Raw genomic sequence first — 60,948 nt, forward strand, 5'->3', positions numbered from 1 at the left:
ACATAATAACATAATAACATAAACACTGTCTATACATAAAAATATATCACTTATAAAACAGTCACTGTAGACACAATTGTCTATAAAGTTATTAAACTGGGACTCCTTGGTGCCTCAGTGATCGAGCGTCTGCCTTTCGCTCAGGTAGTGATCCCAGGGTCCTGGGATCGAGTCTCGCATAAGGCTACCTGCAGGGAACCTGTTTTCCTTCTGCTTATGTCTCTGTCTCTCTCTCTGTATCTCTCATGAATAAATAAATAAAATATTTTTAAAAATTAAGTCACTAAACTGCTGAGTCACATAAATCACACTTCCATAAAGCACATCAGAGAAACTAGGGACACGTAGGGTTGCAAAACATCTAAATGTATTAACAACAATACTCTTTGCTGAATTAACAATTTAGAAATATGCATCTGTGTGTCCAGGTTAGATAATAATTTATAAAGAGAAAACATGAAATGGAAAAAAAAAAAGTAGTTCACAGGGAAAGACTGAGATGTTTAAAGGAAAAAAAACCCTGAAATACATTGCTTTTTTGGGGGCTGAGGGCTTGGAATAAAACTCCTGTTTTACTTTTGGGTGTGTTTGTATGTAGGGCAAGCAGAGGGGACTGTTTTGAGTAACGGGAGGAAAGGCTTTACTATTATCGCCAGCTCAGCCTCTGTAGGCCCTTGTGGATTTGCTGTGCCATCAGCAGCCAGGGAGCCCTTTCAAGAACCAAAGTATCACAGCTATCAGCCAACTGCTCAGTTCAGATGCAGTTCTAGATTTTAACAGTGATGAGTGCAGTACATATTAGTGATGGATCGTTACAAGAGTTGTGTGTCCCTTCACATATATTGGGTTTGATAAATGAGAGCAAGTGGCAGAAATATAAGGAACAATTCCACATACAATCAGCCTAAGTACCAGAATCAGTGTGAGCAAAGAGAAGGAGGATGGGAGCATGGAGTCTGTGCTGCATGCCTGGTCTTATGCTTGTTGCTTTTCATGTGACCTCATACGATCTTACTGGCCTCCTGCAAAGTATGTACAAACTCCAAAGGATGGACTGTTTCCCCATTTCCTAGATAAGGAGACTGGGATCCAGAGTGGTGAAGTCACTTGCACAAAGTAAATGTTGGGGCCTGGGGGAAAGTGTGAATTTCAATTAAAAAATACAAATTGTAATAATTGACAAGATGTCGAGAAAATGTAAATGTTTTAACTAATACATTTATTATGAACAAAGACTAAGCACCTAGGTTATGTCAATAAATTTTCAGAACGTAATTCATTGCAGTCTTCCTGGTTTCAAGACTGATTATATAGCTACAACAATCAAGAGTATGTTGTACTGGTGGAGGGATAAATACTTGTCCCCGTGGACCAGAATAGAGAACCCAGAAATAGAACCACACAAATACATTCAACTAGTTTTTGATAAAGACCCAAAGGCAATTCAGTGGAGGAAGAGTAACTTTCTTTCTTTCTTTCTTTCTTTCTTTCTTTCTTTCTTTCTTTCTTTCTTTCTTCTTTCTTTCTTTCTTTCTTTCTTTCTTTCTTTCTTTCTTTCTTTCTTTCTTCTTTTCTTTCTGATTTTATTTATTTATTCATGAGAGACACAGAGACAAAGGCAGAGACATAGGCAGAGGGAGAAGCAGGCTCCCTACGGGGAGCCGATGTAGGACTCCATCCTAGGACCCTGGGATCGCGACCCTAACCAAAGGCAGATGTTCAATCACTGAGCCACCCAGGCATCCCAAGAGTAGCCTTTTCAAACAATGGTGCTGGAGCAACTGGGCATATTCATCTAAAAATTAACTTCAAGTGAAAAATGAACTTAAATGCCAAAAGTAAAACTATGAAACTTTTAGAGAAAACATGAGAGAAAATCTTTAGGATCCAGGGTGAGGTAGAGTTCTTAGACTTGACACCAAGAGCATGTTCCATAAAAAGAAAAACTGATAAATTTGACTTCAAAATTTATCATTTTGCCCTTGAAGCACCCCTGCTATTAAGAAGATGAAAAAGTCAGCTACAAAATGGAAGAAAATATTTACAAATAATATATCTAATAAAAGACTACTATCTAGAATATTTGAAGAACCCCTAAAACTCAACAGTAAAAAAATCAATCTCATTAAAATGGGGGCAAAAGATATTGCACTGAAGAAGAGATACAGATGGCAAATAAGCACACAAAAAGAAGCTCAACATCATAAGCCATTAGGAAAATGCAAATTAAAATCACAGTGAGATCCCACTCTATGTTTACCAGAATGGTAAAAATAAAAAGCAGTGCCAACACCAAATGCTGGTGAAATTCCAGAGAAACGGAAGCACTCATACATTGCTAGTGGGAACACAGAATAGTACCTCCACTCTGCAAACAGTTTGGCAGTTTCATAAAAAAATAAGCATGAAGCTAACATATGACCTGACAATTGCACTCCTGGAAATTTATCCCCGTGCTATAAAGACTTACGTTCACACAAAACTTGTACGCAAATGTTCATTTGTAATAGCCTCCTATTGCAGCCAACTTGGATGTCCTTCAATAAGTGAAGAGCCAAGGAAGCCATGGTACATCTACACCACGGAATTCTACTCAACAATAACAAGGAACAAGCTACTGATACACACAACAACTTACATGGATCTCCAGAGATTCCTCTTTTTGGCTAAGTGACATCTTGCTTCTTTGTCATTTTCTTGGGCTCATGGAATTTCTACAATTCTTGGTTCTTGGTACATCATGTGTCTCTGATCAAAGGCTAATTTAAGATTCTAGCCTGAGCCTTAGGAGCAGTTTGAGGAAAAGTCCTACCTTTTAGTCTGCAGTTTTAAAAATGGAGATTTAGAGCAATGAGCGATGTTTACAATGAAAATGTTCTCATGTCTTTCTAGTGCAGTGGTTCTGAAACTTTTTGGTCTTGGGACTTCTTTAGATTCCTGCAAGTCACTGAGGACCCCAAAGAACTTTTGTTTATGTGGATTCTATCTACCCATATTTACACATTAAAACAAAAATCAAGAATTGACTTAAGAATAACAGTAATAAATCCTTTATATGTTAACCTAAATATTTTTTTATCGAAAAGAGTTCTATTTTCTGAAGCAACATAACATGTAGTGAAAAGAGTAGTATTGCCCTCCATTTTTACAAATCTTCTTAAGCATCTTGCTTTCTAGGTGGCAAATCTTTTCAACAACTGGTTCTCACGTCTGCTTCGATCTGTTCTAATCTGTTGGTTGTGTTGAAACATGTAAGGAAGCCAAACCTCCCACAGCTATGCCATTAGAAAAAGGAGAAGCAGGAGGACCCCCTGAAAATGAGGGCTCCCCCAGGGATCCATGGACCACACTTTGAGGACCACTGATCTAGGAGCTTTCCCCAGACTTCCTTTAAGTTCTTGTTTCCTCAAAGTCGCAGAACACATGAGAAGCTTGACTTTCGGCTCAAGCCTTTAGTGGACTTCATTCTTCTAGACAACTTAGGGAACAGTAAACTGAAAATACCATAATGAAGGAAAACAGCACTTCCAGAAGGCTTTTGGTGGGGAGAGGGTGTGATGTCTGTTTTTTCTTAAAAAGAATACTCTGAAGGCAAGGTCCGAGGGAGCCCACAAGGCCCCAGCATTTGGCCCAACTGAACAATGCAAGGAAACCAGCCCGAGCCCCCGAGGATGCACAGGTGACCCAGTCCTGGGAAAACGGGACGTTTTAAGCAGCTATGTAAAAGCAGCGTCTATCTTAGCTTTCCTTTTAACGAGATTAGTCGTGCTTTTCCCCTCCTCTTTATTTCACTGTCTGCAGGCCACCTCTTGGCTCTCATGGTAATGTGATTAGCTGGCCTGTGGCCCACACCGAGGCCACTGTCACAAAGATCTCTGCTTACTTGACTGCACCCCTTTCCTGAATGCAACATCTTGTGTTTATAGTCGCAGGGGTATTGTTAACTCTGGGATTCCAATAGAATGGGATATTTATGACCTCCTCTTACCTCCCCCACCCCCATAAAAGTTGATTCAGGGAGACATTTAGGGAAGAAATAGACAGAAGACAGATGTGTTTCCTTCCCCAGATGCTGAGGAGCTTCAATTGTTCTGCATATGTAATGACTTTTTATGGCTCCTTGCAAATGCCTCTTTTGACTTTTAAAAAGGTGCCAAAGTCAAATATAGGTAGTTACTGAGAACATTTTAGTAATCTCACCGGACGCTCCAGCTGTCTAGAAAAGCTCTATCACAGGATATATAATAAGCATACATGCCTTTCCCGTTTGAAGAATACAACCGTGGTTTCTTTGCCTTATATTTGAAACTGGAAACATACATACAAAAAGCCACAGTGTCTTATTTGGGCACCAAATATCTTTCATAAACAGTTATGGTTCAATAACTTTTTAAAAGCACTTTCTGTAGTTACAACAAAAAGGAAATTAAATTAATGGAGAATGTAGACCTTCACTTTTTCTTTTCTTTCTTTCTTTTTTTTTTTTTTTTTTACAAATATGTTATTTTCATGTTTCTGATTTTGTTTACAAAACTTTTTGATGTACAATCAGCCCATGTGATATTTACAACGACACTGTTTTGAAGAAACTTCTTTTCTTTTCATGTAAATCATTAAATCTGATCACCCCTGAAGGGGAAGTGTGGTTTTAGTGATACTGATAATTTAGGTTAAACTGAGCAGAAAATGTTCAGGATTGGGAGAATTTCTGTCCTCAGCGCGGCATTTTTATCAGCTCTTTGCTTTGCTCCTCTCACTTTAAAGATGGTCTGTTCATAGTTTAAGGCACTTGGTTTGATACCAATGAGAGTCATCAATGTACACTTCTGACCTGATTTTGGAGGGATGTGTGTCAGAGCATTGGGTGCTCCACCCTTCAGAGCCTGGAGCTGAGAAACAAATCCATTTAAAAAAAAAATGGCTAGAGAGAACAGAGTCCAAATATCTTCTCATCAGTGAAAGTCCTCAATATTCCCCAGTCCAAAAATTCTCTTTTCTGGGTTCTTATTTCAGTTATGTGTGCTCAGTGGTAGGCTGGCAAATGTGTGACAACAAGCTCTTTGGGGGAAAAATGAGCCCTGAATTGTAGTGTTTGTGATTACTGTGGTATAAACACTCCCACTCTGGCTGACTTTGAACCACCACTGAGATGTTACTGAATTCAGAGTTGAGATGTACCAGTTGGGCTCTTGCCCATTGGTACCCTGGCTCCAGCACACCTCTTCATGGTCTTCTGCTTTCCTGATTAAATTATAAGCTAGATGCCTGTATGTTTGTCTCTTCAGGGCAATTTATAACCATGGTAAAGGCAAAGAGAGCATCCTACAGGTTTTTTTATTTTATTTTATTTTTATATATTTATGATAGTCACACAGAGAGAGAGAGAGAGAGAGAGAGAGAGGCAGAGACACAGGCAGAGGGAGAAGCAGCCTCCATGTAGGAAGCCCGACGTGAGATTCGATTCCGAGTCTCCAGGATTGCGCCCTGGGCCAAAGGTAGGCACTAAACCGCTGCGCCACCCAGGGATCCCATCCTACAGGTTTTTTTAAAAAAAAAATTTATTTATTTGAGAGCGAGAGAGAGAGAAAGAGAAAGAGAGAGAGGGCACAACGAGGGGTGCAAGTGGAGGAACAGAGAGAGAAGGAGAAGCAGGCTCCCCACTGAGCAGGGAGCCCAACGTGGGGCTCAATCCCAGGACCCCAGGACCATTACCCGAACTGAAGGCAGACACTCCACCAACTGAGCCACCCAGGAGCCCCTCCTACAAGTCTTTTACATCATCCATAGTGCCTGGCACAGTGTCCCACAATAAAAACTCCCTATAAATTGTTTCTCAATTGCATCTTTACTGTTTTTATTGTTGCTGTTATTATTGTTGGTTAATATTTATTGAATATTACTCTTCTAGGAGCTTCATTTGTATTATCTCATTTGCTGATGACAAATGCAAGAATATATTAGAGACTATGGAAAACAGTATGGTGGTTCCTCAAAAAAATCAGAAATAGATTAACACTATTTAACTGTACACTTAGAAATTGTTAAGTGAGGGACGCCTGGATGGCTCAGTGGTTGAGCTTCTGCCTTCCGCTCAGGGTATGATCCTGGGGTCTGGGGATCGAGTCCTACATCAGGCTCCCCACAGGGAGCCTGCTTCTCTCTTTTTGTATGTCTCTGCCTCTCTGTGTGTGTCACTCATGAATAAATAAAGAAAATCTTTAAAAAATTGTTAAGTGATAAATTTTATGTTATGTGGGGCTTTATTTTTTTACCACAATTAAAAATTAAAAAAAATAAAAATTTTAAAAACAGAATTACTGTATGATCCACAACGAATATTTGTATACCCATGTTCATACCAGCACTATTCATACTAGCTAAAAACTGGAAATAACCCAATTGTCTATTGACAGATGGACAAATAAAAAAAAATGTGGTGTAAATACAGTGGAATATTTATTATTCAGCCTTAAAAAGAGAATTCTGACATATGGTACCTCATGAATGAACCTTGAGGACATTATGCTAAGTGAAATAAGCCAGTCACAAAAGAACAAATTCTGTATGACCTCACCTATATAGGTATCTAACACAGTCAGAAAGTAGAATGGTGGTTGCCAGGTGCTGGAGGGAGGAGAGAATGGGGACTTAGTGTTCAATAGATATGGGGTTTCATTTTGCAAGATGAGAAGAGTGCTGGAGTTGGATGGTGGTGATGGTTGCACAACAATATGAACGTACATAATGCCACTGAACTGTATAGCTTAAAATGATTAGAATTTAGGAGGGTAAATTTTATGTTATTTGTATTTTACCACAATTTTTTAAAGATTTTATTTATTTATTCATGAGAGACACAGAGAAAGAGGCAGAGACATAGGCAGAGAGAGAAGCAGGCTCTATGCAGGGAGCCTGAAGTGGGACTTGATCCCAGGACTCCAGGATCACTCCCTGAGCCTAAGGGAGGTGTTCAACCGCTGAGCCACCCAGGTGTCCCTTTTACCACAAATTTATTTATTTATTTATTTATTTATTTATTTATTTATTTATTTATTCATGAGACACAGAGAGAGAGAGAGAGAGAGAGAGAGAGAGAGAGAGAGAATGGCAGAAGCACAGGCAGAGGGAGAAGCAGGCTCCATGCAGGGAGCCTGATGTGGGATTCGATCCTGGGGCTCCAGGATCACACCCTGGGCCAAAAGTAGGCGTGCTAAAACTCTGAGCCACCCAGGGATCCCCTTACCACAAATTTTAAACAACAACAAAAAATTTATAGAATGTACTAGAGAGAATAAATATATTTGTTGAAAGAGCTATCATCAGAAACATACTTGTTCAAAGTCTGGAGCCCAGTGCATGATGTTTATCTCCTCGTTCCTCCTCTTGCTCTTCCCCGCTCCAGGGAGCATTTCTTCCTCCCTGCTCCTTTCCTCCTCCATAGTCACTCCTCCCCTCCAGTCCTTATTTCATGTGTGTATGCACCATCATTTGCACATACTTTTCAGTCATTAGAGTGATAAAATTCTTCTTCATCTCAATTGCAATGATTAATGTCATCCCCCTGCAGAAACACATCTTTTACAGTTTCCCTTTCCAAGGAGTTAGGCGAAGCCACATAGCTGTGTCAAATAAAATCTCATAACCCTCCTGGCTTGGACTCCCGGGACAGTAGACAAAGGTAGAGTCAGTAGGGGAGTGGGGAGGGCCACCCCTCTTTCAAGCCCCCACCTACCTGTGAAGGATCTCAAAGGAGTGCCTCTGAAGCACCTCTAAGGTTCTGAAGGTGGCAAAGTGGGCAGTTTAGTGAACTGCAAGCCTGGAGACTTGGGTTATCATTTTGGCTCAACCATAGAATTGTGTAGCTTTAGACGAATCATTTCCCCTATATTCATTCAACATTTAAGAAAACCTTCCAGGGTGCCTGGGTGGTTCAATCAGTTAAGCGTCTGCCTTTGTTCGGCTCACTCAGGTCATGATCTCAGGGGCCTGGGATCCAGCTCTGTGTGGGGTTTCCTGCTGAGTGAGGAGTCTGCTTCTCCCTCTTCCTCTGTCCCTCTCACCTCTTGTGCTCTCTCTTGCTCATTCTCTCTCTTTCAAAAAAATAAATATGATCTTTAAAAAAAAAGAAAACTTTCAATATCTGAATTTATTTCTCTATAAACTGGGAATCATACATTTTCTTATAGTTTTTTTTTAAATTCAAATGTATGAGATTGTGTTTTAAAAGTACAAGCATGATATATACCCATGTGTGTAGAGAGTGTTAGTGCCCAATAGTATATATTTTAGACACATTGATATGAATTATTCTATTTCTTTGGACTATTAGACTGGTGATCTCATGGCTGATATAGACCTATAGGCATTTTACCATACTGATCCAAATATAAAAACATTTATTATTATTAGCACGAAAAATGTTTATTAGGGATGCCTGGGTGGCTCAGCTGTTAAGCATCTGCCTTTGGCTCAGGGTGTAATCCTGGAGTTCTGGGATTGAATCTCATATCGGGTCCCTGCATGGAACCTGCTTCTCTCTCTGCCTATGTCTCTGCCTCTCTCTCTCTCTCTCTCTGTGTGTCTCTCGTGAATAAATAAAGAAAATCTTAAAAAAAAAATAAAAAGAAAAATGTTTATTAAATATTTATTAAATTTACTTTTTTATTGTGTGTTGGCCCTTGTAGCCTGGGTGATTATCTGTCTTTGAAAATAGCAAAGAGCTATGTGACCAGCTATGTGACCTAATCCTACTTAGCTACACCTATTGCTAATATCTTAGGAAATGCTCTCAATTCCAGGTTCTGTAAGGTGATGGTTCACCTCACATCTCCCAGATTTCTGAATTCTGAAAAGTCACAGAAATTTCCAGTTTCCATTGAAGTTTTCTCCTGTGCTTTTATTAATCCAGGCTGTTGTTGGTATAGTGTGTAATTTTATCCTCAGAGGTGAAATCTGGCCAAAATATAGATGGGAATTTCAGTAGGAATTTTATTCCAACCACTTTAGCCATTTGTCTGTAATTATTTGGGCCATATGTTCAGAGGATTGTTTTCTACTTTAAGTTTTATTGCATTAGTAACTTCTTGTCAAATGAACGATGTTTTAGGGTTTAGCTCTGAAGTTAGTCTTGCTAGTAGGCACTGCTAGTAGACTGTTTCTTGTAGCTCCACAGCCTGGAAAGGAGTTCCAGCTTCATCCCCTCCCCCTCCTTACCCACCAGCCTCAGAATGGAACTTGGACTTCTGGTGTTTAAAGACAAACATACTCACTGTGCTCCAATATTAGACACCTGCAGAAACTCATAAAAGAGTCCTTGGTTCAAATTGCTAGTTTTACGTTCTTGGCCAGTTGTAGAACCCCACCCCCACTCCCCTCCGGGCACACCCCCCCCTCCCGGGGCTGGAGCTGGAACTGGGGCTGGGGCTGGGGCTGGGTGAAATCCAAGAAAGAATTGAAGCGGTAGCACGTTCCAGATGAAGCATGCTCTCACACTGTCTTACTGGCTTTACAACCTCTCCAGGAACAGAAGGGAAGTGACCACTATGTTAAGATACCCATAAAACAGATGTGGAGATGGAGGTACAGAAGGGACAGAACTCAGATGGGTGGATACAGTGAGCCCCTGGGAGACCCCGGGTACCCTGCACTTCTGGCCCCCTGCCCCCCCCCCCATCCTGGTCGTTAACAATAGGACACGAGTGGAGAGCTAGATTTACTAGAAAAAAGGGGACATTGAAACCTCATCAATTAAGCCCAACAAGGAATGCTTCCTCCTTCAGAAACTTAAATGCTTTTGTTGTCAAAAGACCTTTTCATTAAAGCAGTTATGTCAATACGCCATCTGGGCACAAAGAAAAGAGTTCATTTGAATGTACGTAAATGCTATTAGTGTTACAGTTATTCAAACTGTAGGTGACAGTTGTTTTTGCCAGTGCTGCCTGCATTCCTACTTCTCCAGGTGCCTCTTGGAAACCAGGTCATGTATCTCAACATAGCCATTTCCCTAATGAAAAAGGAAGTTATGAGGCCGCCTGCTCTTGTAAGGCTTCTTAGTGGAGAAGAGTTGATCTTATTTTTGCCCTGTTCAACCTATTACTATATCGGTTCTGAATAGAAGGTGCTTATAGAACAGAATTAGTTAGTATGAGTATTTAAATTTATTTTTCCTGTAATGCCTTTCAAAGAGCAGATTTTAGCATTCAAAACTCAAAGATGGCTTCCAAATTAGTGATTGTTTATTTGAGCTTTTTCTCCCCAGAAGTTCACAGATGAGTATTCTTCTGAGAAAAGAATAGTTTCGAAGTCTAGGATACTTCCTTCCTGGGATGAGGGTAGCAAGGGAAACTGGCAGCAGATCTAGAAGAGTCCCAAATGGGAGCAGGCAAGGACACAGCCTCTGCTGGGATCTGCAGGATCCTGGTTCATTTAAAAAAAAAAAGCAGGAGTGGGAGATGGAGAAATGCGTTTGTCTTGTTATCTTTTTAAACAAAAGGACCCTTTGCGAGAAACCTCTCACCATTGATGATTAGATATTGTGAAAAATAAAAGTCAAAGAATTCCACAATTGACCAATAAAGGCACAAATGACGTTTTTTCACACAAGGTAAAATGGAGCATTTTAAAGTCATTTGATAACGCATTACAAAACATAGAAGTTATACATACACATCCTTGGACATGTCCCCTGACATTGGAATTTGAGTTTTATGATCTGCCTGTAATTGAAGTTTTTGGTTAAAGTTTTTAAGGGAGAGAAAATTAAACACTTTAAAAGCCAACACCTTATTTCTCAAGACATACCCTGGGGCAGATTTTTATGGCTGCACTAGGCTTTTAGTCCCTGGCTGGCACTCTCTTCCTAATTCTCAAACTGCTCCTAGCACTTCCTCTTTATGGCGGGGGCTGGGCTTCCGGGAGGGCCGCAAGTGCAGACCTGCCTGGGCCTGGCTCCCTGCAGAAGGCCGCAGCCTGGGCCAGCCCCAGAGTGGGCACAGGACCCCCGGTGGGGGGCTGGCGGAAGGGGCAAGCCCAGGCCTCGCTGCTGGCCGAAGTATAAATTGAGGGAAGTGAGGATGGGAAATACCATCACCGTGTCTGCAAAAATAACTATTCTTTCTTAAATCACAGCCATCCTGGTGTCTGACACTCAATGGTGTGCCAGGACGGCAGGTACTGGCTATCAAGGATCTCCCGTACCAGTGATTAAACATGGCCATTATTGGTCATTACATTATGTAAAAACAAAGGTGAAAGTGTTCAAAGATGATCACAAATTTTATCTAAGGCTGTACGGAATTTTCAAATCAAGAATGCTGTATATTTTCTTATTTGTATGTTGTGTGTCACACATCTTCTACATTGATAACATTTATAATAAAGCTGAATATTAAACATATTACACACACACACACACACACACACACTACCCCTGGAGCTGGTTGCTAAGTATCTACCAGCACACCAATGCATACACTGGTGCAATGTTACCCCAGACTTCTAGAACAGTGAATAGCTCGAGAAACTTTTTTGATGGCCCACAGCTAAAAACCCTGGCCTACCTACTTCAAAGTTTCCATATGGCATAAAAACAGAGCTCCTCAAGTCCATTCAACAGAATTACGCACATTTTTGATTTAGCAATTAGGGACATGGATGGATTGCATTTGAATGTCAGAGCATTTACGTGTTTATACGTAATTACTGGGGAAGTCTAGGCAGATGCTGATATACCCCCCTGCACACAGCAGGGCTAATCAAACAACCCAAAACAAACTAAATTGACAAGAAAGAAGCAAAAGCAACAGTGAGTTATAATTTAAAAGCAAGAGAAGCACAGCGATCAGGGATTGTAAAGCATGACCAACTCAAGAGGCGCTGATAACAGTGTTCCTCCCCCAAACTGCAGGAATCCCAACTATGCTGCGTATGCCACAGGGCTAAGCCCACTGGGCAGCCTGAGCTCTGGGAAGGAACCCAAGTGGAACAGTCCGTTTATTCCAGTCTTGTACGAATTTTGGTTCTAGAATAATATAAATAAGCTGTACTGACTGCTAATGTGACTTCACTGCTTCAGTCACAAATAATTAGGCTTTAGTCAACTATTGAAATGTGTGTCTGGAAGTACCTGTCATTGACACATGAGAAAGGCAGAAAGGAAGGAAGGAAGAAGGAAGGAAGGAAGGAAGGAAGGAAGGAAGGAAGGAAGGAAGGAAGGAAGAAAGAAGGGAAGAACCTGGGATGCCTGGGTGGCTCAGTGGTTTAGCGCCTGCCTTCGACCCAGGGCGCGATCCTGGAGTCCCAGGATCGAATCCCGCGTTGGGCTTCCTGTGTGGAGCCTGCTTCTCCCTCTGCCTGTGTCTCTGCCTGTCTCTCTGTGTCTCTCATGAATAAATAAATAATAAAAATCTTTAAAAAAAAAAAAAAAAAGAAGGAAAGAACCAACTGGTCTCCTCAGTTCCCTGCTCAGCACGTGCATCCAGGTAAACCCAGGCATCCCACATCCTGGGGAGCTCCTTGTATTCCAGATGGTTCACACATAAATGCTCTGTCCACCAAATGTGGCTCAGACTTTGGAGTCCTTGTGCTAAATAGGATCCTTGCTGGTCATGATTGACAGTGAGTGAGGCATCTTTGTGGAAGCATCAAATCCTCCAGGTCATTAGAGTCAGCCGGTGCTGGGGCCAAGCCACAGAGTGTCTGCAGTCAGCACAAGACTGCCCTCTCCTCCAGGTGGATGCAGGGGCTTCCCACGCTCTGCTCACTACAAAGGCCCAGGTCTGTACCAGGCACTTAGGCAACCAGGCCCCTATCATCCAAATGAGGGCCCAGCGGCCGGTTATCTCCGCTTGGGAAATTCTGGGTCTGCTCCATGGTGTGCTTTAAAGAGCTTATCTTTCTGTTTATTTGTTCTCCTGATGGAAACAGCATTGGCCTAGTGACAGACGGCCCCCGGAACTGACCCAGCAGGCCGACCTCCTCTGCCTCAGTCCAGGGTTGATTTGGGGGTTAAAGGTTATACTTTTTGAGAAAGGTAGTAAAACATTAATGGTGAGTAAAGTTCTCTCTCTTTTGCCTCATAAGTTTACTGGGTGATCCTGTTTGCTCTATAAAGTGAACTGTATTTGCCAAGGGTAATTTGAGCTGAGCAGCACAAATTACCTTGATTTTCTCCTGCTATTGGGCTGTTGTGTGGAGGTGAGCACTGCAAGGTGTTATCAGGCAGCTGGAAACAGCCCTGTCGTGCCTAAGACCACTCTTAATCGAGGCCCCTGGCAGGACGAATGCTATATGTTTTGGGAGAACCACACTACCCAATTTGAGATCAGAGCACCCAAAATGTTAGCAAGGCACAGACTTCCCAGAGCCTACCCATCCCTGGCAAACGCACTGACGATGCGCATTGCATACAGTGGCACACAGTGGCACACAGTGACATTGCAAGCTGAGGAGTCTGACTCATTTTCATCATCGAAGGCTCTGATTTTATTCCCATCTCTGGCCCCCAGACTCTTGGGGGACCTTGGACCATGCTTTGGATTCTACATCTAGAATGTGATGTATTTCTTTGTTCGTTGTCTTCTCACTAGAATGGAAACTCGTAAGAGCAGGACCTTGGCCTGTTTTGTTCATTGCTATCTTCCCAGAGCAGTACCTGGCACAGAGCAGGTACTCAGTACGTATTTGTCAAATGATCAGATGAATCCTATCACCTGTTCTACACCTGTTGCCTGTTGCCTTTGTGGCACTTACCATCTCCCTGAGCAGACATGGGTGTTACGTGGCACTCGTGAAACAATGAGACAACAGGCTAAGACCAGCAGAGCCAGAAGCTAACACATGGGCAAGGCTGGCACGCCTTGGCAGGAAGTCATCAGGCTCAGAGGCTCTCATGGGCGAAGGGCTGAGGTCAGGCAGGCGCCTCTATGTCTGCTGGGCAAAGATCAGGTTGGTGGGGGTAGGGACTGAGTGAGCATGGACGAGCAGAAAACACATTCTAGGTTGCCCTAAGGACATGGAGAAAACTGCTAGTTTTAAAAATAGAACTGAATTCTGTCTTAGTTGACTTTAAGAGCACGGTCAAAGTCATTTCTAGCTGATCATACCTAGTCTGGCTTAGGGTTGTTCCTTAGTGCCTGGAAACATCTATACCATGCTGGGGCTTTTACTGTTCCATTGTTTGTGGTCCAGAGACTTGGCTTTCCTAAACACAGGCCCGAAGATCTCCTCTTCCCAACACTGGGAAGGTGGCTGAGAAGTTGCCCATCAGAGGAAGCACATAGGCAAGGTAGACAAATCCTTATCAGTGAGCACATTTAAAAAAAATATATATATATCTCTTGGAACACCTGGGTGGCTTAGTCGGTTAAGTGTCCAACTCTTGGTTTTGGCTCAGGTCATGATCTCAGGGTCCTGAGGTGGAGCCCCCCAGGGGGCTCTGCACTCAGCACAGAGTCTGCTTGGGATTCTCTCTCTCTCTCTCTCTCTCTCCCCCTGCCCTTCTCCCTCCTCTCTCTCTCTCTCTTTCTCAAATAAATAAATAAAATCTTTATAAATAATTAAATAAATAAAATTATTAAATGTCTCTCATAATAAGTATCCAAGATGGGAGCATCTTCTGAGCTTAGGCAAGAGGCCGCTTGCTTACATGGGCCTGAGGTTTAATGCAGAAAAGCACACGTACATCAGCATCACAGCTGACGACCCGACAAAACTCTTCATCGCTGCCCAGGCTGTTGATCCCAGTCCTGGAGACACAGAGGAGACTTGCAGCAGCCAGTGGCCAGGGCGGGCAGCAGCTGTTTTGCAGTCTTCGCTCCGAAAGCCTGTCCCTGATGCCCGGTATCACACTCCACGTGGCCTCAGAAGGCAGGGTATGTTCCTGCTGTTTGCAGTGTGATAAAAGCACCCCACCCCGCCCCCCACAAAATGACAGAGGCTTCCACGAGAGGCAACAGGAATCCATGACACATACAAGCCGATATCCCATGCCTGGCATCATCTCTGACAGATTAGATTTATCCTTGGCACAGAGAGGTGGCTGCACCGCATTTGGCAGCCATCGGGCTACTTTCTTATTTTCCAAGAGCATAAAAAAATCACAACCACATCATTGAGGCAAATAACAAATCTTTCAGGATCATGATTACCCAATTTGGCTGCTTACTTAGATCAAATCACAAACTAACGATCAAATTTGGATTTGATTATGTGCCTATAAAGATAAACCAAAGATCCAGCATGAGTGACTGTCAGTCAAAGCCTTCTCAGACAATAGCTAGCGTTACAACATGTCCATTACATTTTTATCAGGTAGTTAAGATAATTACCTGTGGTAAATGTGTTAGCGGGACAAGTATAGATTGCTGTAAACATTTGCTGACCACTTTAGAATGCTGCCCGACCGTATGGGAGGAACCAAGGGTACAATAGTATGCAGATGTATTTACACCAGCTGATGTCATATAAAATCCCATAAAGTTTCTCGCCTGAGGCCTGTGTGTCTTTCTGCCACCACAAGATGGCTCTGCACTGTTTCTTCTCAGAAGCAACATGGGCTGCGGAGCTAATCAGCCTTTGGCAAGCAGCGCAAGCCCTGGGTGGGGGGCATATCTCCAAACTGGACAGGCAGCTTGAATCAGTGACCTTTAGCCCCCTTCCTGGGCAAGTGAAGCCCCTTCATCCCCCCACCTTCTCTCTCAAGTCCCTGATACCCTGGGCTACCCTCCACAGGCTGAATCGTGTTGATTCCACGTGGCATCAGCCTCCAAACTAGAGCATGCTGCCTGACATTCTCCCCCACATGCACTTTATACAATTTTAAATATACAACTCATTTCCTATGACTACGTGTATCAAGATGATCCTTTTCCCAACTTCCCCAAACTTATCTGATTCAAAACTTGCTTTCCATTGGGAATGTCAGCCGCGTTCCAATTCCTTCATCTCCTGTTCCTAGATGGTACCAACTGCTGCTGGTCCTCTTTGAAGGGAGTCTATGCATTTATCTCGTTGCTTCCAAAGCATTTTCTTTTTCTCTCAGCCTAAGAGCCTCCAAAATGGTTTTCCTGCATTTAACTGTTTTGAGTGTCTACCATGTATTATCTCATTTGTCTTCTTGATCATGCTGAATCAGTTACCAGCCAAATTTCTGCTTTGAAGTATCCAAAATTTTCTTGCCACAGTCTTATCTCTTGTTCTTTTCTTCTTCTGAGAAAATCTGCTTTTTGGGAAAATGTCCATTCAGGCTTTTTAGTAGGGTTTCAGAAGCAAGCAGTACATGCTCATACTTAGTCCGCCATATTTATTAAGAAGCCCAAAGTGAGCTCTTTGCATGTAGGCCCTCGTGTACTTATGTACTTATCACAATGCCCTGGTACTGTTGCTATCTCCATTTTTCAGATGAGGAAAATGAGACATAGAAAAGCTGAACAACTTGTTCAAGTCCACACAGCTAGGAAGTGGAGAGGGAGCTGGAATCAATTACAGGTGGCCTGACCTCGTCATTTATGTCTACTTCTGGAAGAAACAGAGGTACTGACTGATGTGTTTAAGAAGCAGTCAGGGGATCCCTGGGTGGTTTAGCACCTGCCTTTGGCCCGGGGTGTGATCCTGGAGTCCCGGGATCGAGTCCCACATCGGGCTCCCTGCATGGAGCCTGCTTCTCTCTCTGCCTGTGTCTCTGCGTCTCTCTCTCTCTCTGTGTGTGTATCTCTCATAAATAAATAAATAAAATATTAAAAAAAAAGAAGCAGTCAGACTCCAGGTACACTGTGGGTGTGCAATGCATGTATGGGCATGTGTGCGTGTGTGCATACACATACACATACAATACTTCACTGGGTACATCCTATTGGTGAGGGAGGGATCCAGGCAGGTTGTGATGGCTGAACACATGACACTTGACACTGGACAGTGGTTGAGAGCAGTTTATTTGTCACATATATTCACTGCTTGGAAAAGGAAGACACAGTACGTCATGAAGAGCTGTATAGGGCCTGCATCCAGAGCAGAGTGAACCAGTGAAACTGGGAGGTCCAGCTTTAGAGTAACAAGAGGGTAGGATAATCCCTGATTCCCATGGGAGGATATGATTGATTTGTTTAATTCATGGGCTAGCAAGGAGGTGAAGTCAGGTTGAGGGCTGGGTGGGGTACAGCTAGGCTAGCTGTCAAGGGATCTAGTTGGATGGGGTGTCCTTCTGGCTTGGTGGAGAACATATCTGGTCAGGGTAGGGGAACTTATAGGTAGGTCTTTGGGGCCCTGTGAGGCTCTAAGATGTCAATGCTGCACGTGAAATTTTAGGTCTTACAATACATACACACAATCCTTGCTGTGGGCAGTCTCCCCTTGCCTCTTCCCATCAGAAGCTTGGAGTTACTCCCACTGAAGAGGGTAAAACATTGATGGGGATCTAGCACAGTAGAGGAAAGGGGAAACTGAGAGAAAATGTATCTAATGAGCAGGGAGATTGCCAGTCTCGTCCTCTGCAAAGCTTCTGAGCTTCTTCTAGCTGCTAGCAGCATACCATCAGCAGAAACCTGGCCCATATGATCAGCCTGAGAGGAAAGCCCTAAAAACACTGGGGTTCCCCAGTACACAGTGCAGCTCTCAGGCATCACCCATGGGCACAGGGATTCAACTGGTTTTGAATTAAATATGAGAGGGCAGCCAAGGATCGCCACGCAGCTGAAGAAACTATGTAATGGGAGACAATGCTCGACACAAAAAGAAGAAAGCAAAGTGGAGAAATGGAATCTAGGCAGGGAGGTGAAGATTTCAAAACTACTATCATTAATACCTCAAATAGATAAGAGAAGACACCACATGCACAAAACAAGAAGGATGCCAATTTTTAAAAAACAAACCTAAAGGACAAGTTTTTAAAAAATTTAAAAATGTGAAAGCAGAAAATATAAGAACATAGAGATCATGTAGAACATCAAAAAAAAAATCCTCAATAGGTAGTTTAGGAAGTTAAAGTAGGGAAATCTTCCAGAAAATAGAGCAAAAAGCAAAACAAATGAAAAACAGGAATGAAAAGATGAGCAGACGAGGGCATTGGAGGGCATCGTTTAAGAAGCAGTTAAGGAGAATCTTCTTACTACAGGACACGGATTTCCAGAACACGTGAGCTCACACTGGTGAGCAGTCAAATAGGCCACACCAAGATGCAGCACTGCATATCTCAGGACACTAAGGAGAAGGGGAGGATGCTGAAAGTTTTAATATACGTTTATATATATTTTTGATATACATTTTATATACGTTTTTATATATTTTAATATACATTTAAAAATATATATATTTTAAAGATTTTATTTATTTATCCATGAGAGACACACAGAGAGAGAAAGAGGCAGAGACATAGGCAGAGGGAGAAGCAGGGAGCCCAATGTGGGACTCGATCCCCGGTCTCCAGGATCAGGCCCTGGGCTGAAGGTGGCACTAAACCATTGAGCCACCCAGGCTGCCCTAAAATATGTATTTTAATATACATTTAAATTTTATATGTACATTTTATTTTATATATATATATGATTTACATATACATTTTATTTTATATACATGATTTTTATATATACATTTATATATGCATTTCATTTATATATAAACATTTATATATATAAACATTTATATATTTTATATTTATATATAAACATTTATATATAAACATTTTTGTGTATATATACATTTGTTATATATGACATATAATATATAAAGGATCAGGAATCAAACTGTCTTCAGACTTTCTAGCACAGTGTTAGAGGCTAGAAAGCAATGAGGCCATGTCTTTAAAATCCTGAGGGAAAACAGTTTCAAACTTGGAATTCTATACTCAGCCAACCAGTATAGGGTGAGGGTAGACAAAAGATATCTTTAAGTACTTCTCATGTACTCTTTGTCAGGAAGCCACAGAGAGGTCCACCAGGATGACAAGCAAACCCAGAAGGAAGAAGACTTGGAGTGAAGGGAGCCCCATGAATAACAAAGAAGGGACCCAGGACCCAATCGCAGGTCCTGGGAGCAGCCAGTGCAGCAGATGGGAGCAGGCTAGAAGCAGTCCGGGAGAAATTTCTCTGAAAAGGCAAACCTGACCAAGTACCTGATGTGCTTGAACACACTGAGAGGACGTTTTGTTTGGTGAGAGTTTAAGTGGAATTAGAGGTAAGGGTATAAGAAACAAAAGACCATGTAAGCAAGCAAACAAAAATGATAGTTTTTAAACTCTGGATAAAATTAAAAGCTTTGCAAGGAAGGAGAAATCACAGTTTACCACCTCGGTCAGCCATTAATAGCGTTGATATAGTCATTTTAGATAAATCCTGAAGACTGGTCTAAGCCCAGCAGTATGATGAAGTGGCTGGGAGCCTGAACTCTGAAGCCAGAGTACCTCGTTTCAAATCTGTAGCCCCAATTTGTTAGTTGTGTGGTTGGGCCACTTGCTTAACCACTCTGACTGAGTTTCCTTATCTGCGAAATGAGGATCATAACAGAACCTAGGGCTTGGAGAAGTATTAAATAAGTTATACATCTGAGATGGGTAGAACAATGCCTGGCATGTAGTAAGTTAAATACAACAGTAACCTAGTGTTGTTTTATAACCGTTTAGGAGAATGGAAGAAGTGTGTGTACATGTGGCTTGTATGTATTCATCTCCATAATCTGGGACAATCAATAGAAAATGAAACAGCACCATAAAAATGTGATTCAGGGATGTAAATGAACATACCAAAAAAAAAAAAAAAAGCAAAGCTAAGATGAATGTAAAATAGTTGCTTCTGGAGAAGATGAAATTGGAAGGAGTCTGGGGTGAAGGTGGGAAAGGCAGAGGCGTGCTGTTTTGCATAATAACCCTTGTCAAATGATTTGACTCTTGGTTTCCTAGCAGCAGACCCTGAAACAAGGATTCGTGTGCAGGATTTAGCAAGGGAGCACCCTCCGGGGGGAAGATAGTAGGGGAGGAGGAAGCGAGGGCCAGACTCAGCCTGACCCTGCCGCAGGCAAGGGTGCTGGGCTCACCTCTCCCATATGGCTGGCTGGGGGCCAGGAGCTCCTACAGGCCCACAGAGGAGGAGGCTCCTGTAGCCTCAGGGCATGCCTCTGGAGAGGGTCTGGGTGCGGGCACCCAGAAGGCTGGTGTCAGGCCTCAGATATGTGAAAGGACCTGGGTGGTGGCCTTTAGATAGCTAAAGGTCCTAAAAATATAGTTCAAAATACTCCAGTTTATATCTCCAGCCAGACTCTTCCAGACTTCACTGGGATGGGCAATAAACCCAACTTGTTCAATGACAGGGGGTCTTAGAGGTTGAGACCATCCTCCAGCTGGAGGATGTTGAGATAACCTTCCAGGGAATTTTTTTTTCAGGTCCCTAAATACCTCAACGTATATGTTTAAGCATGAGGTAGAATTCTTCCTTGAAGGCCTGAAATCACTCCACGTAGACCACACTTTCCTTGTCAGTCTCAATGTTGAGTGGACTGCTGCTCAAGAAATGTAACCTTACTATTTTTTGTCATCCTCAAAGCAATTTAGATAGAAACAATAGTATTTAAGTAAATTTTAGTATAATTATAACATTGAAACAGCATTTTCTGGCAAATACAACCAGCAACAAAAGATTCTTAATTGCTCAAAATAGCTTTAAAAGAAAAAAAAAAAAGGCAAAACACCAGTCCTTCAATTTTCTCTCAAGGACACTGCTCTACCTTTCTTCCAGATTTACATACTTTCATTGATTGCTAAATAGAAGCTTAATAAAAAGTTCATATGTGATGACATGATTGAAATTCACAGGTTTTTTTTTCAGCAATCCTGCTGTAAACAAGGAGTGATCTCACACTAATATTTTAATATTTTTTAACCACCAAAATGGCACTGGCCCAGGCGGAAGAGTTGTCAGCTGGAAGGCTCTGTGGGACACATGCCAAAGCGTCAGATGGAGCTGGCATAGCTTCTCACACAGAGATCCCCAATAAATACCTGAAACAACCAACCTGAAGCCATTCCGTACAGGCTCACTCCCATTATCACAGATACCGTAAACGCTTGTCGCTCTGTGGCAACCGTACCATAATAAATGATAAATCTCTGTGGGAAGTGAATAAGCAAGCCACTTGTTTATTTATTGTCTCAAACTATCACACATGAGAACATGCTCCCTTCTAAGTTGACAATGCTTCCCCTCCTGGGCTGCCCACCCTTTGGGATGTTGGAGGACACCTCTTAACTAGAGACAACCCATTCAAAATAGTCGCTAACTCTAGGATCTGTTTTAAAAAGATTTTATAGGGCAGCCCGGGTGGCTCAGCAGTTTAGGGCCAACTTCAGTCCGGGGCGTGATCCTGGAGACCTGGGATTGAGTCCCACGTTGGGCTCCCTTCATGGAGCCTGCTTCTCCCTCTGCCCGTGTCTCTGCCCCTCTCTCTCTCTCTCTCTCTCTCTCTCTCTCTGTGTCTCTCATGAATGGATAAATAAAATCTTTAAATAATAATAAAAAGATTTTATATATTCATGATAGAGAGGCAGAGACACAGGCAGAGGGAGAGGCAGGCTCCCTGTGGGGAGCCCAATCTGGGACTTTATCCCAGGACCCCGGGATCACGTCCTGAGCTGAAGGCAGATGCTTAACCATTGAGCCACCCAGACGTCCCTAACTCTAGGATTTAAATGATGTCAACAACAACAAACAAATCAACCAAAAGATCTAAAAGTCCAAACCAAGTTGCTGTCTCCATTTTGTTTCAGATGCCCTAAGCATTACTTATAAAAAAAATATTTTTCTACTTACTCTCTGGAGCAGGAATTTTTTTTTTTTTTTTTTTTTTTTTTTTTTTTTTGTGAGAGAGAGAGAGTCTCTGCATGCACATGTGAACATGGGTAGGTGAGGCAGAGAGAGTGGGAGAAAGAATCTCAAGCAGGCTTCCCACCCAGCACAGATCCCATCACAGGGCTCCATCTCACAAACCTGAGACCATGACCTGAGCCAAAACCGAGAGTCTGATGCTTAATTGACTGAGCTACCCAGGCAGCCCTGGAGCAGGAATTCTTAATGTGGGGTCCAACCCCATGAGATTGCTGGACAATTTTTTTGCTCAGATATGTATTTTCTGGGGAGAAGACCCTGGAGATGACCCCCCCCCCCACACACACACACACCTTCAGTTGTAGCAGTAGGCAGGAAGGGTGACAAAGGGAGAGCTGTTGGTGTGCGGTGGAATATTGTTTGCACATTTGGTAGAGGAAATATCTCCATTGAGGGAAACAATGACCAAGGGTTGGGGAAACAGAAAAGCCAAGCAGAACTGTTTCATCCGCTTTAGCTGCAAACAGATGAAGGCATTTCTCTCTTTGTGTAGGGGCAAGGACCTCGATAGAGGGGCAGCAGCTGCTCTTACATCTGCTCAAATTCCTATTTTGGGAAGATCAACATGTAAGAGCAGCTAGCTATTTTCTCTTCTTCCTAGACAAATGAACATTAATGGAGATCCCTTTGAGATTCTAGGCCAAGTTTGTGTCATCATAGACATTGGAATATTAGTTTTCCAGGATGCATCCTACACATTCTCAAACACAGCCCCAGAGGTCCCAAAGAGTACAAACTCTCCCTCTTCCCACCCCGACGTGCACAACCCTCCACCTCAAGAGGGATGGGTCCCATCTCCAAAGCTGGCCCAGAGACCAGTGAGAAGGGATCAAATGAGGTCAGCCCCATGCTTTTATCATTGACTTTTGTCTTGTACTACTGGTTGGCTCAACATAGTGGTTGGGAATACCTGAACATGAGCTTTGGAATAAGGTAAGCCCAATAGTTTGAAAGCTCCAAGAGAGAAAGAACCTGCTTCCACTTTAAAGCCCTACTCCTCAGAGGCTGGAGACTACCAGCCTCCCAGTAGTTTTGGCTGAAGAGCCTGGGCTTCCTCATCATCGCTAGGAGAGCTGCTTTGGGAAAAAAAACACCTTGTCATATCATCTTTCTATTCCTGAGGGAACCCTTTGTCTGCAGAATTTGGGGCTTTATGATTTAGGGCATTTCCAGGTAAAGCACATGCATCCAGTTGGCCCACTTCATTTATCCATCTGTCCTCCATTCTGCTTCTTTCATTAATTAGCCCAATCATGTAGCAGCTATTCAGAAAGGGCTGTGTAATAGGCCCTGCTTGACATTTTTAGCAACTGGATTATAGAATTTCCCTTTGCCAATTTCTTTCTTTCTTTTCTTTCATTTTCTTTCTTTTTTTTTTTTTTTAAGATTTTATGATTTATATGAGAGTGTGTTTGTGAGCAGGGGGAGGGGCAGAGGGAGCAAGAGAAGCAGACTCCCTGCTGAACACAGAGCCCAATGTGGGGCTCACCATGGGGCTCAATCCTAGGACCCTGAGATCATGACCTAAGGCAAAGTCAGACGCTTTCCCCCAACTGAGCCACCCGGGCACACCTCCCTTTGCCAATTTCTGACCAAGAAGAAAGACTTAGTGATGTAAAGAGAAAGGAGGCCATCAGAGTTGCATGTGACTCATGTGGCCAGGGTGAAGAAGCAGGGGCATTTGTGGAAGGTCAGATGGGCTGGAGGTCACTGTTCATATACCCTAATGAATCCGAGGAAAGTGACAATTATGATCACACAGCGGAGAAAATAAAAGCACAAAATCCTGAGTTCAGAAACACAAGAGAGAGGGACCCCTGGGTGGCCCAATGGTTGAGCATCTGCTTTCACTCAGGGCATGATCCTGGAGTTCCTGATTGAGCCTGCTTATTCCTCTGCCTATGTCTCTGCCTCTCTTTGTGTGTCTCTTATGAATAAATAAATAAAATCTTAAAAAAACAACACAAGAAAGAGCCTGGAGTGCTTGCCCTAGACAGAACACAGTACCCACAGCTGTGCTCATCTATCTCAGTTGTTCCCCATCTCTGTAATGGGGCCGCTCTAGCCCCTGGAACCTTACTTTCCAAGGAGATTTAATAAATATTTTTTGAGTAAATGAACATCACAAGGAATATTTTAAAAGTTGCCATGCACCTGCTCTGTATTGGGGTAAGAAGTATAAATGATTCTCTAGCCTTGGGAAGGGTGCATGCATCACTCTAAAATGTAGGTGATAAATAAACACCTCCACTGTTAGTAAGGGGACTATTTGACAGGACTGCACAGAACCCACGGGTATGGGGACAAGAAGAGATCATATGGTGTGGGGGCCGCAGCAATGAATGAGCAGGCCTGTGGCCATTAGACTGTCTGCTGATGCAGAGCCCTGAAGACATGGGGCTTCCTTATTGGTGAGTGGGAATTACAATGTCTGCCCACAAATATAGGGGTAGGGTGAATGAGATGGTACATTTAGAGTTTTATAGAAACAGGCCAAAAACTGACCTCAGTGATTGAGAAGAAAAGGGGGGAACGGTATTTCAAAGTCAATTCTTGGGATACAGGAACTCCATGAAGCATGTGAGAGAAAGTTAAAACATCATCAGCATGCTAGAAAGCGATAGTTACACCTTTTGTTCAAGGCAAAAATTCATGTCTTAGGTGAAATTCTTTTTGGACCAATAAATGTTTGAGCAAGTGAAATGTCATAAAAACTTCCACTGTTATTTCTGCTGCTGCTTGGTGGTGGTAGGAAATGTATTGATTTGAAGAAATATTTGTTGGCACCTACCAGGTGCCAGGCCTTGTGCTAGATCCTGGGGTTACAGTGGTGAACAATATCCACCAAACCTGCCCAACAGAACTGGCACACTGCCAAGGAAGATGAATTAAAAATTTTTGGTGAAGTGCATCCAGTGCTGAGAGTGGGGACATGCCATGTTCTGTGAGGTACGGAGCAAGCCTGCTTGGCCAACTGGAGTGGGTCTGGCAGGCTCTTCGGAGGCATTGACCCTAAGGTGCCACCTGATGGATGAGTTAACATTTGCTAGTTTTTTACATATTTTTTAAAGATTGTATTTATTTATTCATGAGAGACACAGAGAGACAGAGGCAGAGGGAGAAGCAGGCTCCATGCAGGGAGCCCGACACAGGACTCGATCCGGGGTCTCCAGGATCATGCCCTGGGCTGAAGGTGGCGCTAAACCACTGAGCCACCCAGGCTGTCCGACATTTGCTAGTTTTGAGGGACAGCAGGGAACAAGGAGAGAATGGTACAAAGCAAGGAAAGAGTTTATGGGGAGGTCTGACATATGAGATGGGTAGGTGTGAGGAATGAAGGAAGCACAGAGTGGTAGAGTGGATAGAGTGACTAGACTGAAAGTGGCAAGGAATAAGGCTGGAGATAATGCCAGCTTCTCTGAGGCCTTGCAAGGGTATTACTAAGGAGTTGGGACTTGTCCTAAAGACTATGGGACACCACTGTAATCCCTGGCATTTGGGAAGGACTCCTGGGCAGTCATGCAGAGAAAAGATCGGAGAGAGAGAGCTGGGATGCAGGATGCACTTTGTGATTAGGTGAGATGATGGAGGGCTGGACCTCAATGCTGGCAGTGGAGGTGAAGGGGAAGGGATGGATTCTGCCCCTAATGGAAACCAAAACTCCATCCAGAAACAGGTGGCTGCTCATCTTTTCCAGAGGCGTGTCTGGTGGCTCAGTGGAAAAAGCTGGTGAAGGAAATGATCAAACACAAAAATCTTGAATGGGCTATGGCTGGATACTGTGTACATGCTAGCACCTGCCCTTGTTGGGTAATTAGAGGGCAATTAGGCCTTGATCTCTAGATAGAATCTGGCCACGCCAGACTAAAATGGATTTGAAGTGGGAAAGAATAACTAAGTCCAGGCCTGTGGTGGTACCCTGGTGGCGTAGTTACAGCTGCAAGAAAATGTGGTGGTCAGACCGAAGCTAGAGGAAGGCTAACTTGAAAAGCTGGGTTGGAACTGTCTGGTGAGTAGATGATCAAGAAGGGGAAGGTACTGGGTCTCAGCACTGTGCCCTGGATGATTCCAGGGGAAGTCTTGGGGAAGCATTCAAAGAACAGGTGCTGAGAGAGGGCAAGATAGCTGCTGACACGGCACAGCTGGGAGCAAGGGCAAAGATATAGGTGACAGCCTGGGGGACCTCTTTAAACTGGGCAATTAGATAATCAGTGACTCCTCAAGGCTCTTTGAGAGATGGGCCATAGAGGGAGAATGTGACCAAAGGGTGGAATCTCTCTTGCTCAATCTGAAGGCAAAGTGGAGGAAATTTGGCGTAACCATTGTCTTCCACCTCACTTTGGGCTGACCTTGGCCAGTGTAATAGTGCTCAGCCATTCATTCATTTTTTTGTTTAAGCCAACATTTGAGAACCTAGTGTCAGTAACAGTTTACAGATATATAGCACTTCATGGTGTTCACACAGATCACAGTAATAATGGTGGCAAGAGCTAACAGTCACTGAGTAATTCCTCTGAACCATGTGTTTTGCTATGTGTTTTATGTGAGTCTTCTCATTTAATCCTCACAACCTATAAGGTAGATACTACTGTCCTAAATTGACTGATAAAGAAACTGAGGTACAGAGAGGTTAATTGATTACCAAGTTTCTACGTGATGCCCACAACTCCGTGAGGGTGGTAGGGCAAGGTCTCCTCTGTTTTATAGATGAGGCAAAGCAGTTTGGGAAGAGTTGCCCAAAGTCATACCTAAGTACTGAGTAGTGATCAGGGCCCAATCCAAAGCTCTTTCTACCACATGCCTATAAAGAAGAAAGAGCACATGGTTCTGCTTTTTTAAGTTAAAAGCGTGTTTCAGGGATGATGTCCTGGTTCCTCACCTGATTCAAAGGGCAATGGCTCTAGCTAACCACGTTGGTTGTGCCGGACCAATCCAAGAGAAGTAAACATTGGAGATAAGAGTAAAATTGGGATGAAAGGAACCACATGTTGAAGGTCCTCCAGAGCAGAACACATTTGAGCTATTTTGTCCAGTTATCACCACAGTTACACTGATTCTTGTCAGGTTGTCTGTCTTACTTGGTTAGGGAGAGTCTTGTATAATGACTGGATGCTGTGTCAGGGTCCCCTCTCCTGTCAGAACCCTCTTTGTTCAGATGCTCTCCCCTTAGTGTGAGTTCAGGACCACCAGGTCTAGAGTCACTTTGTGTAATGAAAGATTCTGACTCCGGGTGCCTGGGTGGCTCAGTTGGTTAAGTGTCTGCATTTGGCTCAGATCATGATCTCAGGGTCCTGGGATGGAGCCCCATCTTAGGCTCCTTGCTCAGTGGGGAGTCGTCTTCTTCTCTCTCTGCTCCTACCCTCTACTTATGCTTCTCTCTGTGTCTCTTTCCCTTTTTTTTTTTTAAGATTGTATTTATTTATTCATAGAGACAGAGAGAGAGAGAGGCAGAGAAAGAAGCAGGCATCATACAGAGAGCCTGACGTGGGACTCGATCCAGGGTCTCCAGGATCACGCCCTGAGCTGCAGGCAGCGCTAAACCGCTGTGCCACCGGGACTGCCCTCTCTGTCTCTTTCAAATAAATAATTAAAATCTTTGAAAGATTCTGACTCTATGTATTGGTTATACTGCATAACAAATTACCCCCAAACCTAATGGATTAAACCAACACACATTTATTATCTTAAAATTTATGTGGGTCAGAAATCTAGGCATAGCTTTACTAGATTGCCTGCTTCAGGGTCTCTCCCCAGCTGCAATAAAGGAGTCAGCCAGGGTTGGGACCTCTTCTGAAGATTCAACTGATGAAGGATACGCTTCTAAGCCCACGTGGTTGTTGGCAGGATTCAGTTCTTATTCAGTTCTGTTGGACTGAGGGTCTCAGCTGCTACTTGGCTGTTGGCCAGAGGCCACTCTCAACTGTTTGCTGTGGGCTTCTCCACAGCAGAAGCTTGTTTCATCAAAGCGTGCAAGAAGAGGAGGGGAGTCTGCTAGGAAGATGAGGAAGTCCCAATATTTTGTAACCTAATCATGTCCCATCCCCTTTGTCTTATTCTATGAGTTAGAAGCACCTCACAAGGTCCAGTCCACACCCGAGGAGAGGGATAATTACACAAGGACATGAATACCAGGAAGTAGTGATGGTTGGGGGCAATCACAGGAGCCTGTCAACCACAACTCTAGCTTGAGAATAAAAGGCGTAAGTCAGCAGCAAATGGGGAAAAAAATAAAGGCTACTATTTTGATTACTTATTATGTTCTGAGCCTTGCGCTGAGCACCACACAAGAATTGTCTCATATAATTCTCACAACAGCCCTGTGGCATATATGTATATTATTCCCATTGTACACATAACACAAAGTTCAGGGGGATTAAGTAATTATCTCAAGGTCAAATAGTACATAGTAGAGCCAGGTTCAATGTTAGATTTGCCAAACTACAAAGCCCATCCATCACCGAGTTGCCTTTTTAACTGTGCGTTTAAATGTCTCCTACTGGCCTCTTCCTCTCTGGCCCCACAGTCACCCCCTTGAGCCTGGACCTCCCAGGTAATACTGTTGACAATACTGTTGGCAATACTGTTCCTTAGTGTGCATTTCTGACTCGAGGTCTCTCCCTTCTAATCCTACTATCTACACTCTTTTCCTTTAGTACCATATTTGTTAGTGTTAGAAGGTCTAAGTCTTACTGGAATAACAGGAGCAGAACTGGGGAAATCTAGAGGAGTTTTGAGGAGGATAGACCTGAGCAGTATTCTCTCCACATGATTAGGAAATGGCCTAATTTGATCCTTGAACACTGCTTTTCTGATAGGACCACAGTCCCCTATAGCAACTAGAAGGATCAGGGCCTTCCTTGGGTGCAATTGGGAGAAGTTTTGAATATGCTGTGTTTTGTTTTGCTTTAAAGATTTTATTTATTTATTCATGAGAGATACAGAGAGAGAGGAGGCAGAGACACAGGCAGAGGGAGAAGCAGGCTCCACGCAGGGAGCCCCACGACATGGGACTCCATCTAGGGTCTCCAGGATCACACCCTGGGCTGAAGGTGGCGCTAAACCGCTGAGCCACCCGGGCTGCCCTGATATGCTGCGTTTGAGGGCCTGTGGGTGATAGGTGATTTTAAGGATCTACTGTTTATTTTGCTGAGTCTTATAATAAAATGAAGATATGATTATATGATTAGAATTAGCAGTTAGAGCTAATTCTCAAAATGAGATGATGTAGGATACTACTTAAAAATACCCTACCAAAAAAAAAAAAAGCATGGGGGAGGTTGGTTGGGGATGGAGGCAGTTAGAATGACAACAAATTGATGGTTGTTGCAGGTGGGTGATGGATCCATGGGCTTTCTCTGTACTATTCACTCTATTTTTATGTAGGCTTAAAATTTTGAGGAGGATGAAGAAGAAGAAGAAGATGATGATGATGATGACAATGATGACAAGAACAAGAATAGGCAAAGAGGAAGGAGAGCATAGACTATTCCTTTCAGTAACTTGGCTGGGAAGGGACGAAAAGAAACACATGCAATGGAGAGGAGAAGCACAGGGACATAAAAGAGTTTTGTAGGATTTTTTTGTTTGGTTTGGTTTTTGTTTTAAAGATGAGATACTGGAGCATGCTTATTGGCTAAGGGAGAGCACTAGCGAAGAGAATGTACAACTAAGCCATCGCCCCAAAAGTACTGCATAATCAGCCATCCGACAACATAATGGCTCCCGACCCTTTATGGTCAAGAGTAGATAAGCGGAGGGCCAGCTGATAGTAGGCTGATTGATGCTGGGCTCAGCTAGAATGACTCAGCTTTGTTCCTCACATCTCTCTTCTCCCTAGCATAGGCTAGAGCAGAAATGTCCTCCTGGGGGCAATGACAAAAGCCTAAGAGAGCAACATACAAATTCTCTTGAGGTCTAGGCTTGGAACAAGCACACCATCACTTTCAACTTACAAGGCCGATGCAAATCACACAGCTGAGCTTAGCATCAGGGAGAAAGAAATATCTCCAGCTCCCTTCATAGGAGGAACAAAGTCCCATGGCAAAAAGTGGATAAAAAGCTGAGACTAGTAAATGCAATTTTATAGCTATAAGAGGCATATTAGGGCATATTAGGCTGCTAGAAGGGCAGCCCATGTGGCTCAGTGGTTTAGTGCCGCCTTCAGCCCAGGGCCTGATCCTGGAGACCTGGGATTGAGTCCCATGTCCAGCTCCCTGCATGGAGCCTGCTTCTCCTTCTGCCTGTGTCTCTGCCTCTCTGTCTCTGTCTCTCATGAATAAATAAATAAAATCTTTTTTAAAAAAGAAGAAGAAGAGGCATTATTAGAATATTCTCAGTCTTTTTGGTTGACCTACAAAATGCATAGTCTTATCCCTTCCAGACGGTAGCTGTTTGGGCTCAAGGAAAACAGCTTGAGCCTCAGGCAGGCCCAATATTCTCTTTCAGGAGTCATTAGCCTTGGGGAGTTAAGGGGCCAGATTATGTAAAGTCAGGGCTGATTGGGTTGAGCCAAAGCCCTTGGAAAACCACCGTCACAGGGCCAGAAACTTTGTCTCTTACAAGGAGCCGATCTGCAGAGAAGAGTGGAGAAAGAGACAGGGATGATCCGAGACCTGGGACTGTAAGGGCATGAAGCCTGGGAAAGAAGGGGGGGAAAGGAAAAACACATGCATATGCAGGCACACATGCACACACACATATGACTACACACATAATATGTGCACACATGCAGGCACAGACGTACACAGGAAACAAGGACAGCAGACCTGAGTTAACAACAGTCAGACTGAGAAGCTATCTGCTGATGACAGTGATCCTATGAGGCCTTAAGGCAATCAAACACAGAGAGATTCCCTTGAGTGCTTACCCTAAATCTCTTTTCACATAGATTAGAGTGGGATTATGTTCCTTGCACAGAAAGATTCCTTGATGAAGACATTCATGTAAAACCTTTAAGGCTTCACACAGTGGTTCGTGGCTGTGCTCATTTATCTAACAAATAATGTGTGCAAGCCACCTTGCTACTGGATTCAAAGTATGATCCAGTCTCTGCCCTTATGGAGATTAAATCAAGATGGGGAAACAGGAAATTAGATGCCTCAATAGTTAAAGATAACCCAGCACATTCTAAAAGTTACCACTCAGTGCTACAGAAGGAAAGGGCTACAGAAATTCAAAGGCAGAAGAGATGGGTGGGGGCTGCAGTAATCAGGTAAGGCTTATCTAGAAGAACTAGGACTTGTTCTGGGCTGAGTGTCCTGTCTAGAGTAGGAACGAGCCCGGTGGGACGGTGGGCGGGGCTGAGCTCAGGGCTCCCATCTCACACCCAAATGCTGTTACCTAGTTTGCAGGTGTAAGAGCCAAGAGAGCTGAAAATGCTTGGCAATTAGCAGTCTTGCACATTTAAATCTATAAAGGCTCAGATGTTTTAAGGGAGGTGACGCTGGCAGCCGCATAAGAGTCTGTTTCAGGTGTGTAGGTCCTGAGCACAGAAAAGCTAGACAGAGCATGAGAAGGGGAATGCACGGGACAGGCATAAAAGTCAGCCAGGCCAGTGATGGGCAGAGGAAGGAGGAGGATCAGGGATTCTGATTTCACTGTAGGCCCCAGGTGTCATCATTTTCAAAAGTGACTCTTGTGTGCAGCCATGGTTGAGAACCACAGTGCTAAGATTTCATGAGTGAGAGACAGAATCCTACAACTGTTGACAGGGCAAGAGAAGGAAAGAGGGATAGCTCCATGGAGGCAGTAAGATTGATTGCTTGGTGTACAGCTTTAAAAAAATCTACTTGTCATTTGGAAATGTGGGCATTGGAAGAACACACTGGGGTGTAAACTGCAGGGAGAAATGGGTGAAGCAATGGATGTGTTCACAGGAAAGAAAGAGAAGGAAAAAGGCACGGCTTGCATCCTATTAGCTACTTTTTCAGAGTTGCTGGGAAGATTAAGTTGGTGGTAAATGGGCCTAGCAGAGTGGCATATAATAAATGGAACTTCTGGTTCATATAATCTCATTCACTCATATAATCTCATTCATTTCAAAAAGGGCTATCACCCTGGGTATTAACAGTCCACTTGAAAGGTGAGAAAAGAGATTCAAAGAACCTTACCCAAACTCCTACAATTAATAAACTTGAAATCCAAAGTTAGGTGACAAAGTTAGGTGTAGTGGAAGGCTCTCCCACCACAATACATCATAGCAGAAGCCTGAGCCCAAAAACATGGGTACCGAGCTAAGAAGGTGGGAAGAGCAATTGGCTAAAGAGACAGGGAAAAGTGAAGAAGGCAGGAGGAGGACCACGGTGCACTGTATGGGGTCAGGAGGCTAAGGGAACATCTCAAAGAGATTCATGATGTACTCTTGCCATGTCCAGGGTGCAGTAGGGGTGAGGAAGAGAAAGCCAGAGCCAACACAAAGGAAACCATTTAAGACCCTTGGAGTTGTAGGTGGGGGGCTTTGTGTATGGATTTGTCCCATGGGGGGGGGCTAGAGCAGCAACAAGAAAAGGAACAGCTGTGGGATCCCTGGGTGGCGCAGCGGTTTGGCGCCTGCCTTTGGCCCAGGGCGCGATCCTGGAGACCCGGGATCGAATCCCACGTCGGGCTCCCGGTGCATGGAGCCTGCTTCTCCCTCTGCCTATGTCTCTGCCTCTCTCTCTCTCTCTCTCTCTGTGTGTGTGTGTGACTATCATAAATAAATAAATAAAAATTAAAAAAAAAAAAAAGAAAAGAAAAGGAACAGCTGGACCCAAGTCCCAGACACCCTCTGCAGTCCCCCCGACACCCTGAGACAGGCGTTATCGTCATCATCCTCACTGTGAAGGTGAGGGGGCTGAGCTCAGGAGTGAGTCGTGTGAGGACCCCAGATGAGGGCTGGCCAGTAAACCCTGGCTTGGTTTTGAACTTGTACTTCTCTGCAGGGGCCGGTTCATCACCCTGACAAAGACCTGCTTAATGACTTGGCAGGAGGCAGGATGCGAAAAACACACGCCTGGCGGAACATCGGACAATCCATCCTGCCTTTGTTACCCTCACCCAAGAACATCCTTGAAACCTGTGCTCCTCCTAAACCGAGACACCGTATTCATGCAAGCCTCTGAACAGCGCTTCTCAAATTTTACCGAGAATCACAGCACCTGGAGATCGCTCCGCTTCAAGGTCTGTGGCGCTGCGGGTCCGCAACCCACACTCGGAGCGGCGAGGGCGGTGGTTCCCAAACTTTCCTGCACCTCGCAATCCCTGGAGCATTCCCAAAACTTCTGGCTCCTATTTCCTACCTCCAGAAACTGGTTTCATTGGTCGGGGATCTGCTCTGGGCTTGGAGTCTGTGAAAGATCGCCACGTGACTCCGAGGTGCAGCTACGTTTAGGAAGCACGGAGAAAGCACACGGCCAAGTAGGCCCCTAAAGAAGACAAACCAGTAACGTAAGGACAAGCTAGTTTAGATGATGCACGGTTAGTGCTTTGCAGAGGGTGGCGGGTGCGAGGGAGGTTGCGCGTCAGCGGTGCCTCCTGCTCGGCCGCGCGGGTTAGACCAGAGCCTCTCCCTCGGGCGGAGGGACCCGGGCCGCCAGGCCCGCCCGCGGGAGGGGCGCTGGCCCGCGAGCGGCCTCACGGAGCATGCGCGTCTGCGGCGTGGGCGGGGCCTGCGATCCGCGCGCGCGCCGGCGCTCCAGCCCCGCCCGCTGGGGTCGCGCTCCCGGAAGTGCGGCGGGGTCGCGCGTCGGGTCCTCCGGGGCCGGGGGGCGTGGGGCCGAGCGTCGGCCGCGCGCAGCCGTTCGCCGCACGTGCGTCGGCACGTGGCTGAGCGGCGGGCCCGGGCGCCCTGGAGCCGCGGGCCTCTGTCGCGGAGGCCGTGTCATCCCTCACCATCGCCGACGCCTTCACCGCGGCGGGCGAGAGCCCCGCCCCGCCGCCCTCCGCGCTCAGTAGGAGGTTCATCTGCTCGTTCCCCGACTGCAGCGCCAATTACAACAAGGCCTGGAAGCTAGACGCGCACCTGTGCAAGCACACGGGGGAGGTAACCGGGCGGCCGAGCCTCGGGACGCGGGACGCGCCGGCCCGCCCAGTGGGCACCCTCCGCGAGGCCCCGGGCGGGCGGCACTGGGCGCACATGCCTTTGCAGGACCGGGTCCGCTTTGGCGCCCTGGGCCAGGGGCCAACCAGCTCTGCCTTAGGTTAGGGAGAGGTAGACAGGTTACAAGATTGAGCCATCCTTGTCTTGGGCTCCAGACTTACTAAGCCGCTGCTGCCCCTTTGATCTTTTTTTTCTTTTTTAAGATTTTATTTACTTCTTCATGAGAGACAGAGAGAGGCAGAGACACAGGCAGAGGGAGAAGCAGGCTCCCTGCGGGGAACCTGATGTGGGACTCGATCCTAGGACCTTGGGGTCACGCCCTGAGCCAAAGGCAGAGGCTCAACCACTGAGCCACCCAGGCGCCCCTTCCCCTCTGATCTTGAGTCTTAGCCAGTCACTACCTCTGGATGATCTGAATCTCTACCTAAATAGGTACAGAGGAAGGATTCATTTACTCTCACACTCACCCCCAACAGACACCTGCCTTAAGTCCTGGCCTCCTGAAACTGGAATGGAGGGTAACTTCTAAGTACTGGAGATTTGGCAAGTAGCGGGTGTTTGTTCATTCCTGCGTAATTCAAGACCTTTCTAGCCGGGAAGAGAAGGTAGTGAGCAAAACAGACCAGGCTTCTGCTGACACCTACCTTATCCTTTAATCGGGGCAAAGGAATAAGTAGGAATGAAGTGTAGTAAATGGAGAGCTCCTGGAGGATGGTCAGGAAACGTCTCTCTTGACCTGAATGAGAAGGGAAGGATCCAGTCATGCAGACAGGAGGGAAAAACAGTCTGGGCAGAAAAATAAGTGCAAAAGGAACCTGTGATTGAGTGTGATTGAGTGTGATCGAGTTGGGGACTGTATGGGACCAGGTCTGAGAAGCAGAAGCAGAGCAGTCTGGCGGACTCATTTGTAGGCCAGGGTACAAATAGGGTTTGGAGTTTGGGTTTTATTTTGAAGGCAAAGGGAAGCCTTTGGAAGATGACCCCTGGGGAAAGGGGAGCTCAGAAAAGCCAAGGAATCTGCCCAATTTCCCAACAGTTGGCAAAGCCTGGCTTCACACTGCCTCATCTGAAGGGGTTGAAACTATCTTCTTTCCTTCTTTCTTAGACGTATTTATATATTTATTTTCAAGAAAGACAAGAGTGTGGTGGGGAGAGGGAGGGAGAATCTCAAGCAGACTCTGTGATGAGAGAGGAGCCTGATCTCATGAGCTTGAGATCATGACCTGGGCTGAAATCAAGAGGCAGATACTCAACCGACTGAGGCACCCAGGTGCCCCTGAAGGCCCTTAATTTCTTAAACCAGGGACCTGTAGCCCCTGCCTTTGCTCCTAGCACCTGCCTAATTTATGGGACATTCCTTCATGTGTCCTCATGGCCCCTATCCTCCTTAGCCTCTCCAGCTTTGGAAGGTTAGCCATTTCTCCAGCTCTGTCCTCTTCCTCACTGACTGTTTTCTTTGCTCCTTTCTGCCCTTGACTTTACCCATGCCACCCAGCTGTCTTGGCAGTCTTACCCAGTGACTGGCTTCGCTCAAAACATCCATTATGTTCTGCCTCCCTGTATTTTCTCTTGCCCACTCTGTCCCTCAAATTGTGGGTTCTGAAACCCGTATGTCCAAGTAGGGAAGCATGTGGTCATTTTTGTATCCCTGCTTGAGAACGACTGGGGCAGCAGAGCCCCCTCCTCCTTCTGTGGGCCACCCCCAGAGCCATAGCCCAGGGGAAGGATAGATTGTCTGTGTCCTTAGGCCTGAGGGAAGTAGCTCTGCAATCCCCTCCCTCAGCTTTGCTCTCTGAGACAATAAACTGCCCTCTCTTTAAAATGACGACAAAACAGAATTACAGGTACTGTGCAAAGTTCTGTGGATCTTCCCCCAGTAAAACAACTCTTCTGTCTTCCTGTTTGCTTTGCTACTAATACTGACATTTGAGGTCTTGGTTTCTTCCTCCTGGACTGCCCTGGGATTATGTTCTTCATAGTTAAATAAACAAAACTGCTTATTTGGGGGATGTTTTTGACTTTTCCTGTAGGTTCAGAATGGAGACAACTCCTCCCAACCCCTGGGTCCCAGTGGTGGTTGCAGTTAGGCTGGGAGCTATCTGCTTTACTCTGGCACCCGTGAACATCTTCCCGGAGATGTGCCAGGCATTCTCTTAGCACAGACCTTGGGCTTGTCCAGGATGAGACGGAATCTGCACGTTCCTCTGCCCTGGGCTTCGAATGGATAAAACACACTGTGGTGGCGCCCTGTGCACATAGGCCACGCTAATAACAGACAAGTAATCTTTAAGGGGGTTGCTGCTGAAGCCTGTCGTTAGGTTAGGTGCAGGTTAACAGTGCCATTACTGTGAAAGCTACCTCTTTATTTCCTATGCTATTTGTAGAACAAAATCTGCTGTACTGCCTTTGTGAGAAAGTTTGGCATTTGTAAAACTCCATTATCTAGCCTCGATGCCCAATACTGAGTAGAAGCCATCCCGGAAGGCAGAGTCCATGGCTTTGCCTACTGCACATATTAGGTCTTTAAATAATACCACTAGGGGAGGATTGACATGTTTTCTTCTCTCCTTCCTGCTAGAGACCATTTGTTTGTGACCGTGAAGGCTGTGGCAAAGCCTTTGTCAGGGACTACCATCTGAGCCGCCACATTCTGATTCACACTGGGGAAAAGCCATTTGTGTAAGTAAAGTACAGTTTTTAGGCCTTTGAAGTGGCTGTGTTTGGCATGTAGACCTGGTAAGAAATGGATTGTTAACTCCAGAGACCAAGAGCATGCAGCTTCTGTCCTTTGTATCTCCTGATACAAGAGGAGACGGGGGTTTGAATGTGTGGAAGAGATGTGTGGAAGAGAGGAGGGGGTTTTGTGGGTTATTTGTGTGCGATAAATTCAGGAATGCGTATATCTGAAGTTTTCTTGAGTTTGCATCCTCTCTTCTCTCCATAACATATATACTGACTGGGAAATCCACCCCCAAAAACCACTCCATTCAGACTAGATGGGTTACTGGTTCCCTGGCAGAGTCTTGGCTCCATGTGTAAGGGCCTTTGTGAACCAGTAAGCTGCTGGGTTAAGAGATAGAAGCATGAAGGAGTAGAGCTTTTAATAGTTTATCTTGTATTTCCTCAAATTAACCCCCTGCACCTCTCCCGTACCAGGCTGATTTTATTTTTTGTGGAGTTACTGATTATTTCTGAAAGAATGGAGATACTGCTTGTGTGGTAAATCAACTACTTCTTTAAAGCAGTGGAGCTCAGATTTGGGGAGCATGTGAATCACCTGGAGAGCTTATTAACACACAGTGCTGGATCCCGCCCCAGAGTTTCTGATTCAGTAGGCAGGAAGTGGGGCCTGAGAATTTGCATTTCTGGCAAGTTTCCAGGTGATGTTGATGCTGTGAGTCTGGCATCCACACTTCGTGAACCACTGAACAGAATGTTCATGGAAACACTTAGTTTTCAATGAAAATAATAATAATTTATTAGATATCCAGGGCTACGTGTAGGGGACCATGTAGAGAACTAGCTGTATGGCAGGTTTTGGAGATGTTAGAATCTGATATCATAACTGTGTTCTATGGGACAGTTCCTAGAGCACCAAAGTTTTCTAATGATCTGAGTGGATTTCTTTTAGTTTTAAAGATGACTGTGAAGTGTCTCATGTCTCACTATGGCCCAGTCTGCGGTCAGTTGTCAGTTGTTGACACAGGATCCTCTTCACGTCATTCTCCATGGGGAGCAGCCACCTTTCTGTATGACCAGCATGCTAGCCTGCGGGAATGGGACAAACTACTGAGGGGGCAGATGTCCTTATCTCAGTCCCCGTTCAAGCACACAGCACTTCATCAAAATAAATGACCCTAAGTAAAACCTACTGTATCTCAAAGTGGAGTTCAGCTAGCCCAGCAAAGAGTGAGTCGGCATGGTCTGGAAGATAGAGCTGGAATATAGCCTTTGCCCTGGAAGTTTCGCTTTGAGGAATTTATTCCCAGATACACTTGTGTCTGTAGTAAGTGGGTGTACGTGGTTACATGCTACACTGTTAGAAATAGCAGTCATGGAATCACCGCCTGTGTCCCAGTCGTCAGGAGGGACTGAAGAGTATGTCACACAGTAGAGTCCTCCACAGCTGGAAAAAAGAGTGCAGATGCTGTCTGTGAAACTGGGAGAGAATCTCCAAGGCGTATTTATTGAAAGACCAAGGTTCAGAAGAGTATGTACGGAGGGCTTGCCTTTTTGTGTGTAAAAAGGAGAAGGGAGAGCTGGACAGGAAGAAACTGTATTTATATTTGCTTCTGTCTGGTTAAAACTCTAAAAGTTATTTTATAAAACCAAAAACATTGCCTGTCCTGGGAGTGGTGGGGAGTCCTGGGTGGGTAGGGGGCAAGGAAGGAAGGAAACATGCAACCGTGTCCCTTTTATGCTTTTTCTGAGCTCAGTTACTATAGACTCTTTAAAACAAAATCTCCCAGAAGAACTGGGGCTGGAATTAGAAGTGACAAATACCCACCATTTGTTTTGACGTGGATGGAACTGGAGGGTATTATGCTGAGTGAAATAAGTCAGTTGGAAAAGGACAAACATTATATGGTCTCATTCATTTGGGGAATATAAAAATTAGTGAAAGGGAATAAAGGTAAGGAGAGAAAATGAGTGGGAAATATCAGAGAGGGGGACAGAACAGGAGAGACTCCTAACTGTGGGTAACGAACAAGGGATAGTGGAAGGGGAGGTGGGCGGGGGGATGGGGTGACTGGTGACGGGCATTGAGGAGGGCACTTGGCGGGATGAGCACTGGGTGTTATGCTATATGTTGGCAAATTGAACTCCAATTTAAAAAAATTTTTAAAAAGAAAAAATAATAATAGAAAAAAAAAGAACTGGGGCTGGATATAGATGCACAGGGTAAATGGGAAAGCTTCTCTTGGGAACAAGGCAGCTCTGTGGCAGTCCCTGCTGGCTCTCTCTTCAGCTGGACCTGTCCTCCACTCTAGGTCCCCAGCGGACGCTGTCACTCGCTGTCTCTCTGGCTCCTTAAATTCCCTGTGGCCTACACCGCTACAGTCCTGTCTGAGTTCTGCTTCCGTTCGTCATCTCTCTCGTTCTTGTCAGGTGGCATCCCTGTCCACCTGATGACCCGAAGCAAAGGCAGGGCAGCTCCCCTAGATGCCTCAACCTCTCAGGCAGCCCCTACAGCAGGCGGGTCATCCCATCTGTTACTCATCCCTTAGCCCTCCTCTGGCTGCCACGGTCATATTCTAGGCTCTCACTCCCACTTGAATGGTGTTTTCTTTGCCTCCAGACTGCTTCCTTTCTTAAAGCTGGGCATGGGTTTGAAGTGTCACTTTCATAACAAAGTCTAGGATCTTATGGTGTTTAAATGACCTTTGTGATCTGGCCTTTTTATGATCGTGCTTGATTCTCAGACATGAAATTGTGGTCCAGCTGTGCTTAACTGACCAGCAGCACTGCCCTGCAACTTTCCCTACATCTTCTGGGCCCCTGCTATTTGCTTCCTGTCAGGACCTTTCTGGGCCTTGTCCTCTTGCCCCAACCTTGTGTTGGGTTAGACGCCTGTGTCAGGACTGAAGTCCAGAGTGACAGCAAACCCGCCACACCAGAGGCTTAAATAAGACAGTCTGAAAAAAAAAAAAAAAAAAAAAGACAGTCTCTGCTTTTCTTGCTTAATTGAAAAGCAGAAGTGCAGAGGTGGACAGTTGGGTGTTCCCACAGTCAGTAGGATGTGGGCTCCTTGTAACTTGTCTCTGACGTCCTCATCTTGAGGCTTTGACATCATGGTCCAAGATGACTGCTGGAGGAGCTCCAGCTGCCACATAGGCATTCTAGCCACCAGGGTGGATGAAAGAACAAAAAGAGGTGTGCTTCCTTTTTAGAAACTTGGCAGTTGTTGAACAGGATGGGCCAGAAATATCCATGTAGCCACCCCTAATTGCAGAGGAGGCTAGAAAAAGCTCTATTTCTGTTGACCTCGTACCTAGCTAAAACTCTGTACTCTGTTCCTGAGGTCAGAAACAACACCTTTTGGAATTCGCAGTGGGCTCTTCTACAGTGCCCCTCCCGTGTGCTTCCAATGGCCTACCTCCCACTGCCCCTGCACACTGTCAGCTTGTGTGTCTGTCTCCGCCTGTCCCTGTAGCTAGCACAGTGCCTGACAGGAGTATTATCCAGGTGGATGATAGCTGAGATTAGGGCTGTCAAGGAAGTCCTGCTTCATCCATCAGGTTTAGGAGAACTCATCACAAGAAGAGCACACATTAAAAAAATGCAACTCCACAAAGAATTTAGATAATTCAAGGGCAAGATATAGAAACGCTCATTAAGGGGGACTGGAGTGGCTTGCTGTTATTACAGAGGGCATAGTGGTTTGTGGTTTTGCCCTAAATACATTTTTATCTCTGATGGTAGGCTGAAACTAGTGTTTTTGAGGTTTTTTTGGAAATGCAGTTTATTATTTGACATTTCAAGCAAAATTAAGGTTATGAGATTCTAAATCGAGAACAATTTAACTTGAACACAATTTAAGCCTAAGGAGGGTTTGGGCTTTGGAATTTGTGTTTTCCACTTTCCCTCTGCCGAGTTCATAAAGGATGTCTGATGCAGTGTGCTCGATTTCAGAGGCCTGACATGAAAATGCATCTCATTACATGGCGATCATTTCAGAGTTGAGAGGCTGGCACTTTGACTTAACACTTCGCAATTTGTTAAAGACTATTTTATACTATACTTTGGAAAGTAGCTTTACAGAGTTGGAGGATATATGTATCTTAGAAATTCTCTCCTTTGTCTCGTTAATATTTTGGTCTATACACTTTCTTACAGTTGTACAGCTAGTGGCTGCGATCAGAAATTCAACACAAAATCAAACTTGAACAAACATTTTGAACGCAAACACGAAAATCAGCAAAAACAATATGTAGTAAGTATGAATGATTTTCTTGGCTTAAATTTTCTAAATATTTTTATGCTTACTGTCTACATTTCTAAAATGCTCATCAACCAGATTTTTCTGCCAAAAACCTGAATTTAGCCCAACTACTAGCCATCCTATTAATGGCTTATTTTGAAAGCAAACACTTTTGTGCTAATGAAGTTTATTATTGGTAGACTGCCCCAGAACGAAACAGTTTTCCTATTTCAAATGTGTTCATCTGTAAAGCTTCCTGCCTAGAATTTGATGGTAACCCTGTGGGAGCAGGTAGCAAGTATGAAGTCTTCACAATATTTTGATCTTGAGGGAATTCTCTTGTGAATAGTTCTTTGATTTTTCTCCAGACTAATGAACCTTTCTTAAACAGTGCACTTTTGAAGGTTGTAAGGAGGCTTTCAAGAAACACCAGCAGCTGAGAATCCATCAGTGCCAGCACACCAGCGAGCCGCTCTTCAAGTAGGTGCTTCTCTGGCTGAGATCCCACATTTCAGGTGGGAGTGAGAGTGAAATGCAAAGACTGGATACAAGTGTTCTGAAACCACTTCTTCATCAGCATTTTTCTATACCATGAATGCCCATTTATATACTGGAGCATTTCAGAAGTTTAACTTTGCTTTTCTTTTCTAACAGAAATAGTTAATGTGTTTCTGAATGATGTGTGAGATCAGTATAATTGTGACTAAGCTTGAAAAGCTAAGAATTTAGTATTCTACTAGAACCCATTTAATTGTGTGAAATGTCATTATACAGACAACGAAGTATTCTTTCCTCACAGAGCAAAAGTCGCCAGGCTTAGTGTGCATTAGAGCGGCCTTCCCAAGGAGCAGGAAGGGTGCCTGGACACCCAGGGGTGGACTTGGCCCAGGGTGTCAGAGAGCCCTGGTCACCTGCTCTGAGGAACATCTTGAAGGGCACTAGCTGGCGGCTGTGCGTGCAGCCATCCTGCTGAGTGCCTTCCTGGGGTCACTGCAGGGCTGGGGCCTGTCCTTGCTGGCTGGCCTACCACCTCCTGTGCCGCTGGGGCCTGTCGCAGGGAAGCGGCCTGTGCCCCTGCGTGGCTCCCACTTGCTTTCCATGCTGCAGTCCCCAGGGGGCAGCACTCAATTCAGCAGAGACATTCAAAGTGCCTCAGGGGTTTACCTCAGCCATTTTTTTGTAGCCAGGAAAACAGTCCATTTTCAGAAGTATAAAGATGAAAAGTCTAATTTGATCACACACGCAAAAAAAAAAAAAAAAAGTCCTGCTTCTTTTCTGTTTTGTCTCAAGGCTGGTCAAGTAACTTGAATTTCACTTGTGATTCAGTCTCAACTTTAAATCTTTTTCTGATTGGTTTGGTTGTGGGGACAGAGGCTTTGGTAGCAGAAAGGGAGAGAGTGACATTCACCCTAAGCAGATGCTCCACAGGAATGGATTGACTCATTGTCCCCTGTCGTTAACGTAGGTGTGCCCATGAAGGCTGTGGGAAACACTTCACCTCACCCAGCAGGCTGAAGCGACACGGGAAGGTCCACGAGGGTATGTCTGGTGATTCCCGGGGGGGCTGCTTTGAGTAGGCCCCAGTAGAGGGTGTGTGTGTGTCTAATTCTTTGACCGTAAGGTGCTTCCTCTTCTATTCCGTGGTCACACAAAGAAATCGGACACTGGGTATGCAGGGGCAGCCTGTGCTGCTCATTCAGGTTTCATACTTGGCCAGAGGCACTGCACATTCTTGTCTGTTTCTCCACTCCTCTGTCGTCACTCTTCAAAGCAAATGTTTTATTGTCTGCCACAAGTGCCTGCTGGTGCTTTATGCTTCTCAGTGTTAGTGCTCCAGCCAAGGTTGGCTTTTCCACCACTGTTTAAACCTCTTTACTACCTGTGTCTTTCTTCTCCTTATTGGCATGGAGAATAGTTTGGATAATACTTTCAGGTTTTGGGGTAATCAGATTGCCACTTTTTCAAAAAGACTCAATAAATATTTGAATCCATTCTCTGTTTCCATGAGGGTTTTTTTTTTTTTAATACCTGTATTCCAATTTCCTAAGTGTAGAATATATGGAGCTTTTGTTTTATTTTTTTTATTTTTTTATTTTTATTTATTTATGATAGGCACACAGTGAGAGAGAGAGAGAGAGAGAGAGAGAGAGAGAGGCAGAGACATAGGCAGAGGGAGAAGCAAGCTCCATGCACTGGGAGCCCGATGTGGGATTCGATCCCGGGTCTCCAGGATCGCGCCCTGGGCCAAAGGCAGGCGCTAAACCGCTGCGCCACCCAGGGATCCCCGGAGCTTTTGTTTTAACAAGAGACTCGTAGCCGAAGAATGAGAGGTAGCCTTGTTCCTTTTAGTTTGTCTCTGCTATTTAGTTGGTGAAACACAAGTTAGCACAGGACCCTATAACGCAGGGAGGGGATGGGGCTGCGAGCCACGGAGGCAGGGAGACAGTAGCCAAGAGACCACGTGCAGTGTACGTAGCTCACTGGGCACAGCGGGAGAGGGGACTACATGCTTCTGGGAAGTCTGCTGACATAAGACCCCATGTGGAATACCATGCTGTGCGACTACTTGGTTTTCCTGTACAACAAACTTAGTTTCTATTCCCACCTCTAAAGACTAACAGATTATTGGGAGGTAGGAGAAAAATTATATAGGTTTGTTCCCTTTCTAATTACGATTGGTGTTTACACAGAATATTCATGAGAAGCAATGCACCAATGTATTTTTTTCTAAACAGGCTATATGTGTCAAAAAGACAAATGTTCCTTTGTGGCCAAAACATGGACAGAGCTTCTAAAACATGTGAAAGAAACCCATAAAGGTAAGGAAGACGTGTGGCACAGTGTAAATCTTTGTCGCTATAGAACTGCTTTTAAAGAATGAAATGTTACATATGAGCCCTAAAATAATAACCTTTCTGTGTGACGTTTTATGACGTGCTGGGTCCCTCAGCTGTTTGACAAATGAGCAGAGCGAGCTGTGGTCCCAGGTTCGGGAGAGGCTATGCCAGGAGCTGCTGTGCAGTTGTTGTTGTTTTTTTAAGGTGTTATTTATGTATTTGAGAGAACGTGCACAGAGGGGTGGAGGGAGAGGGAGAAGCAGACTCCCTGCTGAGCAGGGAGCTCACTCTCAGGATCCCAGGATCATGACCTGAGCCGCAGGTGCACACTTCATGACTGAGGCATCCAGGTGCCCCACAGTTGGTAGTTTTAAAGGCTCTGGCAAGTAAAGAACCTAGGGAGGCACTGGTGTTCTGTGGGGCAGCGTGGGAACCAGTGCCTTAGGTATTGGACGACAGGGAAGGAAGCTGGTCTTAAACTTCCCTTGCCCACAGCCACCGTGCTGAGAACCCCTGTTCCCCCGGTAAGAGAGTGTGCCTCTACGTGATACAGGAACGTGGGAAAACGGAGACAAACTTCCAATTGATAAAGATTGGAGTTAGTTTTCTCATTTACAATAATCATATTTTGGGCAACATTCCTTACATATTCAAATTAACTTCTTGTGTATGGTGATGCCTGAGGAAGTTGTCTGTGTACTCCACCAGAGGACATAAAATGTGAAGTATGCCAGAAGACATTTAAGCGCAAGGATTACCTTAAGCAGCACATGAAAACCCACGCCCCAGAAAGGGACGTGTGCCGGTGTCCAAGAGAAGGCTGTAGCAGAACCTACACGACTGTGTTCAATCTCCAGAGCCACATCCTCTCTTTCCACGAGGAGAGGCGCCCATTCACTTGTGAACAGGAAGGCTGTGGTAAAACATTTGCAATGAAAGTAAGTACTCAGCCTCCAAATGCAGTCCTCTGGGTCTGTGGCTTCCCAGCCAGGTTCCTGGGAGCCCTAGGTTTCCAGATGCTGCCCCAGGGCCGAGAGATGGGGAGCACGGGTGCTCTGGACCGTTCACTCTTGCTTCATTTAGAGTGGTTCTTAACTCAGGTTTGCAAAACAGCCAGATTTGCCTTTGCCTATAGTTCTCAAAGCATGGCCCTGCATCAGGAGCATCAGCATTACCTGAGAACTTGCTAGAGATGCATATCCATAGGCCCACCACTGAATGAGAAACTCTGGGGATGGGGCCTGGTAACTTGGGCTCTAACAAACCGTCCAGGCGATGTTGTCTAACTTTGAGAACCATGGCCTGTGGTACTACATGCTCATTAATTTTAAGAGTATGCTGATACTTGGGTGTTCTTTTAGACTGTTGTCATCTAGGGATTGAGAGATGTGGGCAACAAGGACATGGGGGACCACAGCACTTGAGACTCTAGTCTGGGTCTTGGTGTGATTTGACTAAGACTGTGACACTAAATGGAGGGCCTGTGCAGTCTTGCAGACTCTCAGTCTGGCAGATGCTCTTCCAAGTATGTACCAGGAGTTGTAACTACGACTGAAGAGACAAGTGAGGCAGCCTCAGCATGCATCCCGGCCATCAGAAAACAACCTGGGGCTGATGGTGCTCAGCATTATCAAGGACAGCAAGACCTTGGTCAGATATCCCACTGGTGTTTGGAAATGCTGCCGACATCACTTCAGTTAAAAGAATCTTCTTCAGCTTGGAATATCTCACTCAAAACTGGTTTCCCCTCCTCTTACTTACGAAATAAGTAGGTTGAGACTATAAATTCCTCACCTGGGTCTTTGGGAAAGGCCTAGGATTTGAGGAAAAATTCTATTTTGGGTAGAGGCCACACTCTCAATGGTATATAATAGAAAGGTTGATAGTTTATTTATTTATTAAAGATTTTTATTTATTTATTCATGAGAAACACAGAGAGAGAGAGAGAGAGGCACAGGCAGGCAGAGGGAGAAGCAGGCTCCATGCAGGGAGCCTGACGTGGGCCCGAGTCCCCAGGATCATGCCCTGGGCTGAAGGCAGCGCTAAACCGCTGAGCCACCCGGGCTGCCTGTTGACAGTTAATTTAAATAACTCATGGAGTTTTCATATTAATAGACACCAAAATGGCAGGGTTTTAAAAATATAACTGGTTTTTTTTTTTCCTTCATTGTAGCAAAGTCTCACTAGGCATGCTGTTGTGCATGACCCTGACAAGAAGAAGCTCAAAGTAAGTTGAATCAGGCAGGCTGTTGATTTTAAACATCAGTTACCTCAGCCAGATGCCATCTAGAATGTTTTTGGCTCCTTATTACTGTGTGAGCCTGCACTGCTATGGAAGGGATGGCATGGCCTTCATTTTCTTGTAGAGTGTGGTAGGCTTGTTGTGGGGTACAGCTATTAGAAGACCAGTTTACAAAGTTTGATTATGAATTCTCATTGTCTTGTTTTCTTATTTCCAAAGGTAAAACGATCTCGTGAAAAACGGAGTTTGGCCTCTCGTCTCAGTGGCTATATTCCTCCTAAAAAGAAGCAAGAACAAGGCTTATCTGTGCCTAAGAATGGAGAGACCCTGAACTATACCGAAGACAAGGTGCTCTCGACAGTTGCAATCCTTACCCTCAGCTAAACCTCACATTGCTTTGTTTAAACAACTACACACGAGCGAGCTATTTCCTCTCAGAACCACGTTTTTCTTTATTAAAATCACTGATGCACATCTGATTCTCTATTGTCTCTGTTTTCTTTGTCCAAAGACTCTCTTTTCTGGGTTTCTTGAGTTTCTCTATATGCATTCTCTTCCTTTTTGCTCAAATGACGAAGAACACATGTTACAGCTTTTCCTCCTCTAACAGGTTGTGGCCGGGATAAGAAGGTAGCTATCCCCGGCATAGTCTGGAGTATTTTATTACAGATATCCTCCTAAAAGGGAAAACAGCCAAAAATTAATTTAAAACCAATGTTGATTCCTTCTTGTGTTAATACAGTAATACACATAAAAATCAGCATTCCTGGATTGCTGTTTGCTGTTCTTACGTGAGCAGCTAAATCAAATTATGCCTCTCTGGTTAAGCTGACTGAAACCGATGAAAACAGGCAGTTTTATGAACTCTATGGAACTAAACGAATGCACTAAAGGTTGACAGCTTTAAATCCCCACACCGTCATGGCAGATACCCTCTCAGAAAAAAGCAGTGGGCTTAGGCATTGGCAGAGGACTCTCTTATCCGCTCCCCCACACCCCAAGTCTATTGCAGTTCGGAACAGCCGCTAACAGAGTCACTGGAGTGATTAGAAAAATACACCTAGTTGTCGAGATTCTGGATCAGCCGGGCTAAAACCTAGGCCTAAGTGGTTCTAACCTGGAATGAGGGTAGAAACCACCAGACTAATGCTGCCTTTGAGCTGCTAAGGTCTCAGACTCTAAAAGGAAAATAGATATTCTACAAACTTATGCTGGGAGTGTAAACTGATACTGGCAGTGCTTCTCAGGGGCATTTATAAACAGGAGATAGACTTTAAAAAATGAATCTCTGTTTCTAAGTGACAGATATTGCACAATTTGTTAAACAGAATAGTACATAGCCGTGAAATTCTGAAGTGCAGTGTTCTCGTGATAAAACACGCTTCGATGGAAAAAGGGATGGATACAGAGTATGCTTGCATTTTGAAAAATGAATTGGAAAGCCACTGCCATCACTGGGTGGAATTACCAGTTGCTTTCCTTTGCCTTTACATTATCTAGATTTTCTACAATTGTACCTTTAGCTCAGAAAACAAGAACCACGCACAAGCGGTTACTCATACCTGCTTTTACTTACCATCTTATGTTCGGGCTCCTCTACATTCTTCCCTTTCTTTATAGTAATTTGAACTTTGTATTTTTTCTCAATCCACTGCTGAATCTGTTTACTCTTTGTGTCCAGATCATGTTGTCCAATATTTGAAGAAAGAGTGAGTTCCTTAGTCAGGACAGGTCCTAGTTTGAAACAGACTGGGTTCTAGGACCGTTTACTGGTCTCTTCATGAAACCTGAGCTGTATCACACATGCTTCGAGAGGTCAGCTTGCCACAGGGCCCCGAAGGCTCCACTCTTAGTTTCACAGGCCAGTAAACACTTTTTTAAACAAGGGAGATGGGCTGACATAAAACTGCCAATTTTTTTTTTTACCTGCCAAGTAAGAGTATTTATGTCTTGGACTTTTAAAAGCAGAATAGATTTCTGTAATATATGAAACGCTTCCAGTTACCATCACCCACATATGATGAAACAACAAAAGAATGGTCCTTTAAAAGGAACGAGTCTAGCTTTAGGATAAACTTGACCTTATTTTTCCTTCTGATTGGAGCAGCATCTGGGAAGTATTCATCTCATCTGACTCCTTTTCTGATGCCCTCCTAGTAACAGTGGGGTCATCTAGACTGCATCAGACAAGAGAGAGCTCCTAGGTCCTTTACTCCAGAAATGGAAATCCTGACTATCCGAAAATTATCTTAGATGGAAGGAACAGACTACTGAAAGCATTGAGACAATTCAGAGTTTTCATATGGGGGGAGAAATTACATCTCAACCCATGTGACAATCTCCCCACGAGGACTGATTAAATGTGAGAAGATACAACTTTAAAGCAGAAGAAAAAAAGTGCATGTTTGTGACCTCAGGATAGGAGAAGGATTTTGTTAAGAAAAAGCCTGATAACTTCCTATATCAAAACATTACTGGGGAACTTAAAAAGACCAAAGAAAAAAATCTAACTGGAACAAGGTTTTCGGCATCACACAGAATAGAGAACCCTATAAATTGGGGTGGGGGTGGGGGAACCATGCAAATAGAAAAACAAGGAATATGAATAGGCGACTCAGAGAGGAGGCAACTCACATGGTGAAAGGAAACATAAATAATAAAGATAGGCTTTCTCACCCATCAGGATGACCAAAATGAGGTAAGAGTACCAAGTGTGGGTGAGATGTGGAAAAAGAAATCTCGTACACTGCTGATGATATGCCCCACAGATTCTGGAGACACTGACAGATATGCTCATTGTTCCTCACAGTGAAAGACTGGAAACGAGCCCAATGTCCATGGAAAGGCACTAACAAAGCCACGGTAGTATACGGTATATCCTTAGGATTCCATTTAGTAATTATAATAAATTAGCTAGGGCTGTTCTATAAACATGGCTCTTGCAAACTGTGTGACATAATTTTAAGTATATAAAATCATGCCATATACTGTTTATATATAACAAGTTTAACCACACAGACTACACCCCGAGTCTGTAGTGGGGGTGGAGGGGGAGGGAGCACAGGCACTTCAACTTCTCTGTAAGGTTTTGTTTAAAAATCTGAAGCACAACAATGTTAATGCTTGCTCATCTGGATGGTGGGTAACAGGTGTTTATATTTTTCTGTATGTTTTCTAATTCCCAAAAGTTTTCAAAAAAAAAAAAAAAGTCCTTTTATTAACACCCCCTTGCTTCCTTCTAGCCCCTGCAGCTGATCCTAGGTCTCATCCAGAATAAAATAATGCCTTTAACATCCTAGCCCTTCAACTATCTCGGACAACAGCGACTCATCTTCTCTAAGCTTCTCTGGGCAGTTCAACTATATTTTTGTAATAGTTTGGTGTCTTTATCATCCTAGCTGGGCTCCCTGAATACTCTGCTTTCCAGTCAACATCTTTGTGGAGTGTGCTGTTACAGAACTGAGCCACAGAGAGTGTGTGATTTTCTTAAGACTTGTAATCTCGCTGCTGTAGCCGCAGGACCAAGTTCCTGGGCCCTGGTTCAGGGTGTTGTCCAGAAAATGATCTTCCAGAACGATCAGCACTTAGTAGGAATCGTAAAAAATCTTTACTATCCACTTCATAGTTCCATGAATGTATGAATGACCAGGGCACCATAAGGTGACTGGCAAAGTGTGTAAGTGAGCGTTATTTAGCAATATTGAAACAAAACACGGGGCTGTGAAAGCTCTGTGAATCACCTTGGAGATTCACTAAGCAATGAACTGAGCCCTTGTACTTTAGAGATGAGGAAGAAAGGGGCTAAGGGTGGCCCAGCCTAGGAACAGGGACTCCAATCCGCCTCTTCTGAGTGTCATTTCCTTCCTGGGGTCCCCAATGACTGCCACCTGGGACCAGAGACAGAGCCAAGGACCCATCACTCTGGGGTGTTTACCTTATCTTCCCTTTATTTTACACAGGCTGAAAGGAAGAAATGCTGACCACAGGGCATTGGGGGAGAAAGACGAGGAACAGACACAAGTAAGAGGGTTGGAGAAAGCTGGGCTAAGGTGCTGAGAGGGAACGTCCCCCGCTTCTCCCATCCCCGTAGGCCCAGGGCTCTTTGGCCTAGGCCACGATTGGCCGCAGAAGTGGGGTCCCAAGGCGTTGGGGAGCAGGAGGCACGACACCTACCAGGCTTCGGGTGGGCCTTCTCCATCTCCCGAAGTTGCAGCCGCTCCTCGTGAATCTGCAGCCCCGAGAGGAGCTGGTACTGTGCAGGCTCCGAGCCGCTGTCCCTCTTCACGAGCCTCAGGTCCCGCTCAGCCATGAGCCGGATCACCTCGGCGCGGTGCATGCTCCCCAAATCATTGCCTGCCTCGTCCAGCACGTGTATGACTCGCTCGTGAATTTTTCTTCCGATGTTGCTAAAAGCTGGGTCATTCTTTGTTTTCTTCTTCCTGCTGTCCTGGGTGTCTGCCACGGTACCAGAGGCTCTGGCATGCATCAGGGAGGATAGTCTTGGGACAGGAGCAACGAGGGGCAGCCACGCCGGGATGGTCGGCGGCAGGATGTAGGTACCAAAACATCTTCTAGTGCAATTTCCTGCCGTCTTCTTTAGGGTTTGTAACGTTAGCCTCTTTAGAAAAAGGGCAGCCATCCTAAAAAAGCAGGGAGAAAGAGCTGTTACAGTTCAGTTAGTTCATCCCCGGGCTATGGTGCTGTGGTACATGAAGGCTGTGAGTGAGACTGCAGGTATGTCATCTGCAGGAATGTTACAGGTCCGGGCCTAGGGAAGTGACACCCATGACGCAGACTGTAACGTGACTGTGGTCACACTAACCCGTGGTGGTACCATCCCCAGTGCAAGTTATTGTCAGAATAAACCATATATGCCCAGTGCTTTTGTTTCCCAGTATTTCTTCCCCCAATACTATCTCATCTGACCCTATTTCCCAAGGATCTTATAGTGCCAACTCCATAAGCAAGTATCATCCTAAAGGTTTGTTTAGGAGAACACAGCATATAAAATCCTTGGTGATTCATAAATGCCAATTCTTAAACTTTGAGTACAATCAACTGCTAACAATTTATCGATACATCCGATGGTATACAGAAGACAAGAGCACTCTTCTGGGAAAGAGGACTCCCCATGAGGAATCTAACCCATGGGAACATCACTGAGACTTTCAAGAAATGCCCTGGCATGAATCAGTTTGGACCTCAGAAACTGTATAGATGACTCACAAGGCAAGGCATGACGACCAAATGTTAACTAAGCATGAGGCACACATGGTGATAACTGGGGCTCTTATATCTGGCATTTTGCTTTTGTACTTGCTTCTCTCCCCAGTGGCCTTCTCCTTACATTCACACGTGAGGGGTGCAGGCTGGAGGAGCAATGAGAGGACCCAAGTGTGTAATCTGGGGTCTGCTTAGCAACACAACTCAAGGAGCTGGGCCTGTCCACAACTAAAGAGGAAGGGATGAGGGGCCTTCAGCAGTGCTTCTCAAAGAATGGTCCCTGGGTCACCTGCAGGAGAGTCACCTGGAGTGTTTGCTAAAACTGGAAATGCCCTCTGGTCCCCGACTTTGATCCCACCAGGCTGTACAACCACTGATCCTACCCCCATCACCACTCCTCCTTTATGCCTCTAGTGACGACTGCTATGGAAAACAAAACAAAACACAGGACACAGTAAATTGAATGGGAAGTAATGGGAGGCACATATTCTCACTTCTGTCCTCACCTAGATAACACCCATATTTATCATTCTGGCTCCAGCCTCTCCCCTGAATCCCAAACTTGTAGAGTTGACTGCTGAACAACCTGTCCACTTAGATATCCAGTGCCACCCACAGTGAACCCCCACTGAGCTCTCAATCTTCGACCCTCCGCTCACTCCTCTCTCATATAAAGACCACAACCCTTCCAGCTGCTCAGGCCCCAAACAGCAAAGTTATCCTTCATTCTCCTTTTTCTCTTAGCAACTTAGCAGTGCATCTGGCTGTCCAACCTCTAAAAACATCCACGATCCAACCACTCCTTACCTTCTCCATTGCTAACACCCCACTCCAAAAATACCATCCTCTCTCACCTGGTTTACAGTCACTGCCTCCTGAGTGCCCTCCTGCTTCTGCCCCGACCCCCTATAATTTATCACCACATGGCACACACATTGACCCTTTAAACATGTACATGGCAGATGACGTCCCTCCTGTGCTCAGAACCCTCCACTAGCCTTCATCGCACTTGAGGTAAAAGCCAAGCCTATGAAGTGGCCCACAGTATGCCCCCTCCCCGACAGCACCTACCCCACTCTCCCAGCTCTGTTCAACCTCACTGGCTTCTGGGCTGTTCCCTGAGAATACTGAACACAGTCTTCCTCTGGGTCCTTCTACCCAGTAGTTCCCTTCCCTCAGATAGCCAAGTGGTTCATTTACCTCAGACCTCGGCTCAAGTGTTACTGCTCAGCGAGGCCTCCCCATCCACTCGAGAATACCATACACCCCATCACTTTCAAATCCATTACCTTGCCTTTTGAAAAAATCCACTGCCTGACATATATTTATTTGCACACATTCATAATCTCTCTCTAGAATGCAAGCTTCCCGAGATGATGTAATTATCCATTTTGTTCACTGCTATGTTCTAACACCAGAGCCCAGAGCCCGGCCCAGCTGAGTGACATGCTAGTGAAACGTCTGAGCCAAAGGCAATAGCCAGGACCAAAGTCAGCATCTGCTGGCACCTGACCCCTAGGTCCTCAGATGCGTCATTCCCTAGCAATATACACAAATGCTGGTAACCCACACTCTTCCCATTCTGGCTACCATTTCAAATGTCCACTGACCCTAGTGAGATCTATGGCCAAATGTTCCACCCCCCAGTGAATGAGATTAATTCACTTATAGTCCTTACCTGGTTGGGGACTCCAGCTGTACATGTGGTAAAAGCTCTAAAATAGGAGCAAACTGGATTTTAAATAGCTGAGATACTACTGCTTAACCAAAAAAGCCAGGTATTTGTTGGTAGAGGAAGCCCCTAAACCAAAAAAAGCAGGAAAGCCTGAAGAGACCAGAGAAGACTTTTTTCCATTTATCATCAGAAAGATAGCAGCAGTGTCAAATTTCACTGTGAGTCAGGATGGCACTAGCAATGGATGAAAGCTACTGTGTCCTGGGTAACAAATTCTCAACACATTAAATCAGATATTATTATTTCAAAATGTAGGATTTTTTTTCAAAATGTAGGATTTGTATTTATTTATTTTTAAAAGATTTTATTTACTTATTTATGAGAGACAGACAGAGAGAGAGGCAGAGAGAGAAGCAGGCTCCATGCAGGGAGCCCAGTGCGGGACTCCATCCCAGGACCCTGGGATCATGACCCGAGCCGAAGGCAGATGCTCAACCACTGAGCCACCCAGGTGCCCCCAAAATGTAGGATTTTTAAAAGCAAGTAAGCATATAAACAGCGGAGGCACAGGAAAAAGATGAAAAGAAATTTATGAAAAAAACCTTGGTTGTTTGTGGTTAAGGACACAAGTAATTTTTCCCTCCTTCCTAATTATCATTTTTTCCTCAATCTTTTACATGGAAGAAATATTTTTTATACTAGCAAATAAATTACATTTACTTACAAAATAAAGACAATATATTTCAGGAGAACAACGTAGAGATTATTTTAAACCTTTAAAAACACTTTCCAGGAAGAAAAAAATTTAAAGAGTAGAAAAATACTATATTTTTCTTTAAATTCTGTACCATTATTTAAATTTTAAAACATTTTAAATTTCCTTGACTTACAGAGCAAATAAGCTCCAATACTAGCTAAATTTTGGCTTTGTGTCAGCAAAGCTGAACATATACTTATTTCTTCAAAATACGTGCTTCACGGATAAAAGTATGAATACAATGTTAAGAAACAAAGCTGTGACATTACTAAATTTGAATCACAAATACCTACTTAAATTCAAATAATTAAAAAGCTTTTTTTAAAAAAAGATTTTATTTATTTGAGAGCGAATGCAGGTGTGCACAAGTGGGGGGGGATGGGCAGAAGGAGAGGGAGCAGCAGACTCACTGCTGAGCAGCTGACTCTGAGATTTGACCTGGGCTGAAGGCAGATGTCTTCAGCATCCCATTGAGCCACCCAGGCGCCCCGAAAAAGCTTTTTATTAGGAAAAGTTTCAAACATGTATAGGAAGAATAGTATAATAAAGCCCTAAGCACCCATCACACAGCTTCTTAATAGCATGTAGCCAAACCCGCTTCCTCTCTGCCTCAACTACTCTCCTGCATCCTCAGCCACCCATGGACTATTTCAAGGTAAATCCTATCGCGCCAGCAAATTCTTCTGTATGTCATCTCTGAGAGGTGAGGACTCTTGTCTTTTTAATAAGCATAATAACATTACTCCAACTAATAAACATTCCTTTATGTTATCGTATATCCAGTTTCCGGATTTCTCCCACAGTATTACAATTCCATTTGTTTATGTTTCATTCACATGTCGGTAGCATGGATAGACGCCCATTGGCCAAATGCACAGCAATTTCAACATTAAAGAACTGTGGCTGAAAGTTATTTCAACACATGGAATATGCAAAAACCTATAAAAAAGATCATTTACCAGAACCATACATGACTACTACCTCAACTCCCTACTGTGAAAATTGGTAAAGAAAAAGGACTAAGCGCTCATCCTTTTTAGAAAGAACTGCAATCAGCAATCATCTCCAGTTGGTGAAGAAAAGCTCTTTGTTAGAAGAGAATGTCAGCTAAAAAATAAGTGGAGAAGAAAAGTAATTTAGAAATCACTATTTTGCTACCTGCAATCAAATCACAGATTCAGGCAAGGGTGGATGTAAAAATTATTAGGGAAAAAGCTAATGAGGAAATAAGATATTCATATGGTGCCAAAGGGTGACTCAAAGATTACTTGCAAATTGAAATGGGAAAAACACACTTTGGCCGTCACCCTCCTTAACCTAAGGTCAGACTCAGCATTCCAGCGATGGGACAAGCTGACATCCTAGTGCACACCTCCTTGTGACACGCCAGGTGTACGGTGCCTTCTGTGAAACAGTCCTGCCAAAAAAGGTTTAACCTGAACTTGGTCCAGCCTCCAGACCTGGCTTCCATTTTCCAAGGAATACAAGGGCCAGATTCAGGAACAGGTCAGACATCACCACAAGGAAACAATCTGACAAATACAGACTGTGGGACCTCTGGCTTGGTGTCAAAAAAAAGTCAATTTATGGGAAACGGAAAGGGAGTGGGGCGATTCTTGAATAAAAAGGCAGAGGAGACATAACTATAAAATGCAATGTGTCTGAAAAAAAGCAACAAAAAAGTGATGTTGAGATACAGGGAACAAGGGGAATATGGATGAGATTGCTGCTGGACCGGGTGCCCTCCGAGAAGTACTGTGAACTGAACTGTCTCAGGCGGGAAAATGCCATTCTTGGGACTCTGAAGTATTCAGAGTTCTAGAAGACCATGACATCTGCCACTTACTCTGACAGGATTTGGCAGAAAATATGTGTGCGGCATGGCAATATTTGCTCAATCTACGTTATGGTTACACGGATGTTTGGTTATTAGCCTTACGACTGTTCTGTAAGTTTAATTTTGTTCCATAATTAAGTTAAAAGAAAAGCAAGAGCCCACAGGAAGGAAAAAGTTCAACAGTCATGCCAATATGAGTGTTCCAATCTGAATAAACTATGTATGCCACTATAATTTAATAAATTGGTATGCTAGCTTTATGTATCTTTTAAAAATGTTCTCTTCATTAGTTTCAAGGCTATACCTAAATGAAGCCTATGTCTAGGGAAATTTACAGATTTCAAAGTCTGAATTGTTTGGGAATGCAAGTTGCCTTTTTCTTCAACTAGTTTTCATCAAAGCGGTCTAAAAGTGTCTCACCATCATAAACAAAGATGGTTTCAATTTGAAGTAGAACTTGTGCAATGTTCGGCTAATAGTTCAAAGTTAACATGTTTTGGAGTAGCGGTTCCCAGAAACTGGAGGCCTACCAGCATCATCTGGGGATGCTTTTTCAAAATACAACATGTTTCCTTGTTCCTCTCTTTTTAAGTACCACTGGGTCAGGACCCACTTCAGAAAAGAAGACACAAGAAAATAAATGACAAAACATTATAAGGTAAGTGGGTTCAAGTAGTTTAGGTTACCTGGGATTACAAGAGCAAAGGTTAAGGAAAGGTTAAGAAAGTTTTCAGGGTGGACGCAAAATAGGAGGCCTTGCTCTCTCATGAAATTCTGATTTAACGTCGATACCTCTGTCAAACAAGTAGTGGGCTGAACGAAACAGCAGTCTAAATAGAAACAAAAATGCTTATGTTCTTAGGACAACTTGGGTGGCTTTAGTCACTTACTTCCACAGCTATCCCTTCTGAGACATCCAGAACTATCTGAAAAGTCAATAATCTTAAAGTCATTTACTTAAAGTGCACAAATTGTATAGTACGAGATATCCATGTTTGGTTTCACCGTAATTCAGACCTTATCGAGATCATCCTGTGCTGCAGGAATCTGTATACCTGGTGGGAGTTTTAAATTCTGTAGCTGATTCCACATTGTAGGGAAAAAACATGTAATTTCCTTGTTGTTCTTTGTTTATCTGAGACTGGATCACTGAAAAAAATCTGTATCCTGCAAGCACTGGGGAGTAAACTGACAAGTGCCCTCAAGGCCCTTTCACTCTTTTGTCTTAGAAATTCCTAATTTCAGTCCTCACTCCTCTGGTTGGACCTCTTCAACACCATCACTACCTTGCCTGGGACTATGTAAGAAAAATAACTGCATCATTCCAAATGTATACAACACAGAGTAATTTTAATGTTTGATCCACTATTTCCTAAGAAATTGAAAGAATTTTAAATGGTAAGCCACAGAGCGGGAAATTATGAAATATATGGCTTCGTCCTTACAGTGTACTTCATGAGAGCTTACAGCTGTATTCTTTATACTTTCATATTAAGTCTGCAGTTGATTTTTATATTATTTTTTAAAAAGATTTTATTTTTATTTATTTGAGAGAGTGAGAGTATGAGAAGGGGGAGGGTCAGAGAGAGAAGCAGATTCCCTGCTGAGCTGGGAGCCCAGGGGGTCAATCTTGGGACTCTGGGATTGACCTGAGCCAAAGGCAGATGCTTAACCAACTGAGCCACCCGGGGAACCCTCTGCAGTTGTTTAAAATGAACAACAATCTTTGAGAACTAGTTCCCAGACTTTTATTATGGAAATGTTTAAACATACAGAAAAGTTGAAAGACTGTACAGTGAATGATACCCACTCATCTAGATTCTACATGTTTCTATCTTTGCTTTATCCATCTATTTATTCTTCTCTCTATCCATTTCATTTGTCTTGATGCATTTCAAAGTAGCTGCAGACATTGGTACATTTCATCCTCCAATACTTCAGCATGCGCTCAATTAACTCGTGTTCAATATTTGTTTATGAATCTTTCCATTTCGAGGCAAAATTTACATACAATGAAATGTACAAATCTTAAACATACCCTTTCATTAGTTTTGACAGGTACAAACACCTCTGTAACCAAAACTTCTGTCAACATGTAGAATATTACCATCCCTCCAGAAAGTTCTCTCATGCCTCTTCCAAGTCAGTCTCCATCCCCATCCCCATCCCCATCCAGAGGCAACTGCTGTTCTGATATTTTTCCATCACAGTCTGTTCTCAGATTTCATACAAATGGAATCAAGCAGTATGTATTCTTTGTTGTAAGGAATCTTAGAGTGTTTTTGCTGCATGGATCGTTAGTTTGTTCCTTTTTATTTCTGAGAACTGTCCCAGTATACGAATATACTACAAAGTTTAAATCCAGTTTTCTGGTGATGATGAACAGTTTAGAATGTTCCTAGTTTTTGGCAATTATGAATAAAGTTGCTATGAACATTCTTGTACAAGAAAAAAAAAAGTGATCAAATGATTACTGCTCCCAAGGACAGCTGCAATCCCCTCATGATACGTTATTTTGAAGGAAAAAAAAGATACATTATTTTGCATTACCTTTTACAGTACCTCTTCAGGAGGTACTTGATAGTATATTTGTAATGAAACTTCTTGGAAAAAAAAAAAAGAAACTTCTTGGAATATGATTTAAATATGTGGTTATGAGGGAGTCCTATCCTATAAGAAATTAAATTGCTTGCACGTTCACCACTCTTCTTTCCTTTATCGCTCATGTTCACAAGCTCATACTTACTGTTATTTGTGGTTCCCAAGGGGGTTGGATCAAAGTTACATAGATTCTAGCGACTAAATATTTGTGAAACTAATTTCGCCAGTTCCTAGGACTTAAGAACCCTCTCTCACACCTTTCAGAGCAGTTTCACAAGGTCCTTGCTTCTGCCCACCACTCGCCAGGGGCTCATCTGCCCGCTCGCCGCAGCCTCAACAGCAGCGCACCGAACCGCGAACCGCCTTCGTGCTGCTTGCTCTCGCTGGGCTCGGTTTTGCTCTTCCCCCCAACAGGGGGTACAGATACTCTCCATTCTCAGGTTGGCCTTTTATAAAAATTCTAACTTATTTTATATTTTAGCTATTTTACTGAAATAGCTTAATGACTGTCCAGGAAATATTTAAAAAAAAAAAAAAAAGCTTCTAAATCCAGAGCTACAGACTGAATATCAACGTTGGAGTCATTCCTGCACGTCAACCTTCCACGCCGTCATTTGCTCTTCTAGAATTTGCTATCTCGGTGCCTCGCACCACTGCCGGTGCACACACCCTTGCGTTTCTGCTCTCCGTCACCCTCCTCGCTAACCCAACACCACGTCTCATGAATTTTACTTTCTAATTCCTCTCAAATCCAAACAGGCCGCCCCATCCCCACGGCTGCCGCCACCCCGGCCGAAGACGCTCCGCTGTGGCTCCCCGCCTCTCCCCTCCCTAAAACTGCCCTCGGGTAGGCGCCGGCATCTTCCACGGAGCCCAGAGGCTCGCGCCACCTCTGCAGGCTCCGGACTCGAACGCTCCTCCCTCGGGCGGGGGACGCGCCAGGCGGCGGCCTCGGGCTCCCTTTCCCCCGGCATTCTTGGTGCACTGAGCCGAGCCTCGCCTCCTTCCCCGGCCCGCTCCCCAGTGTGCTGAGCTCGGCATTAACGCTCGAACACCCCATGCTCACGCAGGCTCGCTTTCCCACTAGCACCTACAACTACAGGCCTGTGGTTATCGCGCTGCCCCTCCGCCGACGGCGAGCTGAGGCTGCGAACGCCTCTGAGGTGCCCCTCACTGCACCGTCCCACGCACGGCACAGCCGTCGCCTGGTCGGACGCCCCTGCACTCTGCCCTCCCTGAGGCCGAAGCCTTTCATCACACGGACGTGGAACTGCGGCTTTTCAGCAGCAAAGGTTATTTACTCCTTTCGAGGGTCTTACGCCACAGGAGCCTACGCAGGGAAAAAGGAAACCCCGCCATCATCGAGCAACCTTGCCCGCTGCACACGCCCCGCCCCGCGATGCTCCCTCCGGGGACCCGGTCCGCGAGGAGCCGCGGCCACGCCCACACCGGGAAGCAGGAAGCGGCCCCCCGCGCGCCTCGGCCAGAGGGGGCGTGGGACGCCGGCGTGCGTGCGTGTCCCTGCGTACGCCGCGACGGCGGGGCGGGGCGGGGCGCGCAGGGTCACGGGGGACCGGCGCCCGGGCTAGGGCCCGCGGTTCCCGGCGGCACCGGCAGCATCGCGAACTCACGGACGGCTCGAGAGCCCGCCGAAGCCCCGACCCCGCGGCAGGGTCTGCGGCACCCCTCCGCGCTCCGGCCGGCGCCAGGGCGGCACTGCCCTTCCAGGGACTCAGCCGAGCGCGAAGCCGCTTTCTCGCAGGCCTGTGCCTAAGCCCACGTCTTCGCCGCAGGCGCCCTCCTTCCCTGGGCACCCCTCGCCTTTAGCTTTACCTGTGCCGGGCCGGCGACTGGCAAGGTCTGGCGGAAGAGGCCACGGACCGGCCCACGCCGGAGCCCTCTTCGCTCTCCGTAGTGGGCGGGGCTTCGGCCCGCGTGCTTTAAAGGAAAGGTGACGCAGGGCGGGGCGCCGTCCAGCTGGAAGGCGGAAGTCCTCCGACAGAAAGTGCGGAGGGCCCGGTGTGTGGGGGGGCTGGTTCTTGTGGGCTCTCGCCTTTAGTGTAATGTTGAGTAAAGCAGTTCATACACGTTCTTATAGTTCACGGTGGTTTAAGGAGCCAAACTGCTCCGGTTTGCAGGTGAGCAAACAGCCAGGCCGCCCTGGGTTCCCGAGCGTGGGGTCCCCGGAGGCCGATCCGGAGATGGGCTCCGGCGTCCCCGATCCCAGCAGTGTCGTCCCTGGGAGAGCCTCCAGCAGGCCGTCAGTGTCGCGAAGGCGAAACCGACCTGTGGCGGCTCAGTGGCTTGTCCGGAGACCGCAGGGCAGCTGCAGAGCCCGGTCCCCCCCCCCCCCCGCGCTGTCACCCCTGCCGCGAGGCCGCCGCGCCGCCTCAGTCACCTGACCTCTCACCTCGGCTCCACAGGAAATTCCTCAAGACCCGGTGGGAATCTGCTGTGGTGACGCAGTGAAGTCACCTAATGAGAGAGTTCACCAGACCAGAGGAAACAGTACGTGCAGCGGAGCCCTGCCGAACACATTGCTTCATTCTCCTTAAATCCTCCTTGCTTTATTACAGATGCAATCCCTGGATCAGCCTTCGGAGCTCCTTGAGAGCAAAGGCCCAGGGTTCTATTTCTTTGTCACATCCCAGCGTCTGGCACATGAGGTGCTCGTTACGTTGTTGAAATAGTGAACTGGTAAACCCAGAAACAACTGGTGTGTGTGTGCGCCCAAAGTCCAGGGTGGGCATGCGTGTTGGCCATTTCCCGTTACACAAGAATTAGGCCAGCAAAATTCTTCCCTAATACCAAGATGTAAGTTTGTTGAGATGCAGGAATAGAGTGACTAGGATGCCTTGGGGATGGTAGGTGCTCGGCAATTACAAATACTCGAATTTTCAGTGTTTACCTATGGG

At 44.9% G+C, this 60,948-nt stretch overlaps 2 protein-coding genes across 3 annotated transcripts; one reads left to right on the forward strand and one right to left on the reverse strand.

Annotated features, from left to right (window-relative positions):
• Positions 1-14,644: 14,644 nt before the first annotated feature.
• GTF3A (general transcription factor IIIA) lies at positions 14,645-46,419 on the forward strand. Its single transcript, XM_041767441.1, has 11 exons — positions 14,645-14,870; positions 32,996-33,215; positions 33,669-33,882; positions 36,518-36,618; positions 40,777-40,873; positions 41,253-41,341; positions 42,327-42,400; positions 43,597-43,680; positions 44,407-44,636; positions 45,872-45,925; positions 46,160-46,419. Exons 1-11 carry the CDS (start codon positions 14,645-14,647, stop codon positions 46,322-46,324), a joined length of 1,554 nt encoding a protein of 517 aa, XP_041623375.1. The 3' UTR covers positions 46,325-46,419.
• Positions 46,368-60,586, reverse strand: MTIF3 (mitochondrial translational initiation factor 3). Of its 2 annotated transcripts, none has more exons than XM_041766575.1 (4): positions 60,444-60,586; positions 50,114-50,580; positions 47,517-47,674; positions 46,368-46,617 (listed from the first exon to the last, which is right to left on the reverse strand). In XM_041766575.1, the coding sequence occupies exons 2-4, from the start codon at positions 50,577-50,579 to the stop codon at positions 46,402-46,404; spliced, it is 840 nt and encodes a 279-aa protein (XP_041622509.1). In that variant the 5' UTR covers position 50,580; positions 60,444-60,586; the 3' UTR covers positions 46,368-46,401. The 2 variants fall into 2 exon arrangements, with proteins under 2 accessions (XP_041622509.1, XP_041622508.1); XM_041766574.1 differs by lacking the exon at positions 60,444-60,586 and adding an exon at positions 59,867-60,012.
• Positions 60,587-60,948: the final 362 nt, after the last annotated feature.

Source organism: Vulpes lagopus, chromosome 8 (assembly GCF_018345385.1).
Source record: "Vulpes lagopus strain Blue_001 chromosome 8, ASM1834538v1, whole genome shotgun sequence".
NCBI lineage: Eukaryota > Metazoa > Chordata > Mammalia > Carnivora > Canidae > Vulpes > Vulpes lagopus.

Bases quoted from the DNA above. Each gene is read 5' to 3' on its own strand.
- MTIF3 (XM_041766575.1), bottom strand. From the start codon at position 50,579: ATGGCTGCCCTTTTTCTAAAGAGGCTAACGTTACAAACCCTAAAGAAG. The intron at 47,675-50,113 runs GTAGGTGTCGTG...GTTTCAAACTAG, and splicing joins GAAGGCCCACCCGAAGCCTG to GACCTGTCCTGACTAAGGAA. The intron at 46,618-47,516 runs GTAAGTAAAAGC...TTTCCCTTTTAG, and splicing joins AGGAGCCCGAACATAAGATG to GAGGATATCTGTAATAAAAT.
- GTF3A (XM_041767441.1), top strand. From the start codon at position 14,645: ATGGGCCTGAGGTTTAATGCAGAAAAGCACACGTACATCAGCATCACA. The intron at 41,342-42,326 runs GTAGGTGCTTCT...TCGTTAACGTAG, and splicing joins ACCAGCGAGCCGCTCTTCAA to GTGTGCCCATGAAGGCTGTG. The intron at 42,401-43,596 runs GTATGTCTGGTG...TTTTCTAAACAG, and splicing joins ACACGGGAAGGTCCACGAGG to GCTATATGTGTCAAAAAGAC.